At 33.4% G+C, this 71,842-nt stretch overlaps 8 protein-coding genes across 12 annotated transcripts in view; 7 read left to right on the plus strand and 1 right to left on the minus strand.

Moving 5' to 3' along the window:
- Positions 1-1,707: 1,707 nt before the first annotated feature.
- Positions 1,708-18,378, minus strand: LOC123888153 (nuclear cap-binding protein subunit 1). The gene is made up of 19 exons (XM_045937118.1): positions 17,933-18,378; positions 17,775-17,834; positions 16,797-16,853; positions 15,675-15,746; positions 13,348-13,410; positions 12,765-12,941; positions 11,524-11,655; positions 10,583-10,649; positions 9,660-9,859; positions 7,938-8,008; positions 6,972-7,056; positions 6,293-6,361; positions 6,043-6,161; positions 4,855-4,993; positions 4,151-4,648; positions 3,580-3,879; positions 2,818-2,996; positions 2,593-2,704; positions 1,708-2,164 (listed from the first exon to the last, which is right to left on the minus strand). The coding sequence occupies exons 1-19, from the start codon at positions 18,020-18,022 to the stop codon at positions 2,054-2,056; spliced, it is 2,601 nt and encodes an 866-aa protein (XP_045793074.1). The 5' UTR covers positions 18,023-18,378; the 3' UTR covers positions 1,708-2,053.
- A 1,344-nt stretch (positions 18,379-19,722) lies between these two features.
- LOC123891685 lies at positions 19,723-20,665 on the plus strand. Its single transcript, XM_045941593.1, has one exon. It carries the CDS (start codon positions 19,723-19,725, stop codon positions 20,590-20,592), a length of 870 nt encoding a protein of 289 aa, XP_045797549.1. The 3' UTR covers positions 20,593-20,665.
- A 271-nt stretch (positions 20,666-20,936) lies between these two features.
- LOC123891686 lies at positions 20,937-21,470 on the plus strand. Its single transcript, XM_045941594.1, has one exon. The coding sequence runs from the start codon at positions 20,937-20,939 to the stop codon at positions 21,468-21,470; it is 534 nt and encodes a 177-aa protein (XP_045797550.1).
- Positions 21,471-23,552: 2,082 nt separating this feature from the next.
- On the plus strand, positions 23,553-28,370 carry LOC123888154 (zerumbone synthase-like). 2 transcript variants are annotated; one of them, XM_045937119.1, is made up of 4 exons: positions 23,553-23,792; positions 23,935-24,018; positions 27,161-27,516; positions 27,735-28,370. In XM_045937119.1, exons 1-4 carry the CDS (start codon positions 23,773-23,775, stop codon positions 28,184-28,186), a joined length of 912 nt encoding a protein of 303 aa, XP_045793075.1. In that variant the 5' UTR covers positions 23,553-23,772; the 3' UTR covers positions 28,187-28,370. The 2 variants fall into 2 exon arrangements, with proteins under 2 accessions (XP_045793075.1, XP_045793076.1); XM_045937120.1 differs by having other exon boundaries at positions 23,556-23,792; positions 27,164-27,516.
- Positions 28,371-36,940: 8,570 nt separating this feature from the next.
- Positions 36,941-49,942, plus strand: LOC123888155. The gene is made up of 2 exons (XM_045937121.1): positions 36,941-37,094; positions 49,599-49,942. Exons 1-2 carry the CDS (start codon positions 36,945-36,947, stop codon positions 49,890-49,892), a joined length of 444 nt encoding a protein of 147 aa, XP_045793077.1. The 5' UTR covers positions 36,941-36,944; the 3' UTR covers positions 49,893-49,942.
- Positions 49,943-50,918: 976 nt separating this feature from the next.
- On the plus strand, positions 50,919-51,485 carry LOC123888156. The gene has a single exon (XM_045937122.1). The coding sequence runs from the start codon at positions 50,919-50,921 to the stop codon at positions 51,483-51,485; it is 567 nt and encodes a 188-aa protein (XP_045793078.1).
- Positions 51,486-57,682: 6,197 nt separating this feature from the next.
- Positions 57,683-60,956, plus strand: LOC123888157 (transcription factor SCREAM2-like). 4 transcript variants are annotated; one of them, XM_045937123.1, is made up of 5 exons: positions 57,683-57,949; positions 58,006-59,045; positions 59,838-60,068; positions 60,269-60,439; positions 60,624-60,956. In XM_045937123.1, the coding sequence occupies exons 2-5, from the start codon at positions 58,050-58,052 to the stop codon at positions 60,708-60,710; spliced, it is 1,485 nt and encodes a 494-aa protein (XP_045793079.1). In that variant the 5' UTR covers positions 57,683-57,949; positions 58,006-58,049; the 3' UTR covers positions 60,711-60,956. The 4 variants fall into 4 exon arrangements, with proteins under 4 accessions (XP_045793079.1, XP_045793081.1, XP_045793082.1 ...); XM_045937125.1 differs by having other exon boundaries at positions 58,010-59,045; XM_045937126.1 differs by having other exon boundaries at positions 58,018-59,045.
- A 3,142-nt stretch (positions 60,957-64,098) lies between these two features.
- The window catches only part of LOC123888159 (aspartokinase 1, chloroplastic-like), a 7,813-nt gene continuing 69 nt past the window's right edge, over positions 64,099-71,842 (plus strand). Inside the window, exons 1-14 of the mRNA XM_045937127.1 lie at positions 64,099-64,243; positions 64,332-64,740; positions 66,823-66,905; positions 67,015-67,055; positions 67,660-67,814; positions 67,950-68,099; positions 68,214-68,309; positions 68,585-68,701; positions 69,438-69,557; positions 69,652-69,744; positions 69,821-69,937; positions 70,371-70,487; positions 70,792-70,854; positions 71,612-71,842. The exon at positions 71,612-71,842 is cut by the window's right edge and continues 69 nt beyond it. Of these exons, the coding sequence (XP_045793083.1) occupies positions 64,357-64,740; positions 66,823-66,905; positions 67,015-67,055; positions 67,660-67,814; positions 67,950-68,099; positions 68,214-68,309; positions 68,585-68,701; positions 69,438-69,557; positions 69,652-69,744; positions 69,821-69,937; positions 70,371-70,487; positions 70,792-70,854; positions 71,612-71,755 (1,680 nt within the window). The 5' untranslated portion in view covers positions 64,099-64,243; positions 64,332-64,356 and the 3' untranslated portion in view covers positions 71,756-71,842. The remainder of the gene's footprint in view (positions 64,244-64,331; positions 64,741-66,822; positions 66,906-67,014; positions 67,056-67,659; positions 67,815-67,949; positions 68,100-68,213; positions 68,310-68,584; positions 68,702-69,437; positions 69,558-69,651; positions 69,745-69,820; positions 69,938-70,370; positions 70,488-70,791; positions 70,855-71,611) is intronic.

Below are 71,842 nucleotides of genomic sequence, written 5' to 3' on the forward strand. Positions count from 1 at the left end.
ACTCCTTCCTACCCACACCCCACTCCATGTGAGTGTACTTGACATGGTAGCAAGATATTTATTTAACCAATCTTCCATTTTAACAACAAAAAAAACAGAAGTAATTAATAGTACTAGTTTAAACTTTGAAAATGATAAAAACAACAAAAATTTCAAAAAACGACACTCAAAATCACCGGTAACATGTGATGTGAGACTATAGTATGGTAAAACAGCATGGTCTGCACCGAATGGGAGCATGACTGCATGAGACAAACAAAAATTGTAGAAAAGTCCACGAAATGCAAGAACAAATATAGTTTTTGTGTAGATCTAATCTAAGTTTGAGAGTGAAATAATTATATTTTCAAAGCTCTAGAATTTCAATGCAATTGTGTACCTTTAGAAGTGCTTCTGCAAAATCCGAAAGTGTACAAGTCAGTATAGAAGATTATTGTGTCTATATATTAATTAACAATTATTAAACTAATTAACTATTTTACAGGGACGAAAATGAAAATTCGCTATAAAAATAGAGACCGAAAACATGGCTATGCTACGGTGGACCACCTTCACAAGTGGTCCACCGTGGACAAGTAATCTATCGAATGTGAATTTTATGAAATTCACTGTTGGATTGAAAGTTTATATCGTATAGATCATCCATAAATTTTATAAAATTTTTTGAAAATCATTTGATATATTATTGAGACCCATCAAGATTTACGTTATTTAATAAACCGTTAATCTTGATGTGTCTCGATAACATATCAAATGATTTTTAATTTTTCTAAATTTTTCTATGGATGATCTATATGATATAAACTTTCAATCTAACGGTGAATTTTATAAAATTTGTAATCGTTATAATGTTATTCATGAATGGTCCACCATAGACCACTTGATGAAATGATCCATATTAAAATTTACCTGAAAACATATTTTACCCATGAATCATTTCTGTTGCTGGAATTGAGAAACCAACAAGTGTCTATTCATGTGAGTTGATGAATTGCAAAAGACAAAATTAGGTCCCAGTAAAATAAAGCTTATGTAACTAGAAAAACCTGAGGTGCCATTCCCTTATGTAAGGCAACCCTTACAAGAGCATTTGAGGATAGAATCTGTTGCTCAAAAAAATGATCCCCTGTGTAATATTTCTTTTGTTGCTTAACTAGAATGGGAAATCTTAATGTACATGAAGTTCATGCAAAGAATCATAGTACAAGAGTTTACAGATACGAACACATTTCTGGTAGTGTACTGTATTCAATAGTGTTTCGTATTTAGGACTAGGAGGGTCCTGTATCTAGCAAGTCAATTCATTAATAATAAATACGAGTCATACGAGGTGTCAAATTCAATACACAAAGAGAAAAGAGAAACCGTAACTGACAAAGAATTAGAGGTGAGTTACAACCTTTGTAATCATATTTACCACTGTGGATACTCTTTTTAGGCAATAAGTGAAAGTTGACAAGAGTGTTGAATCACACAAAATAGTGTTCGTTGTTGCTTATTTGTGGTGTGGTTGTGTAAATTCCATCAAAGATTATTGGACGTGTTAGTAATTTAAAATAAATTATCAATCCATACGAATATGAAGCAGATATAGAATGTAAATACAACTGCATTGACGATTTGAGGCATTTCGATAATCATATACGCAAACATAATATGAATATAGCATAAAGTGACTTCAACTTTTAAGGAAAAGAGATGACAGGCTTGGAACATAAACACAAGTTTAGCAATCATCACAATGGATACACCAAAAATTACTTGGGCTCTTCTTTTTTTTCCACATGCCGGTATGCACCTCCATAGGTGGTGCACAGCTTCATTCCATAAATTTAGGTCAATTAGTAGCTATGATTAAATCAACAATATACATGGAGGCACTGCTCAAGTTCCATCAGAATCTAAACTTCTAATAATACAAACCTTGTGATCAACAACATCACAAGAGCATACAACATTCTTCCTTGGATCAACTAAGGAAACACTTAGCCATCAGATCAAAGAATAGATTTAGATTGATTTTGAGAAAAAGGACAAAAGATAAATTATTTGATCAAGCCTCATTAACTGGTCTTCGAAGACCAAAACCAACAGCTGACCGAAAAAGGGGAGGTGCATCCTCTGTTAATACCTCTGCATCCAACTTTTCAATATGGGCCCATATCTGAATAAACAATATCAATGTCGTGTGATGTCAAATCATTTACTAAGACTATGAAATCCTTTTTGCAGATGCAACTAGAACAATATTTGAGGAAACAATAAGAGAGCTGTGCAGACAAATTAGACTGATTTGAATTTTTGCAGAAACAGAGCAAAATAAAATAGTGACACAAAACAAATACTCCATTCGGTCTCGTGTACAAGCAACAAAAACTTCAAACTTAAATGCATTCAACCAACTTTCTTAAGGAGTGTGCATTTTTTGTAGCTTAAATATAAGACCGGAGGCAGTACTACACAAATCCAGTAGCAATCTAATTGCGAAAAAAGAGGTGCAAGTGTTTGCACATGCAAAGTTTTGTTAATATGGAATTACCAACCTACAACGATTATTTCAAAATTCAAATGCAAGTACTTAAATAATGTTACCTCAGAAGCGTACTGCCTAGAAAAGGCCTTCACATAACTCAAAGTAGTGATACACCATTGCTCCTTTTCACCTACATTATAAGCAACATTTTTCTTCCCACCATTTGACTGACTGTAAGAGATTAAGAAGTCAAAGTTAATACATAGAAATAGTATTTTTCCACAAGATGTAATTTGGTAGTTATTTAATAGGTATCCTTGGTAAGATAAGGACAGGCCCCGGACCTGTTTTGAGGTATCTGATTCTCATTGTCTAATTCCATTGTTGACGGTTCTTCCGGGTCAACTGCCATATCTTCAACTTGTGCAGACTTCCATTCACGAAGTGATCTAGCTCCAGATCCCTTGGGAAGGCGATCAGTCAATACATTTGAGAAGCTTTTGAACAACAAGAGAAACAATGCCTGTGTGAACCAATAGGCACCAAGGGCAGGAAAATACTATGAGAAACAGAACTTCAAGTATATGCCATTCAAATTAAATGGGTCAGCGACCACTAGAACCAAACTCAAATTATAAATCAAATAAATAATAGAGGCAAGTAAAACTACAACGAAAGTGAAAAGAAAATCCATAGTTATAGTACTATTTTAAGTTGCTCAAAACAAGACAGCAATGAAAATATAGAAGTAGCCAGGTGCTTCTCCAGTCTCCATTTTACCTTTCTTTTACTGCTTAGGAGGATTTATTTTCTTTCATCATTGCATACTTACTTACCATCCTTCCAAAATCATTCTTCTCCACTCACCAAAAACTTCCAACACCTAAAAACGGCTACCTATGGTCATGATATAGTCCACTAGATCACTCTGAGAGAGTGAATATTTTAAACTAGAATCATAATATTGGCACATTGTTTTTTTAAACATTTCCAAATGGTATCTGCAGTGTACACATCATAAAAAGAAAGTGGCACTTCAAAGTATCTCCTTTGATAAGGAAAAATATCTCCAGACTATTAACCATTGCAAATTTTACATCAATTACCTCATTTTCATCAGTTGCTCGGCCAAGAAGAGCTTCCTTAGCTTCTACAGATTCTTGAATAGATACCAGCTCCTCCTGTGCTTTTTCAGCATGTGATTTCAATCTATTCAACATTGCAGGATTTTCACCAATAACTGGTTCACCATCCACAAGTGCTAGTTTTGACGCTGCAGCATCTACCTCTGCTTTTGCCTCATTGACAGCTACTTCAGCTGAAGAAATATTCCTTTTAAGAGATAATATTTCTTTCCTTAGATCAGAAATTCGGTTGTATGTTTTGCTTACTGCATTTCTAAGGACCTGTTGGATGTAAAACAAGGCGGAAATTACAAAATGAAATAAAGTATGCATGACAAGGATCAAATAATTTAAATGTTATGATTTGTAAACCATCATCATCAAAACATGTATTTTCCAGCACTTATAAATGTTAGAAAGAACATCCAAAGCTGATAATGCTAAAATACAATCAAAAGCAAAAGAAAAATACTTCCCAATCACTGTATAGTAAACTAAGAAGGAAGGAAGGAAGAAATATAAATGAATTATCAATAGAATCTAGATTAAGTACCTCCCATGGACGATCTGACATGTGAAATTGCTCGACATTTTTTTCTGAGAAGACCCATCTCACAATAGCCAGATTTGATACAAGTCGATAACCCATCATTCGGTCAATTGCTATTGCTGTCATTTGGGTGTTACTCTTCCAGAAAGAACCGACTTCAGCAATCAGCATAATTTGCTTATCCTCGTCAGGACATATTTTTGAAATTACTTGCCCATATCTTTCTAATACAGTTATCAAATGAGTGAAACTCTTGGATCCAATGTTGAGAAGAGTCTGTACGACAACTCTGAGTGTAACTTCTAGACTATTATTTGGAAACACGCTTTCTTCAATCCACGAGATTATTTCACGGACAGGTGCCTTCCCTTTAACCATTTCGTTGAGCTGTCCAGACAACAGCTGTTCATTGTTTTCTTTACCATTTTCTGCACCAAGATTGAAATTTGGTCCACCCTTCGGAGGAAGCAATTCTTCTAAACCAGGTGCATTTTCAATGCTCTATACAAAATATAATGAAAGGAACACCATTAGAAACATCAATATACCAATTCCATGAAACCAAACTAAAGCCTATTCATTTAATTGCTTAGGGAAAATCATCAACAAAAATATATAGTGAGACTTCTCCATACTCTTTTATGATTTTCCAATATGGACCATAACCAAAAAATAACCCAAGTGGAAATGCAGTAATGAATAATTACCTGCTTGACTTTGTCCCAGTATGACAAGCGAACTTCCCTCTCCAAAACCTCCTGAACAAAGACACGTTGAGGAGCCCACCTAGGGAGATCTAACACATAAGCCCACTCTTCCCAAGGCCATATGAACTGAAAGTTTGATCTGTATATCAAAAACCATCAACCACTCAGAGTGTGAATACACTAGAGAATAAAGATGCAACTTTACACTTGACAGTAAAAAGAGAACTGGTAAAAACGTTATTTTAGTTTACCCATGCATTTTAATCCATTGCTTAACAATCTTCTACATTAAGTAAATGAAAGAAACAAAGTCTACATTAAGTAAATGAAAGAAACAAAGTATTCGTTTATCGTTATTCCAGAGTTATAAATATATATATCCGAATAAGTATTATAATTTTATCCATCAAATTATCATAAGCCATTGTTCCTCAGCAATCATCACCAGTTTCTCAGAAATATTATGTATAGGGTTATTCAAACACAACACACACATTTATTCCACCAACAAATTTATCCCATGCTCTTGAAACCTACAAAAAAGACCGTTCAAGGCTGAATACTAGCTCCAATATAAACATCAACCACCTCATCACGGAATCACCAGAACCATTACTGAACTTCCTTCCTCTTAATTTGAGCCACAAGATCTCACTTTCCTTTTGACCAAGACAAATCCCAGGGCAGAGAAAATGATTTTGATTTGTGAAACTGTACCCTTCTATAAAAGCAGTCAATTGATCATTAACAATGGACAATCATCATTTCCAATTCCAACAGCCTGTGAAAAGGACACTCAGGTAAAATTGCAGCACAGATCAGAGTCGACAAATGTCAGATCTGCAGCTTGAGTTTTCCAACTTCTGTTCAGTTTCTAGAGTTGAACTTGAACTTTTAACCCATTTAGTTGAATGCTTTGTATTGAAGATCAATGAAGAAAGGTTGTGATTGTGATGAGCATGAGCTAAGTCACTAATGTTAGATCATTTTGCAGATAATAAACTAATTATTGCAACTTCAGCAAATAAACTCGATGGAAGCTTAGACTTGACTTTTGTAAAGTGGAGACTGTATTGGAGAAGGGAAAGGGGAAAACAAGATATAAATCACACAGAATATGAACAGGTACATATTATCTCCAACGATGAATGAATCCTGAAATAGCAATTGCAAAAAGTTGGAACATACAAATGGTGTGAGAACCAAAGGATTAGTCGTGTTCGGCACTCCATATCCAAATCAGCAATCTTTTCAAAGAGAGCACGAACTGCTCCAGCAACAACTGCAGGAAAAGCTCCAGGAAGAGCCTACAAGATAGAAAGCAATGAGTACCAAACATTAAGTGGAAATTGCAATCAGTATAAAATTGTAAAGGAGAAACAGTGATCCCTCTGTGATGGGAAAAGAAGTCAGCAATGTTAAGTCCACTTGAAAGTACCTTACAAAGGTCAATAATAACCAGTGTGTAATACACTGGTTTGAAAGGTGGTTGCGGAAGCATAAGCAGCTGCAAGAGACAGAGAGAGTATTATTATCAAATTTGCCAATATTGTGTGGTATATTCAGCTATTTAAATAAAAAAATACAAGGAAACCAAATTCAGCCATATCAGAATATGAAATAAAACATGTTGGTGCATTTAATTTGCATAACATATTTTACTTCAAATTTAACAATTTAATTATAATAAAACCAGCTATTAAGCGTTACTCAACGTATCAATGAAGAGTAATACTCCTTCCGCCCCAAAATAAATGTCACTTTAGCAAGTTGCACGCGTATTAAGAAATGTAGTTAATTTTGTATGGGAAAGAAAGAGAAATTGAGTAATTTTACAATATTATCCTTCATTTATTGGAATGGGAAAGAGAAATTAAAAATCTGGAAGAGAATGAATAATAAATAGTAAGGGGTATAATAGGGAAAACGACATATCAAATGGGAATATTTTTTTTGGCAAGAATGACATATTGTGGGGGCGGAGGGAGTATCTTTATTTTTGAGCTTCTGAAGGCAACCTGTCAAAGCCCGTGTGGAGGGCCAATGCAACCTTCTAACGTCAAAGCACAGATTACATATAAGTAGGACAAAAAAATTGCAACTTTACATGATAATACCTGAGAGAATATTGTCTCAGCCATGAGGTACTCATATCTGAAGGTAACCGGCAGGCCAACCATGAAAGAAGCACATTCCTTTCGACTAGCTTTGCATGAACCCAAAAATGAGAATAGTTAAAAATACATTGAGAACATTCTAACACAAAAAATGTAAAAATAAAATAAGTATGAAGCACGGACTCCGACACGGACACATGTTGACACTGATAATTTAAAAAACATAGGACACCGACACCGCTACATATATTTATTTATTACTTATTATCATTAAATAAAATAGTAATATTAATTATAAAAGATCTAAATTGATCAATTTATTTTATTAAAAAATTCTAAAATGAGATATGATAGTATTTGACTTTTATTTATCCATCTATATTGAAAAGGTTAAAAATGTTTTAATCTGTAATGTCGTTAACCCCCTCATTGATCCGTTTCAAAAACCACATCATTGATTAGCATTGTTTCGACACATCTTTGATGTGTCTGGGATGTGTCCAATGGTGTCTAAGGTGCGTTAGCAAAGGAAAAATAAATTATTTTGGAACACTTGTTTGAGTTACCCACACGTGTTGTATGAGTGTTATACAGTGTCGGACACCGGTCCAAGGAGCGTCGAAGTAAAGGAAAAAACAATTTTTTTAGGACACTTGTATGAGTCTTTCGACACGTGTCGTACGAGTGTCATACAAGTGTCGAACACCGACACGTGTCCGACACCGCAACACGATTAATCCTAGAGGTGTCTGCTTCATAAGGACCGAATGGTTCTAGAATTAATAAAATAAATGGACAAACCCTTGATGGAATTAAAATTAAAAGTTAACTAGACAAAATTGGCACAGCATAGCATGATGCATTTTGAATATAATTTAAATTTAATATGTTCCTTGTTTACACTCTCACCACACCATCACTACTACTACTATTCCAGTATAAAGAAATTTAGCAGTGTATACTAACCTGCCATTGAAATAAAAAAGCACATCTAAGAGATACTCTTCCACCACAAATCGATCTATAGGCTGCATATCCTGTCATCAAAAATATTTATTTATTGAATCCATTATGTGATTGGCAAAAGTGAAATTTGAATTAATATCAACCTAGTCTAAGTATTACTATAACTTGTTAACCCTGAGAAAGTTCACGTGTTCAGGAAATAATCAGCAGGCACATCATGCAAAAAGCAGCCTGATGCACAGTTGCACACTAAAATTATTTTTTAAAAAAAAAAGAAAAGAATAAAACAATTTAATGAGAGAGAAGACAAAAGCAGACTGTAAGAAATCTTCCCAAGTAACTGCAAAGCACATCAAGACAACCCAGATCAAAATAAATTTTAACGCTGAAATCCTATATTCAAGGGGGAAATATTATCAGATGCCAGAGACTAAATTGAAAAGAGAACATGTCATCATTGCACTTGAAATGACTTCTCCCTTAAACAGGTTAAAGCTAGAGAAGCACATAATTTTTTTAAAATATTTGCGTGATTTAATCGCACAATCAATTAATAAAAAAATCCTTATTTTATACGTTAATAGTTTTGTAGATTAATAATATTCAATGAATGTAAACAGACTTATTCCTGCTCCAAATATAAATATGGAACATAACAAAGAAGTGGCATGAGTTCGGAACACAATAGTTTTACGAAGGCTGATGTGCCATTGATGCTGAAATCTACTGTGAAAGAACATCCAAAACTGTTAGGTGAAATGCCATGGAACTAGAAGTTTCTTTTCTGAGAATTGCACAAGAGGTTGTTGAACTTTTTCATAAAATTATCATAAAAATGTTGTTGTGTGAGATTCAAAACTACATGGAACAACGAAGCCCCTACTACAATAACAGCTTTTAAGAAAGTTAGAGATTGATGCTCCTATCTGGGTACACCAGGGTATCCCCAGCACACAATTGTTGAAACTAATCACTCGAAGTAACTAAGATGTATTTAAGGGGTTGGCATCTCCCAGCATATGTTTTTCCATGTCCACCGGCAAGAGAGATTGAACCCCGACCAAATGCTTACAGGACCCAAGCACTCACAACTTGTGCCACACCATGTTGATTAAGGATGGATGCTTTTGCTTTTATATGCTAAAATTTGGAAGGAATAATCACTAGAACAACGTATATAAGGAAATTATATTTTTGAAACACAGCAGCATTCAAAAGCGTAACCTATATACGTCTAAAATAAACAAGTTGCTTTCAAGAACATCCTTTAAACAGTTTATCACAATTGTTATGGATTACTTCAAATGAAGGTATAAATAATTGCTTAAATAAATAGTTAAAGGATTTTATTCATGAGAAGTTCTCTCTATTAAAAGCTGATATGTAGCCTAAAAGGAAAAAAAAAAATTTACATCATTGCGATAAGATTTGGAAGTTCGCTAGACTATGCCAAAAAATCAAACCAAATAATTTAATGCTTCAAGAAAATGTGTACCAATTATTTCACCAATTCAAAAACAATAGAAACACCATCAATCAGTAAGTAAACATTGTTGAAAATCAAAAGTCAGTTTTTAAATAAGAAAACCCAAAATAAAACGGAGGAAAACTGAAAATGAATAGCAGTCAAATGGTAAAAGAGACAAGTTTCCATAAGGAAGAGGAAAATAAAAGAAATTAGTGCAAACATGGAGGACAAATATCATATGGAAGACAAATCACCTCCATTTTACTTGAAGGAAATATATTTAGCCGCCGTATTCTTTGAGGATACTTTAATTCTGCCTCATGCTTCTCTTTACCAAATGATACATCGGAAGGAACTGACGACATGGTTGGTAAGTTGGAGCAGTTTATTGTCCCAAATTCATGGGACTTCCCAGCAACCAGCTGAGCTTCAAAGGAAAGATGAGGTCTTGGAACTAACAATTAAAACAATAAACATAATCAGGCAAGGAATGAAACACAAGGAACTAAAGGTAAACAAAGATGATGAGTATGGCACGTAAAATATAACAAGAGAAGACAAAAGCAAAATGATGTGTCAAATAAACAAGTTGTACTAAACATATGACTTGGTAAAAAAAAAGTTTGAGGGGGTGGTATGTGAGAATACGCCATAGACCCGTGTGGAGTAGCACACTGCAATATCCCCAAGTCAGTTTAAGTTATTGACACAGTTATCAGTAACTGAACCCATTGCCCAAATCTTTAAAGAAGTTATTTGCAGTTCTGCACATGAACTTTTTTTATAAAATTGGGGGCCCAGCTCCTATGCACATAAACTATCTACTCTTAATATGTATAAAGGGCAAGTGAGACCTTTTATTCTATGCATTACATAAACAGAAACCAAGAAATTCAAACAATCCCGTAGGCAGGAATCCACAAAAGAGGAAGATAAATCAATATGACTTCCAAGGTAACACAAGTGATTTTTTTCTTCGCAAAAAGAAATAATCTAATTATATTTAAAGAGATTGCAAAATGGATTTGCTCAACCATATTAGTTCATTCTGAAGTGACATAACCCATATATCAGTAATGAATAGGATGCGGTGTGTTCCTTTATATAGTTATTGATTATGTACATGATTAAATGCAGTAGCATACACTGCTAAAATTTGCAAAACGAAAAAACTTACCACTTTCAACTTTCCATCCATTGCTTGATAAAACTTGTACTCTATCCCATAAGTCCTCCAAAAAATCCTAAAAAAATAGCATAACAAAAATAATCCGCTTTAATAAACCCATTCTGAGCAACAAAAGGGGATAATAAATGGACATAAAAATAACAGAGCAATCATTTCTTTCATTTGGCTACAAATATTTGAAAACAAAATTCTCCGAGTTACAGAAAAACTGGAGTTTATATTGCCATTGTTATTCTAAGAATCTATCCTTCCTATGTTTTCGGTTCTGTCGTGATAATAACATCCTAACAGTATCAGCGTAAGAAAAACATGACATGGTAGGTTTTCTAAAATTACAAAACCCAAGTCATTTTGCAAAAACCCGACCTGACATCCCTCTTCCCCAACTGCACAGACTTGAAACAAACTTACAATCCCTCGAGTTGGCATCAAAAATCATGATACCGTTGTAATCTTTCACATGTCTGATCCTAAGTGCAAAGAAGCACAGCGAAAGGAGTTTGGATCGCAGGATCATGAGTAAACCATCAATCCAACAACATTGTATGGGTCCCATAAAATTTACGTGGGACCGGCATAGTTTAGTGGAACCCATATTCAAAATAGTCGTCCCCATTTGAATTTCAACTAATGAAAGAGAATGTGTTGGAAAGAGTGTGTTGCTAGTACTCCTCAACTTTTAGGCTGAGCCTCAAATGTATAACTGCCTATAAATGTAAATAATCTAAAAGTTGGAGGTCCGTTTAATTGGCGTAACAAGTCTAGGTAGGTACATTCATATACCTGAATGTGACATTCCAAATCCTAATGTTTATTTTCCAACCAAAAACAATTATTTGATAGTATGTTAAACAATTATTTAAAATTGACATGTTTCTCAAAGAACAGAAAAATAACATGAAATTAAGTATTAGCAAACAGAAGCCAACCTTGTTATTAAGATCTCTCTCAATTTCATCAACATTCTCAAAAAAGGATAAACCATTGTCAGAAGTATGCTTTCGGATGCTCAAGTAAGCTTCTATACCAACCATTACTCTCTCAATATCTTCGGGAATTTGCTGTGAACAGATGTGACATGTCATTCAGTAGAAAGGAGTATTCAGTGAGTAATGAAATGAATGAATAGTGTAATTTCAACAAACATGCACATAAAAATATGGCAACAACTGCAAGCCTATTAGCTGAATCATTTTCTGCAAAATTTGTAACTTCTATATTTAAGAAAATGCTAAGATGCATACAAAATGCCAACAACTGTAAGCCTAGAATATCTTATAATATCTTTAGAGTATCTTAGAGTGTATTTGGATGGAGTAATTAAAAAATTTAGAGGATTTAAAATTCTAAGCAATTCAAATGATTCTATTTGAATTACCCTCATTTCATTTTCCTTTTTTTATAACAGAATTACCCTCATTTCTAAATGTGTGTTTTGGATAGAATAATAGCAAATTTCATTGTAAACCATTTTGGGCCACTTTTATAATTTTAAAATGTTTTGGGTCAAATCCAAAATTTGAAGAATAGGGAGTAATTTGCAATTTTTGAAAGAAAAAATTAGGGGTCAATTTAGAAAAGGTTTTAGGGGTTAGTGTGAAAATTTTGAAACATATGGGAGGAAGGAATTTCAAATTCCTAGCCTTTAGGTGTCATTTGAAATTTCTTAAATTTAGCTTGGAAAAAATACTTCATAAATTCCCATAATTTTGAAAATTCTCCAAATTAATTATCCAAACAAAGGAATTTAAATAGAAGAACTTGAATTACCCCAAAAATTACTTTACCTCAAAACATTCCCCCATCCAAACACACTATTAGTGTATTTTTTTAAGGATCATTTTATAATCTTAGAGTACCTTATATAATCTCATAGGATTAGTTTTTATATTACATATTATTTGCTTATAAAAAAAAATTACTTGTTATTAATATGATGTTTCCTGATTTCCCAAATTATATAGGATTGAGTCTTTGAATCCCCTATAAATAAGGACTAGCGTTCAGTCTTTTACATCAAATTAGTATCAAGATACTATTAAGTTATTACCAATAATATTTAAGCTCTTATTATTTTTCTCCTCCTTTTATCTACAACTCAGCTTCAACAGTTTCAGCAACTTCGCTAAAGTTTAAAAGTTAACCAAGCGTTACAGCATCATATAATTACCTCAACAAGTTCAGCCCCACCCCATGGGAGGCATGATAAAATGCAAGCTATGTAAAAGTCAGCACATGGCTGCCATAAAGGATTCCCTTTTTCCTCGTCAACTGTTGTGGCAGCTGATGATAAAAATGTTTCAAAGACATCCACTAGAGAGCTTGGTTGAAGAGCTTTACTGCACATCTAAAGAATTTAAAAGAAAGCAACCAAAAAAAAAAAATTAAAATACGTTTAGCTGCATATACTATAAACACAGTCCACAACACATGACAAGTGCAATACTAAGGCAACAAGAATATAAAATAAAATGTGAATATATTTGGAACTGCAAGAGAGTAGGAAAGTAAATAAGTTATACAAGAACATGTAAGAAATATTAATGATGAGGAAAAGAATTACAAGCCAACTATATGATAGTTTAAGAGCAGGCAAATCATACTAACAGGGTACAAAAATTTATCATGTAAAATGAACCCATAGTGAAAAATTTAGGAACTTCCTCATACTGTACAGAATGTACCTAGCAACGATTATGAATTCAGCAAAGGTACACTATATTTTTGCAAAATACAACAATGGCAATACTTACCATAACAGTCATCAGCCTCAATAAAATACGAATTCCGTTGCAGTTTCCAGTATCTAAGGCATCCTAAATTAAAAATACAACAACAACTAAGTAACATTAAAAAGTATAATTATAAGATATAAATCAAAGAGATTTAGCAGAGACATTTACAGATCAAAGTAAAACTTATATAGCTTGTTATTTATATTCAATTATTAAAACAAAATTAAAGCAATATACACTGACATTTATCTCGAATGAAAGAACAAATTCAAAATTGATAGTGTAAGTATTTAAAAACCATTGCTAAGAACCATTAAATGAGAAAGTCAAATTGTTATATCAAATCAAACAAAACCATAACCATCAGATAAAAAAAATTTGTCAATGTTTTATAAAAACTTGCAAAAAATATGGTTCGCCACCAATTAAAGATTTCAATCTGATTGTATAACTGTATTGATTACAAAAGGACCAAAATACCGATGTTAATCGCAGCTCATACGACAATGGAGGTGAAAACATAGGTGTGTGATGTGATAACATGTCAATTGAGATAATGTTGGTGTCTACATAGTGGACACCAGGTTACACAAACAAATATTTAAGCATCCTTGTCAAAGAATAAAACAACTTTGAAAAAACAAACACCATAAGCAAAATCCCCACTAATTTGATATCATCAATGAATAAATCAGAGTTGGCAATAATCCACCAAAAAAAATCAGAATTGTCAATCAAGTATAGTGGCCAATGGTGGCAGACCAACATGCACCAAAGTTTTATATTAGGAATATGTTAAGAAGTCCCACATCGGTTGAGAGATGGCCTGACCAAGTGTTTATATACTAGAGGCAATCCTCACCTTACAAGCCGGTTTTGTAAGGATGAGTTAGGCCCAATACTCATTTCTAAGATGGTATCGGAGCCTCTCGACAATCCGTTGGGCCACCTGTTATCAGGTTTCCGACTTTCCGCTATCGGGCCACCCACCGTTTATATCCACGCACCAAGCCCAAAAGTGCTGGGCGTGAGGGGGTGTGTTAAGAAGTCCCACATCGGTTGAGAGATGGCCAGACTAAGTGTTTATAAAGTGAGGGCAATCCTCACCTTACAAGCCGGTTTTGTAGGGTTGACATAGGCCCAATATCGATTTTCTAAGAGAATAGGTTGAAATGGAGCCATGCTAAAAAAAAATATGTCAATTTCGTATTATAAAAATTAAGAAAATGAAAATAAACATAATAGTAATTGATTGTCACATTTAAAAATATCAGTTTACTGCAAGAAAATATACTAGTATTTTCAAGGGCCTTTAATTTTTTCTAATTAGATCAACATCTTTTATATTATTTTTTGTTGTTATTAGTAACATTAGTTAGTTTGAGGTATATGCTCTGATTTCTTAGTTGAATCGTCCATAATCCCGTGTTTAAGAAAATAGATTTGAAGAACATTCAACAGCTTAAAGCTGCGAGACTTTACTACATGAGGATTCCTAACATCAGTCTCCGATTATTCACCACCAGGAGCTCAAGTACAAATGCAATGGTCATAGGTTAAAATATGAAATTACTGATCATATGAAACTAATGAATTTTATTCTGTTTATAATTTGGATGGTGTGATGAGTGACGACTAAACAGAATGTTGATGAGCTTTGTGGCTATTCAAGTACAGCTTCAGAGAGTAGGGAACCTACTTCACTCCATCATGGCAACCTTAGTATGTGAGATAGGCAATGAGTGCTTAGTAAATGGTTTTTTATATCACAGACATGGTCAAAACACATACACTGCAAAAATCGCAAGCCTGTCGAGTAGAAGAAAAGAGGGCAAGTGTAATTCAACCTACGGTTGCATCTAGTATGGCACCCCAGTGGTCAACCCAAGATGCCCACTCCTAAATAATTTTATGGCATATAGTACCGAACCTGACATGTCATATCATATCACTACGACCAACTTTGGCAGTTTTGGATTAAATGGTGACAATCTCTGTTCCTAACTCGAATAGTAGTTTTTTTATCAAGCATCCACAAATGCGAACTCTAAATTTTAATTTTTTATAAAAGTAGCTTTCAGAATCAAAGAACAAATCATCCATATGGCAAGCAGTATACATAGCTGCAAAAACTGAACCACCTAAGTTTAAATTTCAAATTCTAATATTCAACATAAGATTAAGAAATGCTAACTATTGTTCAACAAATTATAGACAAATTATTAATACAGAAATATCCCTATACATGAGTGTCCAGCTAAAAATTAATATTAACTACAAGAATGAAAAAAGTTGAAACAACTGCAAGTAACCAATATAGTAGGTTCAGTGGCTTAATCACTTACCTGAAATTTAGATTGAGTTTTATCCACCAGTTTTTTCACAAAGTCCTCGTTTTCCAAGTTAATCAAGCCAATCTGAATAATATAAGTAGGAAACCCAGGAAGCTCAGCAACTAAATTTGGAATTTGGAAACTACTCAAGATGTGCAAGAAAAATCATAATACATAATTGAGATGGTAAGTAGCTGTGGAAACAATAGAAGATACAGAATTGAAACAGCATAATTACAGCAAACCAATACAAATATTTTGCATTGGTTGCAAAATGCAACAAATAATGGTACAAAAAAATATAAGTCAACGGCAACAAATGTGATGACCTAGGTTAACTATATTGCTACTTTTATTATGTTATGTCATTATAAAAATTTAAAAAGTTCTTTGTTTTTCAAAAACCTGCTGGTTATATGCACTCCGAATTTGAAAGGTACATCAATTAGACATTATACACATCTTTTATGAAACCTTACAACTATGATGCTGAGAACAGAATAATGTTCCCTAAAATTTGACTATAAAGTTGTCTAAGTGATGAAAAATAGGAAAAATGGACAATGAATCTTTAAATAAATTTCTTCAACCATATACATATCTACATGTTATACAATGTTTTCTATGTCTGTCTAAATTTTAATGGACAACTGAAATTCGCATAGCGGAAAAGTAACAAACTTGTGCAATATAAAATGGTTATTGTCATTTTGTCTATCTACCCAAAAAAAAAAATTGATTAGGTTTGCAATTGAGAATTAAACAGTATAGGGAAAGTTAGGACATTTGGTTGATCAGATAAATTGCCAATATACCATAACTACAATTTCTTATGGTAAATCATTCCCAGAATAATTAGATAGACTTCTGTCATAAGCTAGTGTTCACCAAGTTTCCCATACTGATTAATCAACATAGTTCAGCATGTTCACACACATATAAATCAAACTCGGAAAACATAATGCATGCACACACACACACACACCAAATAATAATCAGAGCATCTTATTCTTATATCTGTGAAACATTCATGCACGCTTACATATCCTAATTAAAATATTAGAACATGCAATGAAATAAATAATGAAATTCATTTACAGTTCAAGAGAAATAAAGAGATAAGGAAATATCTACCAGTGTTCCATAGAAAGGAATCTTGTGAGGCAATTGTTCAGCACATGTAAGAAGGAACTGCGTGAAAAGACAATAAAGTAAAAATCTCATCATACCAAACATAGCAGTGTCGTATCGCAACACACAAAAGGACAATAGATGGCAATTTATCAGACACACTAGACAACGGTGTGTGTCTAAATATGAAGTGCATCCACACTGAACATATGACCGCACGATAAAAAATATTCAAATATTTTAACTCGGAACAAAAAATGTAGAAGTCCTTATACCAATTACCACATATTACACTTCTACGTTCTAATCAAGCTTCTAATAGTGTAACTGTTATCAACAGTTAAGAGTAAGTTTAATTCCACAGTGACAAAAATAGATTTTGAATGAGTTATTTTTGTAAAATTGATTTTTAAAATTGAGTTGAATGCAAAGTGGTTTATGTTTGGATGCATTTATGTAAAAATGAGTTGAGCAATAAACTTCCGTGTAAAATCAATTCTACTAGAGAGCAACCAAACATGTTGAAATCAATTTTAAACCTCCAGGATCAACTCTTCTCGCTGCTTGGAATGTGGAACCAAACATAAGCTAGGTGGAATAGGAAATAGCTAGGAGCCAAACAAGTCCTTATCATTGTAACGAACTTTGCGGAGTCAGCGCATGTCTCAACTAATTAAGAATCAATTCTAATTGATATAGACATATATCAATCACCTCTGATTAAACAGAAATAGTACAAAAGAGTTCAATCAATCTCTACTTTCCCCCTCTTTCTCTCAGATTCTCTCACTTTCCTACTAGTTCATCTCTTTCTATTAGCTTCAATTTCAATATTTCTGAAGCAAATAAGTCTTCCTATTCATAGAAAAAGCAAATTCAAAACACGTGAATTGGTTCATTGATAATAACGTTTAACCTAACAACCAGAATATAGAAAAATTCGACTGAAATGTAAAACAGAAGAATATAAAATTGACCTACCTCCAAAATCTCAGTTTCGGAGTGTTCAAGCTCACGGCGAAGAACACCGAAACAAGTTTCCTGGAAAATCAAGAACCAAAAAGAAGAAGAATTAGGAAAATCGAGATGAAGAAAAAGTTGAAGGAATAAAGCGAAAAATAGAGAGGGAAAAAGCGAACAATGTGGTCTTTGAAATCGGAAGAAGGTCCATATTCGGGACTCTTATCGCCGATCCGTAGAAGAAGAGTTCTCCAACTACTACTACTCATCGTGGTGTCCGACGCTACGCGGAGAGGGTGGGTAGTCTAGGTTTGAACTCTGTGAGGTGAAAGTGGACTGTGAAGACAGTGTGTCTGTGTGGTGTAGGAGTTTGGACCGAACCCCCAATTTCAACTCTGAACCCTAACGATAGCTAAACTAAACTAAACTAAACCCCAAACTGTAATATGGTACTGTTCAATGTGGTGGTATATTTTATTTTTAGATTATTGGAGTAGTGATTGAATTCAGATTTTGTTCATCAAATTTGTGTAAGTGAGGATGAATGTAGTTTTTCAAAATTGGGAAAAAAAAAATTAGGTATGTATAACCAAGTAAATATGGTTCATTTTTTGTCATTGAAATTGCACTTCAAAATGAAAAAAATAAATAAAAATAAATTAATGTATACGAAAGCCCGTTTGGATTAACTTATTTTTGAGCTTATGTAAAAATAAGTGATAATTTTTGGAACTCCCAAGTCCTAACCTAGTAACCACTTTACTATCTCTCTCCAAACCCACCCCAACATGGGACAATTAAAAGATCTTTAGTTTCAGGATTTCCACAGCCCCCACACAAAGATCGGAAGAATTAAGAGAGATTCATCTCCTTAACAAATTCCCTTTAGTCCGTAATTTCTTATGAAAAAATCTTCAAACTAAAGTTGACATCAACACTTCTAACTTTATGAATTTGTGAGAATCCTAACCGCAATGAATTCATTTTCCTAATTTATGATGCGAAAATAATCATAGAAAAACAATACTAATTGAAATTGAAGATGTATTTTATTTTTTTTGGGTTACCATGATATTGGTACGAAGTTTCTACTACTGTTAGCGATGACTAATCTTCGTTGGGAAACCTGTGGGGCACACAATGTGTGTTCTTCCTTCCCAACTGAATTTCTCCATACATATGAGCTAGAAATCGAATCTCTGACCACAAACTTAAGACTATGTGCAATGGTCATGTTGAATGTATATTCAAGTGCAAAATTGGTGTTGAAACCATTGCTCCTACCATGTTGAATCTGAGCTGGATGAAAGAGGAGATGAATATATTCAACTCAGTTGAACACTGCAATCGAGGACAGCTGGCGCGCTTTCATTTGCCTAGACAGGCGCGTGTGGAACACGCGCAGACAGCGCGCGTGAATTCTTCTTCAACACGGAGAGAGAACATCTTTTGGATAAAGCAGGCCACGTGGCTGCTTCTGATTGGGGCGGGCGATTTTTTTGATTTTTATCCTTTGAACTCAATTATCTTATTGCAAATTAATTTTTTATTTTTTTACCAAAATTCGTGATTTTTTTTTCTCTACAAATAGAGACTTGGTTCATTTCATTTGGACACAGAAAAAAAAAACCAAGTTTTTTACTATCTTAATCTATTATTATCTTTCTAATTAGTCTTTCTTTTGAAGTTTTAATCTTTTTTTAGTGAAATGGATCCCAACAATTCTTCTAATTATCCCAACAATTCTCAAAATCCCAACAATTCTCAAAATCCCAACAATTATCAAAACTCCAACAATTATCAAAACCCCAACAATTATCAAAACCCCAACAATTATCAAAATCCCAACAATTATCAAAATTCAAATCAATTTTTCAATCAACATCCTCAAAACACACCTAATTTTGGTTTAACACCAAATTTCAACCAATCATCCTTTGTTCCAAACTTTCATCCATATTATGGAACTATGCTGAGAAATCCATCTCAAACACCCCCGTTTAATGGTTACATGCTGATGGTTAATGAAATTTTTTCGAGTGGTGGTACAACTAACTTTCCCGAATTTTCAACACAATTAACTATTGTTAATGAAGATTCAACTCCTATGAGCAAGAAAAACCATCAACCATCATGGAACACTGAACAAAATTTGGTGCTAATTAGTGGGTGGATCAAATTTGGAACAAGCAGTGTTGTCGGGAAAAACCAGAAAGGTGAAACATATTGGGGTCAAATTGCTGACTATTGTAATGAGCATTGCTCATTCGATCCTCCGCGTGATGGAGTTGCATGCCGAAATCGTTTTAATTATATGAACAAAATACTGGGTAAATGGATTGGCGCTTATGATGGCGCTAAGCGTCTCCAAGTAAGTGGTTGGTCCGAGAATGATGTTTTGGCAAAAGCGCAGGAAATATATGCATGTGGGAAGAATGTTCGGTTCACTTTAATGGAAGAATGGAATGCTCTCCGTGATCAACCACGTTATAGTAGTCAAGTAGGATCTGGAAGTAGTGGATCTAAGAGATCTCACGAGAGTGATGCATGTGGCTCAAACTCTGTAGGATCTAGTGCTCGTCCTATAGGTAGGGATGCAGCCAAAAAGAAGGGAAAAAAGAAAGCTTCCACACCCACAGAGGTGGTGGACAAAGAATGGGATACTTACATGAAAATGAGGGAGAAAGAGGTGGAACATTTGGCAATGGTAGTTTCCAATCAACAAGAGAAAAACAGACTTAAGAAAATGAAAATGTATCTGAAGTTAAGTTCTGATGAGAATCTCGATGACCGGAAGAAAGCCATGTTGGACACATTGGCCCAAGAACTGTTTCCATAATTAATTTCAATCAATGTAGTGTTTGCTTTAAATATTTGTCTGTAGTGTTTGCTTCAATTATTGTGATTGAATAAGTCAGTGTAATCTTTGCTTTAATTATTGTGATATGTCAGTGTAAGGTTTGTTTTAAGTATTTGTACTACGTGTTTGCTTTAATTATTGTATCCACCACCCAACTTGCTTTAATTATTGTGTCCACCACTCAATTCTTATCTGATAATTAACTCTATACAATAATTATTTGAAATCCGTCAGTGGACCAAATTGAATCTATATATAGGGACTCATCCATTTATGTATCAATATCCTAAATCTCACTCAATCTACTTCCAATATCACAAACAATGGATCCATCAAGCGATGATTTTGATGTCGCAGCCTACTTGCAAAATCGTGAAGTTGAAGAAACTTATGTACTCAACCGATTTAGAGAGCGTCGGAAAAAAATATTGGAAGATGGTGCACCTCGTAGTAGAAAATATGTCAATAGAGATCATTCAGCTGCAAACCAAAGACTAATTGACGACTACTTTGCCAATGAGCCTACATATGACGATGCAATGTTTCGTCGTCGGTACCGCATGCAAAAACATCTTTTCCTTCGAATCGTTGGGGACCTTTCAAGTAGTGATAACTACTTCACCCAGCGAGCTGATGCTGCCAAGAAAGAAGGTATATCACCTTTAGCAAAATGTACCACAGCAATGCGAATGTTAGCATACGGTATGGCAGCAGATGCGGTCGATGAGTACATCAAAAAATTTGGAAGCTCATCACGAATTGCAAGCAGATCTAGTGAAACACATATGGACAAAATTTGGAATGTTTCAGGATTAAAGATGATTTGTTTCGTATTTGTGTGTTGTTTCGTATTTTAAGTTAGTTTGCATCGTATTAATTACGTAACTTGTGTGTTGTATTGCATTTTAAGTTAATTTGTATCGTACTAATTACGTTATTTGTGTGATGTATTGCATTTTAAATTAAGAAAATAAAAAAAAAATATTTAAATAAATTTTGTTAAGTGTATTATTTTAATTTAATTTTAATCGATAATTATAATGTTATTTAATCATAAAATTTAAATAAGAATATGAAATAGAAAGTGGTGGGGTAGAGAAAGTGGTGGGGTATGATGTTGAATATAAAAACCATTGGAGAGGGTAAAAGTTGAATGTGTGTTGAATGATTAGGTGGAAGAAAGAGAAAATGATGTGGAGTGAAAAAGTGGGTGTTGAATATTTTTTTGTGTTGAAACCATTGTATGTAGTCTAAGGAGACCAAAACTCTTACTACTTTCGCCAATTCATCGTTGATTAAATGAATTTTGTTTTTTAGCATATGCACATGCAATATTAAAGAAACTTATCATTATTTAACACCCTTGGCAATAAAAAGTGCACACTGCACACACGATTTTGTACAGGATCGTTACTTAGAGTCTTAGACCCATCATGCATCACAATTCACAACACATTTGCATAATATGAATTTTGTTAGCAAAAGACATTCCGGAAAACCTGTTTGTTGTTCTTACAAATGGGAACAAAGAAAAAGAAAGTTTTAGAGGAAAAAGGTTCCCACTTCGAAACAAAGTTCCTAATTGCAATTTTTGTTTTTTTAAATTTAATATTTAGTTTAAGGACCGACTAATTTCATGTCTACTAAACAATATCTAAAGAATTCAAATCTAAGACCTTAAAAATAGCATACTCCAAAGTTTTAAGCTTTCACCATCAAATCAACTCACATAAATTATTTATCATTTTTTTTATTTGTGTAAAATGATCGACTGCAACACTTATTTTATAAATGTTCTATATGAGTTTACATGTTTTATTTTGAATATTTTTGTACAAAAAGTTGCTACTGTAGAGTGATGAATCCGGCTCCTCTAAAATGTATGATTCACTTTAAAGTGTAAAGTAAGTAATATCAACCTTTATATAATAAATTAAAGCTAAATATTATATGTACATCAAGAGAGATCATGAGTTGTTACAATTTTCTCATTTTAGTGGATCTAAATCCTAGAGTAATATAATAGTTATTTGTATGTTCTTGTGAGCTTAACTAATTTGTTGGTATGAACATCAAGTTATATATGTAGGAGCCAAAGTTCGAACCTCGAACACTCCAATCACTAGACTACTTGGAAAAAAAAAATATTTGTATTTAGCAATAAATTTTATTTCATGGGAATTTCTAATTAAAGACGCAAGTACAAAATAGAGTTTTTTTTTTGTCTAAAGTTTTTTTTTTTGTTTATCATGATATATATAAGTGTGAAGTTTTCAACTAGTGGTGACTAATCTCAGACTATTTTCTTTACTGTAAATTTTTAGCCATCCACTTACATTGTTAGGTACAAATATCATCTAAGGAAATATTTATTTAAAATTTGAACTTTTTAAATATAAATTAACAAAAAAAAAATGATATGATGACATTGAATTTTATCTATATAGTACTAGTACCTAATGTAATTAGAGTATTCTTATTTAGCATTTTCCATATATTATACATGAACAAAAGGTAGATGGACAACAAGTTGCACTGCTAAACCTTTATATATAGCAAAATCCAAATTTTTGAAAACTATATTCATAGACCTAGACAACACAACACTCTTATGCATGACCTTTTGAACCATTTTCAAAAGGTTTACAACATCTGGCACTAGAAAGTCAAAAGTGTGTCAAATGTAAATGGTATAAAAACGTGTTGATTGTCATGACACACTTTCTTATGTTTGACATTTTACTTACAGCTTTGAGGGAATTCGTCTTACAGTAAAATCTTCGACCTCCGGTCCTACAAAACCTTTTTTTCTTATAAAGAGTGATGCACATGAGCCTGAAATTAATACTATGATTATTTATTTAAAACTATGACCGGAGTTCGGACTCATGCTATCTCATTTGTGTATTGTGTTTTGTCTATATGTACCAAAGAAAAGTTAATATTGATAAGTTTCCCGGGTGAGGAAAGAATATTTTTTGTTTTAACCTTCCTATATTTGTATCAAACAAAACTTTGTCACACTCCTTCCCCTTAAATACTCATCAACCCATTATTTCTTTCTTTGCTTTCTCTTCTTTCAAATTTACCCAAGATCCCATCAAAGGTCAACACTCTTCTTGTTTCCTTCACAATCAGATCTTCATCACTCTCACCATCATGCTCAGAACACTAGCAAGGTTCAATATATTCATTTTATTTATTTATTATTTCTAATTTCAAACATCAAAATAATTGTTCTGTATATTTGGCTAATATATATATATGGAGTAGTATTATGTTATATATCTATACGTTGATAAAGATTGATCTTTTGTACAGGGAGTTGAAGCTCAGCAACATCATCAGCAATAGTAATTTGGTTAGAAAAAGCAGCAGATTCTATGCAACGGTTGGTGGAAGAAGGTAATAACTCTCATTAAAGCTCTTTACTGTGCTTATATCACTCATGCTCTGGATGCAATTATAGTATGTGGATTCTTTTTTCTTCATAAATGAATTTATTATTTTATAAATTGAGTTGAGTTTTTTTTTCAAGTTTTTTAATGGTTAGAAATTAAGGTGGAAAAGTGAAGTGTCTGAAGTTCGAATCTCGGTCTCTGCATATATAATGCAATGTTCCTATAACTATTAACCGAGCTAAGTTCACATAGACAAATTTGAGTTAAGTTTAACTCAATCTTACAAAACCGATTTATTAGATAAAAATAGTCTCTATTTATAAACATAGGTTGAAGTCATTCAATGCGAGCCTCCTCATGCTCCAAATCGAAAATTTGAAGTGTGATCTGATAGTGGTAATCTGATTGTACTATATGTTTAATAACGATAATATAATCATCATACAATAGAAATTTTGTTGCGTTGTTTCATTTATTTTAATATATAAAAGCAAAACTTAATACGAGACAATGAAGTGTCTCTGTAAGCTTAACGCAGTTGGTAGGGATATCATATTATATGTGCATGAATCAGAATTCGAACCCTGAACGCTCCACTCATTCACCTTTAAAATAAAATTTCTAGGAGTTAGGATCCTCTCCATTTAAACTACTTAAAAAAGTAGACAATGAAGACAGCAAGAAAAAAAATGAGACAAATGAAATGTATCACACTTTTTTTAATATGTTCAGTTCAATTAAATTTTATTTCATTTTCGTTGACAATATTTGATAATCAAGACACTGTAGAACTATTATAAATATATAGTACTTTTCACTACTAGAATCCGCCATATATAGTAGTAGTACTTTAGTTTAATAATTTTTGATGTAATTTGTAAAGAGAGACATAGAAACAAATTTAAACAATGACAACGGAATTCAGTGAAACACATGGAACAAATTCCGCTAGCTGCCTCCAATATACATGTTCCCATGCCATGGATCTACCAACATAAACAGCTATCATAATTTAACTGTCCACTTTTATTTTTAAATTAAACATGTCCAATAACTCAGCTCATCATTCTCGTACTAATTAAATAGGGCAAAATTACACTACAAGTCCTTTATCTTATTTTTTTGTAACACTTTGGTCCTTTATCTTTTTTTTTGTAACACTTTGATCCTTTATCTTTTATTTGTAACACTTTAGTCCTTTATTTTTTTTATTTGTAACACTTTAGTCCCCTTTTTTGTAACAGTTTGGTCCTTTATCTTTTTTTATTTGTAACACGTTGGTCCTTTATTTTTTATAAATAAATAAGATAAGAACCAAAGTGTTACAAAAAAAGAAGATAAATGACCAAATTGTTACAAAAAAAAGATAAAGGACCAAATTGTTAAAAAAAATAAGATAAAGGACCTGTAGTGTAATTTTGCCAATTAAATAGGGATTAGTAATGAAGCAAAACAGTGTAAAAAATGTTAAAACAACTTCTCTTTTTGTATGCATGTACAATACACAGTGGTTTGGGCTTTGGGGTTTGTTTGGTAACCACACATTCATGATTAGAATAATTTTATGTATTGACATTTTATATGATTTTATGTTAAACTCTAATTTAAATAAATAATTAAATATAAAAAATTAACCAATATTCAATGGTAGTATGATAGATACATTAGAGTCAAACAAAACTTCAGAGTACCAGATTATCAAAATAAGTCATTTTCTATCTTAATCAATCTTTGAAATTAATAAAACACATCTAAAGTTTTTTTGTCCTTCTTTTCTTCCTCTTACTTTTCAAAGTCATTCAAGGAATATACAATCTTAGAAAAGTATTGTTGGATGAACCTTTGGTCCACAACATCATCCTCCAACTTTGACAAAAAGAAATTATGCTTTTGGATTTAGACATTTGAAATAAAGCTGAAATAATTTACATTTAGATAAGAAGCCATCATCAATAATCATTTTATGAGTGCTCCAATATTTCACTCTACATATTTCAAACCAAGCCATTCCTTTTCTCTTTATCTCATTTTTTTTATCCAACAGGAGCCTAAATCCAAAGAAAGAGGAACTGTAACACATAAATTGAATAAGATAGCTTAGTAGATATTGATACATTTACTATGTTTAATAACCAAAAAAAATAAATAACCAAGACATTTAGGGCCCGTTTGGTGCGCAGGATAGCATAGTGACATGATAGGATATAAAACAAGATAAGGATAGGATAGGATAACAGCAGGATAACAGTTATACTCAGTTATCATATCCTATGTTTGGTGCACACAGGATAACAAACATGATAACATATTTAATTAACAAAATTACTCTTGTAAAATAATTGTTATTTTTTTAAAATTATTTTGTAATTCTTTGAATTTTATAAATAAAAAATATAAATAAGTAATCAAATAACTTTATATAATTTAAAATAAAAATTATGAGAAAATAATCAAGTTTAATTTTTTATATGAATCATGATCAAATAAATAACTCAGTGATTTTTTTTTTCTTCTTATCCTATCCTGCTGGTAACCCAGCTCAAATTCAGGATAAGAATTATAACTAGAGAGACAGGATAGGATAAGCTTCAGGATTAACTTATCATATCATGCTGTATCACCAAACACTGGATTGCGGCAGGATATGATACAATTATCCTATCCTATCTCTTATCCTGTGCACCAAACGGACCCTTAACTGTCAAAAAAAAAAAACAAGACATTATTTAAGTGGTTAATGAGCTCCTCATAAAATTAATTGTTCGGGAGAATCCGAGTTCGATTCCTAGTAAGAACAATTATTGGTCTGCCTTTACTTATTCTACGGTCAAACTCTGACTTAGTGATGCCCATTTCCCGAGAAAGATAATTAACACACACAAAAAAAACTTTAGCAACCTCTAAAAGGGAAAACTCGAAATAAACTATGTTGTTGCTGCCTTCACTTCCCATCGAAGCTAGCCTATTGACACATCTATTTACTTCCCGATAAACATTGATGATCTTCACCTTGCATTATTGCTTTTCTCTTTCTCCCATCTTTTTTTCCTCACACCCATGATGATTCTCATTCATTCAATTCAATTCATTTTTGAACTCACACCCATGGTGATTCTCATTCATTCAATTCAATTCATTTTTGAAAGCAGGTTAGAAGGAAAAGTGGCAATCATAACAGGGGCAGCAAGTGGACTTGGAAAGGCCACAGCCCATGAGTTTATCCAACATGGTGCCAAAGTCATCATTGCTGACAATGACACTCAACTTGGGCCTCAGGTTGCAAATGAATTGGGCCCATCAGCCCATTATGTAGAATGTGATGTCACTATTGAGGCCCAAATTGAAGAAGCTGTGAATGTTGCCATGACAAAGTATGGTAAACTAGACATCATGTACAACAATGCTGGCATAACAGGCCCAATAACCCCACATAGCATAACAGAATTGGACCTTGATGAATTTGACAAGGTCATGAGAATCAATGTTACTGGAATCATTGGAGGTATATTTTTTTAAGCAAAATTTATTTTATAAATCCGGCTCTTATGTAATCAAACGGTCCAAATTCAAGCTTGTTAAAAATCTACGTTTTTCTAGACCATTTGAAGTGTGAACTTGATCAGACGACTAAAGATATCTCAACTGTGTGAATGCGATAAATTTCCGATAAGTTTATACCTTTGTGATTTAGATGTAATCATGGTAAACTCATCATTGCAGGTATAAAACACGCGGCCCGAGTGATGGTACCGGTGGGTTATGGGTCCATTATATGCACATCAAGCATAAGTGGGCTATTAGGTGGGCTTGGCCCTCATCCATACACAATTTCAAAATCTACAATACCTGGTGTGGTGAAATCTGCGGCTAGTGAACTATGTGGAGCTGGGATTAGAGTCAATTGCATATCACCAGCTGCAATTCCTACACCAATGTCATTAGGTCAAGTTGGAAAATTTCTTCCTGGTTTTACCCCAGAACAGATAGGGGAAATTGTTAGTGGGCTTGGTGTTCTCAAAGGTGCAAAATGTGAGGCCATTGATGTTGCTAGGACCGCATTGTACTTAGCATCAGATGACTCAAAGTTTATTTCTGGCCACAATCTCGTAGTTGATGGAGGGTTCACTTGCTTTAAAAATTTCGTGTTTCCTTCTCCGGATCAATCAACCTAATCAGGGTTTTAAATTGCCATCACGAAAGTTATGAATGAAATACGATTAATGTAGTAGCAATTGTAACGTGATCATGAAGACCTTGAAATTTTTTGTGTAATTGTATTATGGTTAATTTTTAAATTTGTTGGAGATTTTTTTTTATAATTTATAAATTTAAGAAAACATCACTTTTTCTATAGTTTGCACTTAAGTCGATATTTTTATATGATGGTTGCCAATTAATGCAAATGAATTCAATGCAATTAGTCGTCACTATAGTCAATAATTGTCATAACCGATAAAGATATTGAACGATCGATATTTCAAATCGTTAATTTGTCGAAGTCACAATGTGAGTCATCTAAAGATTAGATATTGGATGACTATAGTGATCAAATTTTTGTACTTCTATTTAGTTAGAGCTAAATTTGTGAACTTATTTTGATTTTTCATATAGTCCATGTAAAGGACAACATAGGTGTGATATGATCAAATTTTTGTGGTATATACTAAGTAAGGGCAATGCCAATGAGATAGAGATAAGAGTGTCCTTAACATATCTGGTCTGGCCAAAGGGATGGTTGACAATATAAAAGGATGGAGCCTACATACTATACTGTATGATATATAATGATAATTATTAAATATTTATTATGAATACTTATTTCTGTTTTTTCTATTTATTATAAGAATGGGTACAGTCGTACAAGTACAAGTGGTGCCAACACGCAAAGGTTAACCTCCAAATTTTATTCACATCACGAGTTTTGCAACTCAAGTATTAATGAATTTTACCCAACTATAGTAGTATGTAATAAGAGGAGAATGCAATCTTTGCAACTTGCTTCAATATGAAATTCATATCTCACATTAATATAGTTTGGTACTAGAGGAAATTAACACACAACAAAGTTCAAAAAGGACAACTTAGGTTTATTTAGTACACATTTGAATATTAAATTTTGATTGATTAAGGTATTTTAAGGAATAAAATTTTAAAATATTTTTTTCCTTCACATTTGAATAAAATTTTCAATAGATATAGACAAACACCTTCAAAAGACCATAAAGAAGGAAATCACTTTCGTATATGAAGTCATTTTAATGCTAATATATGGAGGCATGCATGGAGAAGTTTTTAACTTTTGAAAAAAATTTCCACACAAATATTTATTTGAAAATGGAGCAAAGTGTATAACACTTTGTTAGTTAATTTAAATAAAATTAAAATGTCTAGAAAATTAAGCAACATATTTAAAATAAATAGTATGATTTTAATTAAGTTTCATGTGGTAGAAGTACATAACTAATGTAAATGTTAGCGTATCTATTGAGTGATAACCGATAACAATTGCTTAAATGCGTGTTTGAAATTTGTGGACTTTCAAGGTGACTATATAGGGAAAAGGGTTATGTGCAGTTGTTATGATGCAGCCAGTGCATCATAGATTTCTGATTAACATCAAATAGTTCAATTTTATACAATTTTAATATTTTAAATTATAAAAATTCTGATTTTTAAATATAAACCGTTTGATTTCGATCGAACGACAATGATTTCACTGACTGCATGTGCAATCATAGGTGCTGACTGCACCCAACTCAATCCATGTTGCTATACGAGTTTAACAAAAAACTACTATATGAAAAGTTACCGACCGACCATGCAGTGGGATGCCAACTAACGCTAACCGAAGCATGTTAAAAATAATTAAATATATCTCATTACCTTGAGAGATTAGTCTTTAATTATTGATAGGACATCATTTGATTTACACTAAAAAATGACACTATATCATTTGTGCATTTTCTCCTACCATAAAAGCTTTTTGCCCTACCAAAAAGTTTTTGGATGAACTACTTGCTACAGTGTGCACTATGGTTTGGGATTGAACATGCACCTTTAGCATCAATTCATTCATCAAAGACAAGAGTAAAAACAGAGAACATGTATACATATGACATATTTAGAGGGTGAGCTGTGAAGACAATTGGTGGGCCATTCAATTGAAAATTAATGGACGTGGTCCCACAATTTCGTCTGGACTAGGGGCCCAATTTAAATCCTGCATATCTTATATTCTTCTAATCATAGCTAGTGATATGAGAACATTGTGAAGTGAGAAATACCGATAAAAAGCCATGAGGTTATAGTTAAAAGTGCCGGAATAAAATCAAAATAACTGCTTATAGAATACTATAATACAAGTAATATTTTTATACTATTTTTAGTTTAATATTATTAATAAAAAAATTATAACTACAAATTTGTGATTTTTTTTTTTCTTTTAAAAAAGTTAAGAGCATCTAAACATTCAATAGTGAGTAGACATCTCAACTATGTTGACACGTTTAAACACTTCTATTATTATGTACTTATATCGCATAAGGGTAAGGGGTAGGGACGGATCCAGACCTGATATATTGGTGTGGCTAAAAAAATTACGTTCACAAGCTTTATAGTTAATAACAAAATCACGCTTGCAGATTAGCTGAAGAAGTAGTTTTATCTCTAGAAAGCACATTAAAAAATAACAAAATAGCGAACAAAGAAATCATATTTGTAGTTGTAGAGTTGAGAGAAAAGTAAAAGAATAAAATTTTATATGTTATTGAGATCAATTAAAATTAATAGTGTTCAATAAAAGCGTATAAACCTTTATTGTTGGTGAATTTCAATAACATATCAAATGATTTTAAATTTCTATAGAATTTACATGAATTATCTAGATGATATGAATTTTAAATTTAACGATAAATTTCTTTAAATTTTATACTCATTAAAATGTTACCGGTATAATTTAATTTCTCTAATATGTATATAATATATATATATATATATATATATATATATATATATATATATATATATATATATATATTGATCACTCCTTTATAAAAAAAAATTACCACAGCTATTATTCTTGATTCTTTGTAGTTAACTAGCAACAAAGCCAAAAAATAACCCATAGGACTTGAACTCAGGTCCCTTAAGAAAATGGGGCACTACTTAACCACTAAGCCAAAAACATCTTTGTGATAATATTAACGTTATAAGTATTTATGCAATAATTCTGGTGTGGCTATAGCCACAGTCAGCCCCTACATGGATCCGTCCCTGGTAAGGGGGTGAGTGTGGGTGGATGAGGGACTAGACCTTACTCCAAAAAAAGTAAAACATAAAAAACAAATTTAAGTAAAGTACAAGGAAAACTCATCTTGTCATGAAGGAAATCAACCCGAAGAAAAGAAGGTAGCAAATCCCACCACATCTGATCAACTATGGCATGCCCATGAGCAAAAAATTTATCGACATAACTATTCCCCTCCCTATAGATATCAGATATGAGAGCTCACGATGTTCAAACCCAACAAGAAGCAATTACTCCAATGATTACGCATATCCCATGACACTATAGATGAATTATCAAAGGCATCAAGTGCACTTTTCGTTTTCGAGTAGCTTTCAATCCATAAATAATGTCCTCCATTACTATGAGCCAACTCCATGGCGAGATTTTGTGCAGAGCAGCCACAAATGCAAGTTGAGTTATCACGATATTTACCGTCACAAGCTGCATTTAACCCAAGAATGACTCATCTATATTTACTTTTATTCACATAACAGATAACTGCATCTTCCACAAAACCATTATAGGTGTCTGCTGTAGCGCAATCTCAGACTAACAAACAGACTATGCAATATTTGATGTGTAAGAGGATCATTCGAAGAATGTTGTGTTGGAACAAAATTGATTTAAAAATGTTTGCCCCTAAATTTATTAAGGTTTTGATGATAACAAAGTATTAATATACAATTGGAAGTACTAAAAATTTATTTTAAGTGTGCAGAACTTAGTTTCAGACAAGCTCTGAAGAAAGCTCAGAAGACAAGTTCTCAGAAGTTCGCAAGAACGCAGAAGATAAGAATCTTCAGAAGTTACTTACATCAGAGGATGAAGACATCAGAACTTGCTAAAGTCTGAAGTGAATCAAACTCTGAGATATATCTTGGATTGTGTGAAGATTCGAATTTGAAGGTCAACTCTCTTACCAATGAAGAAAATGACCTCTCAATCTTGATCAGAACAGCTACTTACATTTTGTTTGTCCACAATGGAGAACGTGGGTTATCAGACTTCTTAGCTGAATAAGGAAAGTCTTCTCTGCACATGGTCAAAGTTACTGAAACTCTTACTCTGTTTTGGAAACGACCAAATTGCATCAAGACAACTTGCTTGAAGACAAAAGGTTATCTTCAACAACGGTCATCTTTGCAACGACTCTTTCTTAGTCCTATATATACTAGAAGAATCAGATTGCAAGATAACAATTATTACAACACGCGCTCAATATTTTCACATTTGCGAATACAAGCTCTGAACCTCTGAACTAGTGTTTTTTTAACTCTTAGTCCAAATACTTTGTACTCACTGTATTTGATTTTTAAGGTTCTCTTAAGAACAGTTGTATTCAATCATTGAACTCTATTTACTTTGTAAGTTTGAGTAGTCTTAAGCTTGTGTGCTTAAGTGAGAAGTCTTAAGCTTGTGTGCTTAAGCATTGTGGTGAAGTCTCTTGCTTGTGTGCTTGAGCATTTGTAATCTTGTGTGATTATAGTGAAATCCCTTGGAAGTGCAAGGGGACTGGACTACTCTCGTTTTGTGAGAGGAACCAGTATAAATTGCTTGTGTGCTTTTTCTCTCTCTGTTCTCATTATTTGTGTGTTGTTTTTCCGCTGCTAACGTAGCTAAGTTAAGAACTTCGAAAAAGTTTTAACTTGGCTAAAACACAATTCAACCCCCCCTTCTTGTGTTTTCACACCTTCATGTTGAGTATGCATTGAAATCTTAGTTACAGAAGTCAGAAAATTTTGGGTACATGTTGTCTTGGGCGCGAGGCGCAATGATGCTTTGTGGGGCGCAATACTTGCGCATTGCCTTGGCTTTGGTTCTGTCTTGGGCACGGGGCGCCAAGATTGTTATGCGTGAAACTATTCCTAATTGACATGATTCAACACTGGTAGCTACGCGGGGGGTAGGGCGCACGTGAGTGTATGTATATTGCTGATTTTTTTTGGAAAAATTAGTTTCTTTAATGATATCTGACTTGAAACACTATTAAAATATTACATATTTTTAATAAAAATGTTTATTTATAACATAAAGCAACACACAATGTGAATATTGCAACAAATATATGAACTTTAACATGATTAGTAATAATGTTGTTTATAATTTTCATAAGTTAACATTAAAATCATTTTTTTTAACTATTAAAATGATATGATATGGGTACTTAGGTACGAGTATGAGTACTTAGGTACTTAGAAAATACAAACACGGGTACAAAGATTGATATACACATGGATACAGAGATGTGTACTATAGTACATTACCTATCGTCATCCCTAAATCTAAGTGTGTCAATATTTTTCTTTAAAATAATTAAAATTCAAAACTATCAACTTGGCAGAAAGAATTAAAACTTTGAAATTGACGATCATTTCTACTATTCACTGCATACAATTTTATATGATTGCATTTTTTTATAACCGATGTCATTTTTACAATCTACTTTATAATAATAATAATTAAAGTTCAAAACTATCCCTTCATAAAAAGAATTCAAATTTTGGATTTGATGATCATTTCAACTATTTTGCATACAATTTTATGATTACATTTTTTTTATAACCGATGTCATTTTAATAAAATTTAATAATAGATTCACGTTTTGACAAAAAAAAAATTATACTAGATTCACGTTTTTCTTGAAACTATAATTTTGCTCTTTATATTAACATTTGTTATATTTCAAATTTATCATTTTTGTATATTAAATGTATGATTATTATATTTATCTTAATTATAGGTGTGTGAAAATCTCCTTTATAAATAGAGTGAAGATCCACTTTGATCCTTCACAAATTTCAAATGGGACAATTCAATCTCTAACAAAAATAAAATATAAATTAGTCTCTCACATTTTCATATTTGAGATAAATTAATCCCACTTTTTTTTTGAAAATGTAAAGGATAAATTTATATTAAAATAACCAAGACCCCATGTACAAGATGTACAAAAGGGCATATACAAGTATACACCAAGAATTCAAATGGTAACCGTTATGAAATACTCCATCCGTCCCAAATTATAAGGGAAAATTAGTCAAATAAAGTTGATGTATTTGGTTAAAAATTTGGACTAAATACATCAATTTTGGTTGACCAATTTTCCCTTATATTTTGGGACGGAGGAAGTATTTAATTTGGATCCAACATTTTAATTTGACCCATTGTTTTAATCCCTTAGAACGAACCGAAGACTAGTTTGTTTTTAATATGAAAATGTCATGAACTAATTTAGATTTGGAAAATGCTACTTGTAGCAAACGATAGCTTCACGAATGCACTGCGAAGGATGTGGCACCTGTTTTATGAGATAAAATTTCTTTGTCCTGTTTCTCTCCCCTACGCTTTTCAATTTTTCACTCTCTTCAATTACTTCAGCATTGCATACTTTCTAGTTTCTAGCGTAGAACGTAGTTATGTATTTTTTTTTACACAGTAGAACATAGTTATGTTACTTACCAGGATAGCTTCACAATACATTTTTTAATTTTATAAAGTTATAAAATTTTGTTTTTTTATCTCTATAAAAAAAACATGTTTTAGTCCTACGAATTTTTTAGATATTTAGTTTTAGTCCCGACAAAATTTTGTAGGACTAAAACATGTCATTTTTTTTAGAGACCAAAAGATAAAGACAAAAGTGGTGAAAATCTCGACTTAAAAACTAAATTTTGTGTTACTTTTTTTGTCTCGATGAAACTTTTTATAATATTTTAAATATGTCTGCGATATAATAATTCAAAAATACGCATTGGATTAACAATAAAGACTAAAATTGCGTGCATAATTTTGTAGGAACCAATAACATACTCCTTCCATCCCAAAATATAATAGCTAGTTTGACTAATGCACGTATGCCAACGCATAATTGTGATCGCTAATATCTTTAATTCCGTATTAGTAAAAATTATAAAAACTTGATATTTTGAAAATACTCATCAAAATGGATCAACCAAGATCTTATATGCTAATATTTATATCTATATATTATTAAAAAAATACAATTAAAACAAGATAAATGAATAATGTCATTTAATCAAATTAGCTCTTATAAAATGGGACGGAGGGATTATTTGATCCTAATTTTTATTTTCTATTTCCAACTTTTATTTTATTTTATTTTCAAAGTATATAGTGATAAGTTGATAGCAGTAGGGATGGTTCCTATTCTGGAAAATTTTGTTTTTTATTAAAAAAAGTAATAATTCATGTAATTGTGTGTCTTTGTAAATAAAAGAATACTGACAAACAAAAAAGGCAACAATTCATAGTGCACATTTAATTACTACGTTTGTGAAAATGTCGTGATGAAAATTTTGGCTGTATATAGCATTATTGTTTAGATTTTATTTTGGAAAATGCTAATATGCACGACACACAATGCTCGTGCAAATCCGACGACAGATTCAAATCTTAAATTCTATTTTTTTTGCTTTCCAATTTAACCCTTATTTCCCAAATTAAACCCTTTTGTCCATTTAACATAAGTAAATGTTTTGTAATCCCCGTTTTCAGCGGCATGCATCTCCGCCTCCATGGGTGGTGGTGGTGGATGTGTCACCTCCAATTGATGCCTCTGCCTGCCTTCTTGCTTCACTTGTTGTCGGTATCGACGACGCTTCACTGCTTCGTTCTCCACCAACCGTCTCGTCACAACGCAACGCCTCTTGATCTTGGATTTTTGAGAAATCATGTGAATTACCAATTTAAACTGTGGCGCTGAATACAACAACAGTGATGGTAAAGACAAGATGGCGACGGAAACAACAACGACGGAGGCAAACATCAAAGTCAGAGAAATTTTGTTTAGACACATGATTAACAGAGTGATAAGCAGTGGTGTTGAGAAATTTTTGGGCTTGTAGAAGTGGTGGTGGTAAGATCAATCATTTGGAGGGAGTTAGAGTGCATTTAGTGCTGTGACCGTGAAAGTAAGAGACTGTCTAAGAGGAGAAGAAAGAGATTATCGGTTGCATTTTGTATAGATAAAAAATACTACAATTAATAATTAATAAAGGAAATTAGGTGTGTTTTAAATTTTAATGCAGTCGTGCATTGTCGTGCAGGAACCTTGTCGTTCCATATAGCACTACTGTTTTATTTTTGTCAGGAATTGAATTATTCCGCCAGAAATTTGTGAGGTATCAAAATGAGTCACTCTTATAAATATTTAAAATAAAAAACTATCAAATGGTAACCGTTATTTTGAATTTGAGGTATGATGATGATAAACGTGAACCTTCATTTTTTAGATTTATTTTATATTATGTACGATTATTCTATTTATCTTAATTTTGAGTGTGTGAATATCTTCCTTATAAATATTTAAAATTAAAATTATCAAACGGTCACTGTTATTTTGAATTTGAGGTATGATGATAAACTTTGAATTTGAGGTATGATGATAAACGTGAACCTTCATTTTTTTATACATTAAATATATAATTATTCTAGTGTATGAACATGTTCTTTATAAATATCTAAAATAAAACTATCATATGATAACCGTTATTTTGAATTTGAGGTATGATGATGATAAACGTGAACCTTCGTTTTTTAGTCAATGTGTTCCAATACATTGTTTAGTATATATACATATCACTATATGATTTTCTAATCACCTCTCGCTCAAGTTGAAGGAAATGGAATCACCCACTCGTACATCACAAAAGATTAAGGGTCTGCCAATTAAGAAAAGAGGCATCCCTGACCTACTTCAAAATCAGTTTCTCACCTCTCTTGATCTCAATCAACCAGCACAAATTGAACTGCAAGATCAATATAATTTTGAGGTAATTAAACTTATTTTTTGATTGATTTCGTTCTTATAATTTTTTCTTTCATAATTTTACTTCTTTGTTTTGGATGGTGTAATATATGTTATTTTTTCAATTATTGCGAACAACTTAACTATAGACTATTAGTTAATATTTTTCTCTCCCTTTTTGACTAATATTTTTCTCTCTTTGCAAACACTTGGAAATCTATAATGAAGGTGTGAAAACACAAGAAGGGGGGGGTTGAATTGTGTTTTAGCTAAGTTAAAACTTTTTCAAGTTCTTAACTCAACTACGTTAGCAGCGGAAAAATAACACAATAAATAGCAAGAGAGAGAGAGAGAAAAACACACAAGCAGTTTATACTGGTTCCTCTCACAAAACGAGAGTAGTCCAGTCCCCTTGCACTTCCAAGGGAGTTCACTATAATCACACAAGATTACACCTGCTCAAGCACACAAGCAAGAGACTTCACAACTATGCTCAAGCACACAAGCTTAAGACTTCACACTTAAACACACAAGTTTAAGTTACACACTTAAGCACACAAGCTTAAGTTTCCTCAAGTAATGGTAAAGTATATAAAAATATACAAATGCTCTTAGATGAACCTAAAGAGAGCAAATACAAATATATCAGAGTATTTGGCTAAAGTGCAGAAACACTTGAGAAAGGTTCAGAGCTTGTATATCACAGAGTTCAGAGTTTGTTCAGCGCACGTTCAATTCTTGATAGTTGTCTTTTATGTTGCAGCTGATCCTTCTAGTATATATACCACTAGAAAAGAGTCGTTGCAAAAGGAGCCGTTGGAGTTGATAACCTTTTGTCTTCAAGCAGTCTGTCTTGATGCAGTTTGGTTGTATCCAAAACTAAGAAAGAGTTTCAGGTACTTTGACTACTGCAGAGTGGACTTTCCTTATTCAGCTAACAAAACTGAAGACCCACGTTCTCAAGTTAGGACAGACAAAACAGAGGTAGCTGAACTGATCAGGCTTGAAAGGTCCTTTTCTCCATTGGTAGAAGAGTTGACTGGTAGAGAGAATCTTCACAGCTTTCAAAGATATCTTCAGAGGTTGATGAAGCTTGTAGACAGACAAGAAGTTCTGAAGTCTTCATCCTCTGAATGTTGTATCTTCTGAAGACCAACATCTTCTGAGCGCTTGTGAACTTCTGAATTCACATCCTCTGAACTTCACTCAGAGCTTATATGATGCTTATATCTGCACACTTAAAATAACTTTTTAGTCCTTCCAATTGTTAATTAATACTTTGTTATCATCAAAACCTTTATAGATTTAGGGGCAAACATTTTTAAATCAATTTTGTTCCAACAATCTCCCCCTTTTTGATGATGACAAACATAAGTATTAATTGACAATTGTTGTTAAATTAACTTATCATGTTTCTCTTAGGTTTATGAGGTTTGCAAGCTCCCCCTAAGATTGATACTCCATAAAGTCTGAACTTTATGTTTTATCCATGATATTTAATTTAGTATAAGATTAAGATGGTTAGAAATAAAACAAGTTTCATATCTTTCTTCAGAGTGAGAGGTTTGCAAGCTCTCCCCCTAAGTCTCATAAGGCTAAGTTAAAATTGCACTCTTAACTTATCCTTACTTATGAAATTTATTTTAGTTTCAACTAACTTAGTCTCCGCATTGAAATACGTAAAACAACTTAAAAGTAACAACTTTTAATTTAACAGATAAAAGCGAGATAAAAGGTGTGGTTTCAGTTTTGGAACTTATCAATTAATGCGTAACTACTCCCCCTTTTGTCATTATCAAAAAGTAAAAAGATTTATATAACCAAGACAGTCAAAGAAAGGAGAGTGGTTGTTACAAAGGTGAATTAATTTTCACAAACGAAAACCAACGCGCTCAAAGGTTTATAAAAAGGTGAACTAGTTAACATGCCTTCGTCACGGAAAAACAAGAATAAACAAGTGAAGCAAGAGAAGGTAGGAAGAATGAAAAGATTTAGTCTACGCATCGCAGAGTTTAAGAGAAAGAAGAACGAAGAAAAACGCGAAAACGATGAAAAGGAGAAAGAAGACAACAAGATACCACAAGATGCTGAGATAATAATCATCTCATCAGATTCGGAAGCTGAAGAGAATGAAGATGATGCGGACTATGTTGAGTTCTTGGCTAGCTATGTTCCAGAAGAGGAACAAGAAGAAGAAGAACAAGAACAAAACCCAGATCCCATAGAAATTTCATCAGAGGATGCTGAGGAGAAATCAGAGATTTCTTCTGAGTTTTATCCATCTGACTAGGATTAGGTTGTCTTTTTCTTTTTCTTTTTACCAATGTACTCAACATGGTTAGAGCATTAATAAAAAAATTTTCGTTTTTAAGAAGCATCTTGTGTTCTTATGTTCTTATTTATCAAGAAAATTAGCATAAGCAAAACAAACAAAATATAAAACAAACCACATAATCAAAACAAGCACAGCTTAAAAGAAAATTGTTCAGAGGATAAACAAGAAAATAAAAGAAAGCTGAAAACAAGTGCATAGAGTCCTAGGGTTTCTTAAGAAAGGCTAAGAGTTGGTCGAATTTGTCGTTCAAGGATCCCACATTGGAAACTAAACCATCCACCTTGGTTTCCAATGTCTCTTGAGCGGCTCTTTGACGTTCTAGACCTTCTTGCTGTTCCCTCAGGGCTTCTTGAAATATCTGCAATTGATCCGCCACAGCAGGAGCTTGTTCTTCAATCACAGGTGCTTTGCCTTTATCAGAGGGTTCACCTTCCTCTGGATAGTCTATCATCAGCACATCCTCTTGATTCTGAGAAGCAAGCACATCATCCTCTGAAATATCCTCTGGTTGCAACTTATTTGCCAACTGGGCAACTCTTGCAGCAGCTTCTTCTAACCTTTCAGACTCAGACCTCTGAGCTTCAAGACTCTGAAACAGCTTGGAGTCTATCCAGATGACTTTGAAAGCATTCAGACGGTGTTCAACAGCAGCAATTTCTTCCAGCTTAGCAAGTTCAAATCCAGCATGATTAAACATGGTTAATCTTTTCAATTCAGCCCTAGCCAGACTTTCCCTCAAGAAGCTTATCATATCCAAGTCTCTTCTTCCAATCACAGCCTTAATTTCCTCAGCAGCACCATCCAAAGCATTGCAAATCCTTGCCTTAATGCTTGAAACTTCCAAATCCACATCAGAAGGACAAACTAGAAACCTGTCCTTTAGCAAAGATAATCTAACCAAGTCATCATGAAATTGAGTGGATAGATTACTAAAAGGGTTGGATGATGAGGGTGAAGGATTGGGAATGGTAGAGAGAGTAGGTGTTGCAGTAGCAGGGTTATCAATAACCACAACTTCTGCATCTGAAGGCTTGGGAGCACAAGTGTGAATGCGCTCAGGAGAAGCATGTTCAGCACTTGGGTTAGGATGAGGTTCAGGGGTTGGTTCAGGTGATGAGATGTCAGAAGTTGATTCAGGGTAAACATGTTCAGGAGATGGTTCAGGAGATTTAGGTTCAGGGATTGGTTCAGGAGGTGGAGAGGATTGTTTTGTGGGAGAGAGTGGTTCAGTGACAAGAATATCTGGTTGAGGTTCAGATGGTGGAATGTCAGGTGGAGGTTGAGTTTGAGGTGATGTAGGTTTAGGAGGTGATGTGATAGGTGTTTCTGTTTGTGGTTGAGGTTGAGGTGAGTTAGGTTTGGATGGAGATGAAGGTTTTTGGGTGAAGGTTTGGTTATTCAGAGGGTCAGGGCTAAGATGTTTTTCTAGTTCAGATAGGGGATTATCAGAGGTTGGAATATCAGAGGTTGGTAAAATAGTTTTGAGAGGTTTGGTGTAACCTAATCCAATCTCATTTTCATTAAAGATGAACTGAGTAGACTTACCTTTATCCTTGGAAATAGGAGCAGGTCTTTTCTTCAAACTAGCAGCAAGAGTCTCCTCATCAGATTCAGTCTCATCTTCTGACGTAGATCCTTCAGATGAACTGTCTGAACTATCTTCCTCAATGACAATAGGCTCTTTTGAAGCTCCTTCAGCAGCCTTGGTAGCAGATTCTTCATGCTTCCTCTTAGATCTCTTTTCAGCAACAGCTTGCTCCACCTTAATCTTTTTCTGAGCCAAAAGATCTGGCTTAGGTTGATCAGGTTGAGCAACAGCCTTTCTCTTTGGTTTCCTCTTAGGGTTATACAAATTTACAGGAGCAGGAGGAACCATACTCCTATCAACAACAAAACCTTCTTGTCTGAGCACTTCCAAGTAATCCTGAATTACATGCTCAGCATCAGCTTCAGATATGACTGGGTAGCCTTGGACATATAGACGATCCTCAAGCCTAACAGTGAACTCTTGTGGGGGAGCAACAGGCTTAGATGCAATCAAACGCATCTTGGACAGAAAGTTAGCATTCAGAATTTCTGGATAGAACCTCTTCTCAACCAATTCAGGGTGGAATTTCCTCAAGTTCTGAACAACATGACCTTGATGCAGAAGGTCTGACAACAGCCTAGGATAAACTATAGTAGTTTTCCTCTGAGATTTACTCGCAAATATGGCTTCACAAATACGTTCAAAGAAGTAATCTCCAAGATTAACCTTCTTTCCAGTCAGAAGGAAATACAGCAGATGACGATGAGTCCAGGAGATAGTATCAGTCCCACCAACCCTTGGACTGATAGCTGCTAGGATGATCTTGAAAAGAACTCTACATTCATCAGTCAAACCCTTTACTTTCCCTTTTAAGGAGAAATCTGTGCAAATGAGATGCAGAAGATCATCCCTGTATCTTGTATCCTTTTCAAACACATCTAACTCTATCCCAGAGTTAGGTAGACCAAGAAGAGCATTGAAATGAATAGGCGAGAGTGCCATGTTCATCCCACAGATATTAGACCTAATCTGTACACCTGTAAAATCCAGCAAACCCATTTCCTTCCTAGTTTTACCCTTCAGACTAGGATTCCTTTCTATTGCTGCAAGCTCTTCCTTCTTAGCTTCATGCTTATCAAAAACCTTTGCTTTCATCCAAAATTTCTTCAACAAATCTGGATAAATGGGACCATTAAGCATGTCGAAGTACTTATCCCATCCTTGAGTGATAAAGTACTTTTTAACATCAAACCCATTAGCTTGTAGACCATCGAAATCAACCATCTTCTCTGAAAGAAAAGTAAGTTCAGATTCTGGAAACTCCATCTCGTTCCCAACGATCTGAAGATTTTTGAAAATAAACGGTGGAATCCTTTTTGACGAAGAAGACGAAGTACCAGCCATTGTTGGAGATTAGGGTAAGGTTTGGAAAACTAACGAGAGAGAAAGAAAGTTTGTTGGAGGTTTAGAGAGAATATGAAAGTGTAGGTTGTGAAAGTGAATAGTGTGCAAGTGTATTGTGTAAGTTTATTTAAATGCACACAATTAACACGAAAATAGCAAATTTGGGAAGTTACGCTAATTGACAGAAAGTTGAATACCAAAAATCATCATTAACCACCCACTACCTGACACACGTAGACCACGTGCAGAAAATTTACTCGGTAACTGCTATTTTAATGGACAACTGTTCAGCAGTGAATACTGAACGTTTCCCACTAAAATAATTCAGAGCCTCTGAGTTATTTAAAATTCTCTATCAGAGTCAAGTACTTCAGAACTTGTGTTTCAGATGTTCTGAATCATAAGTTCTGATATACCTATCCTCTTACACTTTAATTGCCAAAAACAATTTTTCATTCAGAGATTGAAAACATGTTCAGATGTTTCTTTATAAAATCAAATCTTTCAACAGATAAAGCTTTAGTAAATATGTCAGCCCATTGATTTTCAGTATCAACAAACTTAATATCTATAATGCCTCTCTGAACATAATCTCTGATAAAATGGTGTTTAATTTCAATATGTTTGGCTCTAGAGTGTAGAATAGGATTTTTAGATAAATGAATGGCTGCAGTATTATCACAATATAAAGGAATATTGTTACTGCTTACCTGGTAATCTTCTAACTGATATTTTAACCAGAGTAGTTGTGTGCAACACTTAGCTGCTGAAATGTATTCTGCTTCTGCTGTAGACAAAGCTATAGTAGTTTGTCTCTTACTAGCCCAGGAGATAAGGTTTTCACCAACAAATTGACAATTGCCACTTGTGGATTTTCTTTCAATTTTATCTCCAGCATAGTCAGCATCACAGAATCCATTTAGCACATAATCATTGGATTTCTTATAGAGAAGTCCAAGATTAGTTGTTCCTTTCAGATACCTAAAGATTCTCTTTACAGCTGTAAGATGAGATTCTCTAGGATCTGACTGGAATCTTGCACATAAGCAAACACTGAATAAAATATCTGGTCTAGAGGCTGTCAGATAGAGTAAAGAACCAATCATACCTCTGTAGATCTTTTGATCTACCTTTCCTTCATCATCTGACTTGCCCATGTTGGTAGTTGGATGCATAGGAGTATTCATTATCTTGCAGTCGTCTAAATTGAATTTCTTCAGAAGTTCTTTAGTGTATTTTGATTGATGAACATAAGTTCCTTCCTTCTTCTGATTGATTTGAATTCCAAGAAAGAACTTCAACTCTCCCATCATGCTCATTTCAAATTCATCCTGCATTATCTTAGAAAAATTCTTGCACAAAGCAGCATTAGTTGAACCAAAAATAATATCATCAACATAAATTTGAATAATTAAAATGTCTTCTTTGGTTGTTTTTCTAAAGAGTGTGCAGTCAACCTTTCCTTTTTCAAAACCTTTTTCAAGAAGGAAATTACTGAGTCTATCATACCAAGCTCTTGGAGCTTGTTTCAGACCATACAGTGATTTCTTCAGTTTAAAAACATGTTCAGGGTTTGAGATATCTTCAAAACCAGGAGGTTGCTTAACATACACTTCTTCAGAAATAAAACCATTTAAGAAGGCACTTTTAACATCCATCTGATATAAGGTTATTCCATGATTAACAGCATAAGATAGAAGTAACCTGATTGCTTCAAGTCTAGCAACTGGTGCAAAGGTTTCCGTATAGTCAATCCCCTCTTGTTGACTATAACCTTGTGCAACCAATCTAGCCTTGTTTCTTACCACTTCACCTTGTTCATTCAGCTTGTTTCTGAATACCCATTTTGTTCCAATAATGTTCTTGTGTGAAGGCTTAGGCACTAGAGTCCACACATCATTCCTTTGAAATTGATTCAGCTCTTCTTGCATTGCTACAATCCAAGCATCATCCTTCAGAGCTTCATCAATCTTTGAAGGTTCCATCATTGAGATAAGACCAACTAATGATTCCTCATTTCTCAGTTGAGATCTTGTCTTCCTTGGACTATCCTTGTTGCCTAATATCAGTTCCTCTGGATGTGATGATTTGTATTTGAAAGTATTTCTTGGGGGCTCATCATCTTCAGACTCATCAGCATCAGGTTCAGCAGATGCTTCAGTACTTGGTTGTTCAGAGTCTGTAGGAACTATTGTGTTCAGAGGTACTTCAGAGAATGGATGTTCTGAGTAGTTTGGAATATCTGAATATTGATCCTCTGATACCTGAAATCTAGACAAACCTTCCACAAGCTCTGACACTTGGTCAGGCTCTTTGTCATCAAATTTGACATGCATACTTTCTTCCACAGTGTGTGTTTCAGAAATATACAGTCTGTATGCTTTTGAGCGTTCAGAGTATCCTATAAAGATACCCTTATAACCTCTAGCATCAAATTTCTTTAGATGGACTTTGTTGTTTAGAATATAACATGTACATCCAAACTGATGAAAATAAGAAATGTCAGGTTTTCTTCCTTTGAACAATTCATAAGCAGTTTTGTTCAACTTAGATCTGATATAGATTCTATTTTGAACATAACATGCTGTGTTTACAGCTTCTGCCCATAAAAACTTTGCTACATTTGTTTCATGCATCATGGTTCTGGCCATTTCTTGCAGAGTTCTATTCTTCCTTTCAACAACCCCATTTTGTTGAGGAGTTCTAGGAGAAGAGAATTCATGCAGAATGCCATATTTTTCACAAAAGTTTTCAAAAGGTTCATTTTCAAATTCTCCACCATGATCACTTCTAACTTTTAAAATAGTGTAGCCTTTTTCATTTTGAATTTGTTTGCAGAAGATGCTAAACTCATCATAAGCTTCATCTTTTGTTCTTAGGAATTTTACCCAAGTCCATCTACTGTAGTCATCAACAATCACTAATCCATACTTCTTTCCATTGATTGAAGCAGTGTTAACTGGTCCAAAAAGATCAATGTGAAGAAGTTCCAATGGTCTTGAGGTAGAGACAATGTTCTTAGGTTTAAAAGATGACTTTGTAATCTTTCCTTTTTGACATGAACCACAAAGTGTGTTTGAGTGATATTTAATTTTAGGTAAACCTCTGACAAGGTCAAGCTTACTAAGCTTAGAGATTAACCTCCAGTTAGCATGGCCTAACCTCTTATGCCAGATCCATTTTTCTTCACTCAAGGTCAAAAGACACATCACTTTTTGTTCATTCAAATCAGAAAGATTAATTTTATAAACATTGTTCTTTCTCAGACCTTTGAAAATCATGGTGTTATCAGATTGTTTAGACACAGTACATGATTCCTTATTAAAGACAACTACATAACCATTGTCGCAAAATTGACTTATGCTCAATAGATTATGCTTAAGTCCATCAACTAACCAAACATCATTAATAGATAGGGAGGAATTACCTACTGTACCTGTACCTATTATCTTTCCTTTCTGATTACCTCCAAAGCCAACAGAACCTCCTTCTTTCATAGTTAGCTTGGAAAACAGTTGTTTGTCCCCAGTCATGTGCCTTGAACACCCACTATCCAGATACCATGAATGATTCATGATACTTCTTTGAGTGATAGGCTGTATGAGAAACAACTTTAATCACTACAATGGAACTCTTTATCACAGTTAATGATAAAGTCATCCCAATATTCTTCCTCTTCATTGATCAAGTTCTGATTGTTCACTTGAGAACTTGTCAGCCATTGGTCAAGGACATAAGCCCTTCTTCCTTTGCATAGGACTTGTTTCCATACTTTAGGTAGGACATATCCTTTCCTAGTTGGTAAATCTGAATGATACATAATTTCAGCTTTTGGTACCCATCTTTTGGGTCCACGCTTGTTAGTCCACAAATGATTACTGTGTTGTTGAGTGTGAGAGAAAGATTTTGGTTTGGAATAATAACTCTTTTGAAAATATTTCTTAGTTTGAGTTCTGTAATTTTTCCAGGACTTGGATTGTTTATGCTCCCAGAGTTTGTATTTATCACCAGTCCATTGATTTGACTGGTTATACTTACTGATTCTAGAATCATAAATAACCTTAGTCCTATGTTGCCTCTGAGGTTTGAGGTTTGACTTTCTTTTAAAAACTTCTGAGCCTTTAGGTTGACTTTTCTCATGAACTGGAGTTCCTCTGGTTCCAGAAGTTGAAGCCTCAGATTTTGAAACTTTCAGAACATCTGAACTGACACTGTCAAGTTCTGAATAGCTTTTATCTTCTGAGCTTTTCTTCCCAGATCCTGAGGAACTTGGTTCCTCTGAGTTGTCATTTCCCAAATCTCTCAGATTATTATCCTCATCTTCCAGAGTACCAAATTTCTTTCCTTCTTCACTCTGAGGTACAACATAGTAAACCCAAGATTTTCCAACCTTTTTGGGATAGGTCTTTAGCTTTGAATATGTTCTACCATATTCATAGCCAAGTCCCTCTCCTCTATGTCTCATGACATTATAAACAAGATTAGCAGCTTTGCTCTTACCAAGGTTGAGATGCACAAACTGTTGAAGAGCCATTTCTTGCTCATCAGTAGGTTTGTGACACACAGCACAACCCTTTTCAAGATCATTTACTCTATTCAGAGTTTCTTGATATAGACCTTGAAAATGTTCTGCTTGTTCAGTCAGAGTGTTAAGGTTTTCTTGTAAAACTTTTTGTTTATTTAACACTCTGAGATGTTTCTCAATGACCTTGTTAAGTGCAGTTATAAGTTGAGATTTAGAACAGTCAGAAAATACCTCATCAGTTACTTCTGAATCTGATTCTGATTCATCGTCTGAGTCTACATCTGAGTCAGTTGAAGCCATCAGGGCTAGATTTGCTTCTTCTTCTTCCTCAACCTCTTCCTCAGATGATAGCTCTTCAAAAGTAGCCATCAGACTCTTTCTCAATTTACTCTTGAATTGTTGCTTCTTTGAGCTGTATCTTTTGCTTTTGTCTTTAGCAGACATTTCTGGACAATCAGCAATAAAGTGTCCTGGCTTCTTACAGTTGAAGCAGTTCTTCTGATCATCCTTTTTGCTGACAAAATTTCTGGAGCTGTTACCTCTGAAATTTCTTTTGTTAAATCTGTTCCATTGCTGAAACTTGGTGAATAAAGCAAACTCATCCTCATTCATCTCATCCTCTTGACCATCAGCAGAAGATTCTTCTTCAATATCAAGAAGCTGAGTCTTAAGAGCCTTAGAAGTAGTCTTAGTTGACTGTAAAGCCACTGACTTAGACTTCTTCTTAGTTTCTGAGTCAGCATCCAGAACCATCTCATGGCTTCTGAGATTGCTTATCAGAGCTTCAAGACTCAGAGTCTTGAGATTTTGAGCTTCCTCTATTGCAGTGACCTTGGGTCTCCAAGCAATAGGGAGACTTCTCAGAATCTTCTGAACATGGTCATAGGTAGAATAACTTCTCTTAAGAGCTTTAAGACCAGATACAAGGATTTGAAACCTTGTAAACATAGTCTCAATGTTTTCATCTTGTTGCATAGTGAAAAGTTCATATTGTCTTATCAAAAGACTAGCTTTAGCCTCTTGAACCTTTTCATTACCATCATAGGTAGCACACATGGAATCAAAGATAGATTTAGCAGTGGACTTGTTCTCTATTCTGACATAGTCCTCATGTCTAATAGCACCAACAACAATGTCCTTTACTCTATGATGTTTTGTGTAGATTTTTAGGTTAGCTGGTGTGAGTAACTTTCTATTCTCCATGGACAACCTACCATGTTCATTCAAGTTTTCAAAAGTTACTCCCAACTCAACCAAATCCCACAACTCATGATCAATAGCAGTAATATTGCTATACAGTCTCTCTTTCCACCACTCAAATAATGAAGCATCACCATTGAATATAGGGGCTTTTCTATTGCCACTATGTTCATGTGATTCATTACTTAAGTAGTCATAACCAAAAGCATTTCTAGGACCACCACCAGCTCCACTGGCCTCACCTTCACCAGTAGTTCTAGTACTACTATCATCTCCTCCAGACATAGTGTTCTCACAAGATCTTTACTGTCTCACTGTTAAGTGAAAGTAACAGACCAGGCGCTCTGATACCAATTGAAGGTGTGAAAACACAAGAAGGGGGGGGTTGAATTGTGTTTTAGCTAAGTTAAAACTTTTTCAAGTTCTTAACTCAACTACGTTAGCAGCGGAAAAATAACACAATAAATAGCAAGAGAGAGAGAGAGAAAAACACACAAGCAGTTTATACTGGTTCCTCTCACAAAACGAGAGTAGTCCAGTCCCCTTGCACTTCCAAGGGAGTTCACTATAATCACACAAGATTACACCTGCTCAAGCACACAAGCAAGAGACTTCACAACTATGCTCAAGCACACAAGCTTAAGACTTCACACTTAAACACACAAGTTTAAGTTACACACTTAAGCACACAAGCTTAAGTTTCCTCAAGTAATGGTAAAGTATATAAAAATATACAAATGCTCTTAGATGAACCTAAAGAGAGCAAATACAAATATATCAGAGTATTTGGCTAAAGTGCAGAAACACTTGAGAAAGGTTCAGAGCTTGTATATCACAGAGTTCAGAGTTTGTTCAGCGCACGTTCAATTCTTGATAGTTGTCTTTTATGTTGCAGCTGATCCTTCTAGTATATATACCACTAGAAAAGAGTCGTTGCAAAAGGAGCCGTTGGAGTTGATAACCTTTTGTCTTCAAGCAGTCTGTCTTGATGCAGTTTGGTTGTATCCAAAACTAAGAAAGAGTTTCAGGTACTTTGACTACTGCAGAGTGGACTTTCCTTATTCAGCTAACAAAACTGAAGACCCACGTTCTCAAGTTAGGACAGACAAAACAGAGGTAGCTGAACTGATCAGGCTTGAAAGGTCCTTTTCTCCATTGGTAGAAGAGTTGACTGGTAGAGAGAATCTTCACAGCTTTCAAAGATATCTTCAGAGGTTGATGAAGCTTGTAGACAGACAAGAAGTTCTGAAGTCTTCATCCTCTGAATGTTGTATCTTCTGAAGACCAACATCTTCTGAGCGCTTGTGAACTTCTGAATTCACATCCTCTGAACTTCACTCAGAGCTTATATGATGCTTATATCTGCACACTTAAAATAACTTTTTAGTCCTTCCAATTGTTAATTAATACTTTGTTATCATCAAAACCTTTATAGATTTAGGGGCAAACATTTTTAAATCAATTTTGTTCCAACATATAACACTATTTGGTCCTATTTATGGAATTTTCTTTCATGTTTTTTGTTATTCATTCAAAGGTTGAACCATCAATGATGGAAATACAAAAAGGAAGTATCGTTGAGTCAAAGGTGAACGAGAACATTGACCCATTACAGAAATTTTCATCATCATCAAGATTGAGCTATGACAATTTGCAAAATGCTATGAGATTTAAAACATTGGATTTTGAACTTGGTGGCAACACCAAACATGATCTACCATCAATTGGTGTGATGGGATGTACATTTTACTTGATGTTTGTGATTGCTTCTAAAGCTGACCCCAAATGTCCACGGTGCAAAAAGAACCTGATGGTTATTGACAATGTATAAGTGAATTGCGCAAAAAAATGAAGAAAACATTATGTTTAAGTAATTTTTTAAATCATTAAGAAGTTTAATGTTTTATATGTTGTCGTTTGTTTAAGTAATTTTTTGACAACTGTTTAAGTAATTTTTAAATTAATAAGAAGTTTATTATTTATTTATTGCCATTTAAATTATAGTTATAGTTTACCTTATATATCTTTTATATTATAAACTTGTATACATAAGCAAATTCTAAACCCTAATTTGTTTTTCTCATTTTCCCTCCATTTTATAATGCAATTTTTATTAAAAAATAATATAATTTTGTCTTGACTAGGATTCGAACCCGCAATCCTTCAATGCAAGGCAATATTTCTAACCACTATGGCAAGTATACCAATTGTGATTAAAATTATGTGCAATAATTGATAAGCACCATCAATTTTAAAAGTATATCATATCAAAATTATTGTTGACTATATTATTCATCACGAAATATTTTTATGTCTTTCCTGATCAATAATTTTTTTTCTACTGGATCATAAATTTAGAGAATAATTATCATGTGAGATTTGAAAAGTTATTATCACGTGTGATTTGAAAAGTTATATATATATTCTCATACTATAACACCTTCAACAATATTTAAATCTATTAAAAAAAAACCATCTTTCACATTTCAATGTCTCATGTAACCTTACTTATATCACTTTTTAAATTATTTATTATGCAGTTTATTAAATTGTAGTTTTTTAAAATTGGAAAAAGAATTTTGTCAAAAAAGATTAATGGAAAAAGAATTGATATTTTTTATAAATACCCTTTATTTTTACGTTAATGTATCCAAACATAAATCAATTCTGTTTAACTCACTTTTAACCAAAATCAAATCTATCAAACTCAATTTTGCTAAATCAATTTTTTTGCAATACAACCAAACACAATCATAGTCATGTCACTAATCACATTCATTATTTTGATTTTAACATTGCAGATTTAATATTAACCGATGATCAATTGATACAATATGCACTAAGAGATATTGAGATGATGTTACGTAGTTGTGGGAAGAGTTTAAAAGATTATCCTCCAATGCCTAGAGCAGACACATCATTAGTTCCTGATATACAAAATAGTTTAATACACGACGAATTGAATTATAACAAACAATCATTAGCTGAGGAACATGTTAGATTGATGTCAACTATGACTTCAAAGCAACATAAAGTATATGACACAATCATGACAAGATTTAACGAAAACAAACATGGTGTGTTTTTTCTTTGTGGTTATGGCGGTACAAGGAAGACATTTATTTGGAGGGTCATGTCAGTCGCATTACGCTCAAAAGGTGAGATAGTTTTAATAGTTGCCTCAAGTGGGATCGCTACATTGCTTATACCTGGCGGTAGAACAACACATTCAAGATTTTGTATTCCTCTAAATGTTGACGAGTTTTCAACATGTATCATAGTTCCTAAAAACCCTTTGGCGCTATTAATACAAAAAGCAAACCTCATTATATGGGATGAAGCACCAATGATGCACAAACACTGTTTCGAAGCTGTTGATCGAACTTTAAAAGATATTCTCAAGTCTGTTGATAAAAAACAATAAACACATTCCCTTCGGTTGAAAAGTTGTTTTTGGCAGAGATTTTAGACAAATTCTACCAGTAATACCCAAAGGTACAAGGCCAGAAGTTGTTCATGCTACTATTAATTCTTCGGTTCTTAAAATTTTTTTGTGAAGTTTTAACATTAAGTAAAAACATGAGGCTTCTCGGTGGTATTTCGAGTGCAGACGTTGAACAAAGAAAATTGTTTTCTGAATGGGTTTTGGGTGTTGGCGATGGGGAAATTGGAGATGAAAACGACGATGATTTAGAACTTGACATTCCATCAGATTTATTGATTCCAAATTCAGGTGATCTTCTTGCTTCTATCGTTGAAAGCACATATCCCAAATTTTTACAAAACATGAACGATATAACGTATTTCCAAAATAGAGCTATACTAGCTCCTAAAAATTCAATAGTCGACACAATAAATGATTATATGTTGGATTTAATTTCTGGTGAAGAAAAAACATACTTGAGTGATGATACTACACTCACACAAAATGTAGACGGTCAAACAGTGGATGATGTTCATACTCCCGATTTTTTTAACACGATTTCTACGTCGGGACTTCTAAATCACAAGTTGAGACTTAAAGTTGGAGTTCCAGTTATGTTATTAAGGAATTTGAATTAAAAATTAGGATTATGCAATGGAACAATATTTATTATTACGAGATTGGGAAAACGTGCTCTTGAAGGAAAATTTATTTCAAGAAGTAATATTGGTAATCAGGTTTTCATACCTAGATTTTCTCTGACACCATCTGACGTGATAATTCCTTTTAAATTTCAACGGAGACAATTTCCTATAATGATTTCTTTTGCGATGACTATTAATAAGAGTCAGAGGCAATCTTTAAAGCATGTTGGGATATATCTTTCATCGCCAGTGTTTTCACATGGTCAGTTGTATGTTGCAATTTCAAGAGTTACTTCTAGAAAATGATTAAAAATATTGATCATCGATGACGACGGTGAAGATATGACTAAGACTTCGAATGTGGTCTATAAGGAAGTCTTTCGTAATATAACATAATTTTCTTTGTATGAATATTTATCCAAAATTATTATTGAACTATCGTTTAATGTTACTCAACTTTTTTCATATACCTTACATTATTGAAATTATCATATATTATTTAATCATTATATATCTTACAGCTAATTAGACCCGTGCACCGCACGGGTCGATGTTCTAGTTCTAGATAATTATTGATCTGATTGATCAAACATGGGTTAAATTATTTGAAAAAAAAAAAACGAAAGTGTATCCAGAGTGACAAATATTAAAGAGAATATATCCAAAAAAAAACGAGGATATATATTAAACCGGATTCCATGTATAACCTAACCTAGATTTAAAAAATTCACCGACCCATTGATTTAGTAGTGTTATGGTTTTTTAAAAATATTTTTTATATAAATAAATACCAAAGATTTTGTTTTTTCCGTTCGATTATTAAAAGAAAATAGCTCAAGGTCCAATACTTACATTTCTAAAACAAGTTGTATGCATGCATATTTCAAATGGCAAACAAATTACTCTTTAGCCTAACTCCGAAATCAATACGGATTTTAATACGACAAAGGTAGCAAACCCAAATTCGAGCCAAAAAAAAAACCTAAACCCAATGCTAAATCCGAGAATCAAAACCACCGTATAACCAACTCAAAATCCATTTGCACGATGAAGGCAAACCTTAAACCGAGGAACTTGTAGATCTCATCAAATTTGGAATCAAGCAGAGAATCAAAGGTCAAAAACGCCGACCACGAATCAATTCCAAGCTCAAAGAACAAAAGTGACGGCGTACCAGATAAGATCGTGAGGTGCAGTGTCGGACCGCCTACTATATAAAAGAGGGGACCCGAGGTGTTACATAAGGTGTTCTAGTATGAATACATTTGACAATGACCAAGATTAAAAGCCAAAAATGATATATTTACAAAAATTAAAGATAAAAACAAAATTTTAAAGAGACTAAAAACCAAAATATAATGATATACTTAAAAATACCAAACACATTTAAACCTACTTGGGTTGGTACTTGGTATGATGATATTGGCTTGAGACCTGAGAGTGTTATCCTCTTGAGGTCTGAGCTTCGATTCTCTCTTGTGGCATTTTAGATGGACTAATTTATTTTATTTGGATGGACTAATTTAGCTTATTAAAAAAATACCAAACACATTTAATTAAACATACACTTTCCGCTTTTAATTTCTTATCGAATTTCTAACATACAACTTGATTTTGTTTTTCTATTTATTTTAACATTTGATGTCAAACTATTTGGTGTCATTTAATCCTGATCCTTATTTAAATCCAATAGTTATTTTGCAAATCTATAGTTAGAGAGAAGTTCAATTCGACGAATAGTGAATCTCAATTAAGGACAAAAAAATAGTCTGGGATAATTACAAGTTTAATTTTTAACTGAAACAATTATTGATAAGATTTTTTCGTAAAAAAAAAAAATTATTGATAAGATTTTACTTATATCTTTCAGTCAAACTCTATTATGAAGAAATCCCAACCGTTAAATGTATTTGTACGTTGATTGTTTTGTGATGGAAAACTCTAAGATAGTGGCAAAAGCCAATGCAAATTGCTTGTTAAATTTTCAAACATAGTTATAAATTTTCAATGTCCTTGGAAGATTGATGAAACAGCTTGATAAAGGAGGGACAAGTGGAAGGAAGATATAGAACAAACATTGAACAAGCTAGAGGGAATTGAAAAGTAGTGTTGATAGTTCCAAGTTTGATTAGTGATCAATGTCTCATAAAAGAGGGGTCACGAGAAGCTTGGGTTTGTTTATGAAAATTTATTCCAAAGACTTGGCTATAAATCTTGCATGGTTCAAATTACAACTTGGGGAGTTCTTATGTTCGGGCAATAGTTACACTCACTTCAAGTTGAACATAAATATGATGTGTGTGTTTGGAATAGTATATGATCTCATGTTTAATTTTGAATATATATTATATTATGAGTCTTGCTAATGTATATTATGATAACTTAGCTCAGTTGGTAAGATAAATCACATTTTAAGTTGGGATCGGAATTCGAACCTTGAACACTTTACTTATTCATTTTATGGCTTGAATTTTTAGCCACTAGTCAACCTAACAAAATATAATATAATATTAAAAAATATAATTTACTCAAAAAAAAGTAAAAATATTATATTTTTTAATATACGACTTTTAAAAAATTGAATATACAACTTTTAAATAAATATATTTATTGGAAGAGATCAACCCCTTAAATGAATATCAGTTACCTAATCTCTACAGTTGTGTGCAGAGGATATTTTGGTTTAGAAGAATATTAATTTCTTTATCATGTGTGTTTAAAACATATGTTAACTTAATTATAAAAAAAAAATATGTTAACTTAGGATTAGGATATTCTTAAAAATATTTATTATAAACAGTAAGATACACATTTGGAATAACTCTAGACGACCCCCAATATTATATTCAAATTATAGTCGCTATTTTTTGTTTATATTTTAATATCTATATTTTTTTTTTTTCAATTTTAATATCTATATTATTTTTCATTTTTTTTGGGGGGAGGGGGGTTATGTATGATAGTATATACATATAGTTTTCTTTTTTAATAATTTTTATAGTAGTTTATTTATTTTAAGATATTGTTAAAAATTAAAAATAATAGTCTATATGAGCTTATCTCAGTTGGTAAATGATATCATATTTTTTACGCAGAGGTCATATTCAAATCCCGAACACACCACTTAACTAATTCAAGATGAAATTTCTGGCCATAGACTAGTAACCCTAAAAATTAAAAATAATGATCATATGTAAGGATGTGCCGGCGCGGATACATTTTCTACCGCGTCGCTTTCTGGTCCATTTATACTCATCTCTTCTCTCCTCATGGATCAATGAATTATTAGTACATAGTGTTATAGTTATATCATACATGCATGTCAGAAGTAGAGGTTATTATTCAAAAATTGAAAAGTGAACTAGTAGTAATCAAAATAAATTATAAGGAGGTGTAAAGTACATGTGATTTCATTAAAAATTGGCTGCTAGGTTCTACCTAATCAACTCTTTCAAAACCTTCAATTTCTTATCAACAACAACCATGTACTAATTGACTCACCATATAGTACAATACAACTTGTCCAATATAACAATATTGTGTTTCATTTTGTTTTTCTTCAAGAAGCAAATCAATTTTAGTATTAATCATAAACTAACAAAGCATAAAAATTGTTAAGATTAAGGCACCATGCACAATCCATTTCTTGTTAAATTGAAACTACATAATAATGGACTAGGAGTCTAGGACCGTACTATAAACATGCCGGTCTCCTGAGAAATCACTTGGTTGAAGATTTACTCTTCAACCTCGGTTTGAGACCACGCACGGAGAGGACCACTATAAACAAAATAATACCCAAATTATCAACATATCTTGAAGTCCACATTATTTATTTTGTCTTTGCTGTTGTACTTAGTACTACTTACTTACTTATACTTACAGCCCCAGAACCCTCCAAGGCTCCAAGTACCCCACGCCTACTTCCTTCCAAGCATATCTTCCATCACATTTGTGAATAGAGATTTCAGTTTCCTTGCAAATTATAGTTATGTATAGTTGAAACACAGATATATCCTGTATATATAACCAACACACAGTGCTAGGACTAGGAGAGCTAAGTCTAACAATACACTTTCCTCGTAAAAGAACACAAATTCAATTCATATTTCATAGAGTCGTCTTTTTGGGAGATAACTCAATCATGATAAGAAAAATTAGATGTTTTGTTGTCGACTTGAGATTTTTTTTGAGAGTTTAACCACTTTCCCTAAACAATTGATAATATATACTCTTTCTACTCTACTAGCTTTGTTTAAGAACCTCATATTTTGAGTTTATGACTTATAACTTATAAACTCATGACAAAAAAATTCGATTGATAACGTTGTTTACTCACGAATTTATAATTTATTTTTACTAGCTTATAAATTATTTTAAGAGAAGTGCTAATATCACACTCTTTTTACACACTCCAATACTAATTTGTCACGTCATCCTTTATTTTTATTTGTTTACCTTGTAACCGGTTCTTCCCGTTTACAAACAAGATTTTTTTTTGGGAACAACATTTTTTTTTTCAGAATGGAACTCCAATCTTTTAAAAATAAAAATTGCAACATTTTTGCACTTTCCATCGTTCATCGATCTCTTTTGTCATCGTTTCTTTATCGGAAGTTCTACCTTTCTTTCTGATCTCGCCACCAATCTATCTAATCTCGCAGCTCTTGTGCCCGCCGATGTCTTGGTTGTGAGCGTTCTGCTGATCTGTGTTTCACTTGTTTTGACATAATCAATTGGGTTCCATTTTTGTGGCAGTTTTTTCAAATCTAAATTCGTTTCCGGTGTGAATTCTATTCTTTGAATGAGGATTTTCATTATATACTGAAACATATACTGTGCTTGTAAATTGTAAATCTATATAACATTACTTTGGTGAATTGCTTAGATTTAACTGAAAATTTGGGAATAATATTCAAGATAGCAAAATCTTTGTCAGTAACATTCTTTCTGTTATCTTTTCATTTTCTTTTTTTCCAGAAAATTGCAAAAGGTTTGAAAAACTTTGTTGGAACTAAGAAGATGTTTGTGCGTGGAGGGTTGAATAAGGAAGACGAGGAGTTAAAATCTCCAAAAAATAATAATAAAAATTAAAAAAATAGCTACACCCACTAATCCGGTTTCAAGTTAAGTGAATAAAAAAAATGGATGATGTGTCAAATTAACATTGGAGTGTGTTATAGGAGTGTGTTAGAGGGTGTGACCCTAGCACTCCTCGTAAACTCATCCGTTATAAGCTACTTTATCAATTATCTACTATTTTTTACCAAAAAACACCTAAATCACTTTTTTTTTTTTGTCAAGAAATTTATTGGCTAGAAATTTCACCCTTAAGGTAGAGATAAGTGAGATATACGGGATTCGAACCTCAACTCTTACGTGTAATATGTAATGTCTCTGTCAACTAAGTTAAGTTCATGATATGCTAAATCATTTTTTTTACCCTCATTTTTTAACCTTGAAGACTTGAACCATTGGATAAGCTGTTTCAAGAGTACTAGCAATACATTTTGAATCTTAGTTTGAATGAGAGGAGTTGTATTGTATGTATAAATTGGTGAAAGAAAGAGAAGAAGGCAGCAAGGGGCACATGCAGATTGCAGACATAACATAACACAGCACACTTGGATAAACCTCACTCACTCAACCAACCAACTCTTCCATTCACTACTCTCTAACTTCTCTCTTTCCCATAAACACAAGATAAACACAATCACAAGCACAACGTTCAAAACTCCTTTTTCTCTTCTTCATCATTCCTCACACAAATCATCTTCTTCTATTACAACAAAACAAAACAAAAACCTCTTCACTTTTTTGTCTCTCTCTCTCTCTCTCTCTCTCTCTCTCTCTCTCTCTCTCTCTCTCTCTCTCTCTCTCTCTCTCTCTCTCTCTCTCTCTCTCTCGCATACCATATCATATGGATAGATACACGCTACCCTTACCAACACCACCACCACAAGGTGGAGTTCACAATACTCTCACTATACCTTCTTGGTCCGAACCTCAACAACAAGAATCACCATCTTCATGGTCCACACCTAACTCCGAACCTAAACACAACACCAACAACACCGAACAAGACAACATTGCCATTGCTATTGCTATGGGTGCTAGTGCTACCTCTCTTCCTTTCTTCAAACCCGAACCACAACCCGAACCTGATAACTTCTACAACAACAACAACAACAACAACGTTGTTAATGTTATTAATAATGTTCCATTTGTTTCAAATCCAACAACAATAACTGATAATTTTCTCATGCACCAAAACACAAACACCTTAGATTCAAATCCACACTCTTTCTTCCATAACAACAACAACTACTTTTTCAACAACAATAACAATAACAACAATAACCCATTTGAAATGGGTTTTGAAAATGGATTCTTTATGGGAAACAACATCACTTCAAATTCCCCTGTTTTCATGGGTGGTTCACTTGAACTGAGTTCAGCTTCCGAGTTTCCACCGAGTCTTGAACTCGATGCTTCAGTAACACCTTTCAGTGCTTCGTTTTCTATGCCTCTTGAACTGTCTCAACCTCAACCTCAACCACAACAACAACAACCCACGACTCTCTTTCAGAAGCGTCGTGGGGCGTTGGAGATTCCGAGGTTAGAGACTGTTGGGAACAAGAAGAAGAGAAAAGTGGAGAAGAAATGGGAAGAAGAAGGAAGTGGTGGTGGTGATGTTGATGGTGATATTGATGATTTTTCTGGGTTGAATTATGATTCTGATGAGAATGGAAATGATTTGAACAATTCTAATGGGACTGTTGTTACTGGTGGAGATCAAAAGGGGAAGAAGAAGAAAGGGCTTCCTGCGAAAAATCTGATGGCTGAGAGGCGCCGGAGGAAGAAACTCAATGATAGGTTGTACATGCTTAGGTCTGTTGTGCCAAAGATTAGCAAGGTATGGAACAAATTTGGGTCCCTTGATTACTTTTTAATTTTTCTAGAAAAAATGTTTAAAGCATATTACTATATTAGCTTCTGTAAAGTTTTAAGTTGCGGTTGCAATGGTTGTAGTTGCGTTATGATTCTTGATATGGTAGAGAATTATTACTGATAATTGTGGTTTTTTGTTTTTGCGTTAACCCTCTAGTTCCTAGGGGCCGTAATCCTGTATTGGGTCACGAGGTAAGTAAAGTTTGATTAAGAATTGTTCCCACCAAGAATCGAACTCGGATTCTGCTGAACGATTCATCCTGGGGGCTGATAAATGTGGTTGATACAGCCTTAATCGCGGTTACAGATATACCAAAAATCTTATCTTGATGTTGTAAACAGAATGGCGGTTGCAGACCTATTTTAAAACACTATCCCTTATAATTAGAAATGCCAATGATTCAATAATCAAATTAGTTTTTGTTTTAAAAAAAACATAACATTTTTGTGGTAGTTCTTGAATTGGATAATGGATAATAGAAATCATGAAGGATATTATTTTTATTTTTTTACTAAATGAAGGATATTTTATTTGTCAAACTAGTTTTCTGAATATGTATTTTGTTGGTCAAGTTAATTCTTGAAATGCTTGTGTAAACATTAATTTGACCAACCAAATACACATTGGAGGCTTTTGTTTTTTGATTTCAATTACTCAAGAATTAATTTAACTGACCCTATAATTTTTGGGGACTAGTATGACTATTTACTTGATGCCATCTTGTTGCTTATGTTAAGTATTTTCATTTGTTCATAGATGGACAGAGCTTCAATACTCGGGGATGCAGTTGACTACTTGAAGGAGCTACTGCAGCGGATCAATAATCTTCACAATGAACTCGAATCAACTCCTCCTGGTTCATTGTTGCAACCTTCTGCAAGTGCAAGCTTTCACCCGTTGACACCTACTCCGCCGACCCTTCCATGTCGAGTCAAGGAGGATCTATATCCCGGTGACTTGCTAAGCCCCAAAAACCAATCTCCAAAGGTAATTTCCGTTTGCTTTAACGCAGAGTTGTTTGTAAGATACTAGCACAATTGTAGCATGTTGCTTACGGACCATGTAAATTATTGTTACGACAGTCTTCATATTGACTAGTAACGTCGCAAACAAGTGTACATGGATGCAAATTATTTGCATGGTAATTGATGAAATTGTTTAAACTTTCGTGTTTCTGAAATTTACAGGTGGAAGTTAGGGTAAGGGAAGGGAGAGCTGTGAACATTCATATGTTTTGTACCCGCAGACCAGGACTTTTGCTTTCAACCATGAGGGCTTTGGATAACCTTGGATTGGATGTTCAGCAGGCTGTTATTAGTTGTTTCAATGGCTTTGCTTTAGATGTGTTCAGAGCCGAGGTATTGTTCTTTCTACGGTTCCTAGCTTCAATCAATCACATCCACTATTACCCTTCCTTCCTTGCTTTTTCTTTTCTTACTTTTTATTATGTGTTCAGAGCCGAGGCTGTTTTGAGTTTACTAATTATCGACTTTCTACCATTTGAAGTTCTGGTTTTGATTTATAGTCTTTCTTGTTTCACAGCAACAATGCAGAGAAGGCCAAGATGTCCTCCCGGAGCAAATTAAAGCAGTGTTGTTGGATTCAGCGGGCTACCATGGTTTGAATTGATTGAAATTCCTGATAAATGCTACCCTTAGAGGTACTAACTGTAGCTTGCTGTTTGTAGATGCATTGCTTCTTGTTCCTGTTAGTAAAAGCCTGTGTCTCAAGGCCAAGATCAACTAGATTAGCTTAATCTTTAGGTGGAGGAGATATGTCTTATATTTTTCTGAATTGTGCTTATGACAAAAGCAAACTTGTGTTGTTCAATTATGTTTAAGTGGTGGAAGGAATTGTTTTATTTATTTTTTGTTATTCATTTCCCTGTTAAGTTTTTTGCCTATTAAATTTTGATAATGATGCAACATGGCAGAGTCCTTAAAGTTTGATATTTTACCAGAGAATATCCTCTTGGACTCTAAACTTAGATTTAGATTTTGTGCGGTCACTAACTGCATGCAGTCGTGAAGTCACGGCTTCTTGACTGTCCAATCTCGATCGGACAGTCTAAAATTTATTGACTTAAACTTCACATTTTATAAAATCAGAATATTCCTTTGTCTGGTCTAATCAAGATCAAACATTCAGGAATCCATAACTGCATGACTGCACTACTGGTCCAACTAAAACACCTTGACCAACACCGTGTCACACAAATAGTAGATATCTTGATCCTTAAATATGTGTTCAGCGGTTTAATTTTTGATCAATGTGTATGAAAGAATGTTGAAAATTAATCTATGCAGTTGCACACAAAGATATTTTGGTTAAAAAAAATACCTCGTGTCGAGAAAATGGATCTGCCTCCTTTTAGGTGAACATCATTTGGAGAATATAAAAAAAAAAAAAAACTTATTTGTTACGTGAAAAACTTAAAGATCTAACTGTTACAAACGCGAAATTTAATGGACTCATTAATGCATTTGACTTATTTTCCTTTAATTTTTGTATATATACAGTTGTGAATTTCAAATTTGATCGTTTATAGAGAACTGTGATGATGATTGCTAAGGCATGAACACTTCAAATTGCAATTACACATCAAGTCGACCATATTTTCTTCACACTTGTTCAATTTTGAATTTTTAAGTGCTTATGCTATAAACACTCCTCAGCTTTCTTTTTCCACAATTCATGGTCATGGATATCAATGCTTTCATGAGTATAGTAAAACACACTACAAGTAGCGACAACATAGTAACAATGTTTTCTCAAAAAAAAAAACATAGTAACAATGTACATTTACCACAATTCATATTTCATACTACAACACAATTCATATGTATCAACCAAAAAACACCACAATGCACAATGGTGTCAAAGAAATTGTTTGGACTTTGCAATGATTTGTCAATCTCATTGATTGAATGCTTTCAAATATAATGAATCTTGGATAAAACATGATGCTCATTAGTTGAAAGCTTTATATGTGAATTTTGGATAAAATAAGAAGAAAAAAACTCGTTTTTCATCTAGAAACAATAAACATGATGCTCTTAGCTTAACAACATATTAAATACATACATTAAATACACGTTTTTCTTAAAAAAAATAAATATTAAATACATACTCCCTCCGACCTCATTTGTAAGCCAAAATTTCATTTTGCACACTTATTAAGGAGTTACCTTTCTGTCTTGATTTTATGTGAAATTTCTATTACAATTCCTAAAATAACCTTCTAATATATTAAATTTGCATTTAGACTCTACAATCATGTGAAATAGTTGAACAATTAATCAGGGGTACTTTTGGAATGATAGCATTTAATAAAATTACTTTTGGTAACTTTTGTTTATATTTAAGGCCAAAAATTTTTGTTGACATAAATAAGCAGGAGAGAGTGCATTATTGTAAAGGAAAATCGATAGTACTTATTATGTGTACACATTCCTTTAATTTTTTTTACGATAAACCTTTGTAAACAATAATTTATTTTCAATTAGATTAAATTTAAAAATTATATATTTTCAAATTAAATATTTTTATTAAAACTATCCTTACAATCCACAAGACATTACCATTATTATCATTTTAGGCGCAACATTATTAGCAGGACCATCCATACAATTTGGAGTCCTATTTTAATGCAACCTCCGTCCCTAATTATAAGATTCTATTTGACCATTACACGTATGTCAATGCACAATTTTGATTACTAATAGTATCTTTAATGGTCTACTAGTAAAAATTATAATTTTTTTTGAAAATACTCATCAAAACAAATTGAACAAGATCTTATATGCTAATATTTACATTTATATATTATTAAAAAATACGGGCAAAATAAGGTAAATGAATAATACATTTTTGTCAAACAGAGTATTATAATTAGGGACGGATGTAGTATTATAAATTGAAACCCTAATAAGATGAGATGGAAATTGAAACCCTAATATCATATAAAGTTTATTTTGAGTCCTATTTTATAGACATATTTAAAATATCATATAAAGTTTATTTACAAAAATTGAGAATTTTTTAACGTGAGATGAATTAAATATGAATTTTTTAAACGCCAAAAATTCAAGATAAAACTAACAAAAATCATAACAAAAAAATCAAATTTTGAGCTGGTTTTCTTGGAGTAACTTTTTATAATATTCTAAACATACATGCAAAAAAATCATTCAAAAAATACACGTTGAATTAACAGTAGTGACCAAAATTGAGTGCATGATAATTTTTTTAGGGACTAAAAATATGATAAAAATAAAGTAAGCACTAAACTTAAAAGGTCGCCATTTTATAGGAACCAAAAACATATTTAATCATATTTTCTTTTTCTTAATTACAATTTATGAAACTCAAATGTAAGAAAATCCATAACCTCCAACAATATCTCAACTTTGTATTTCAACTCAGCTTTGTATTTTTTTAAAATATTTTTTTTGGTTTAATTATACTTTTGGTCTCCCTATTTTACAACGCGATTTTGGTCACCCTATTTTAAAATCAAACACTTTTGCCCTCCTATTTTGACTTTTGTTTTTTGCCCTTTTAGTCCCTACCCCATTTTTGAACCATGTGGCAGAAAAACGCTTATGTGGCAATACCATGTGGCAAGCAAACGATATCAGCAAATGTATTTTTTTAAACAACAAATAAAATTCAAAAATAATTAAATAATTTTTTTTGGCTTAAATGTAGTTTTGGTCATCCTATTTTTAATTTTTTTAAGTGATCCCCTATTTTAAAAGTCATATATTTTGGTCCCTCTATTTCAATTTTTCTTGAGTTTTGGTCCTCACTTAATTTTAGAGTCAACTTTGATGATGTCTCAAAGACATTAATGACGTGACACTGAACTTTTCTTCTATTTCGATAATAATTTTTTTATAAATATTTTACTTATTAAAATAATAGCATATTAAATTAAAATAAATATTATTGAAATATTATTTTAATAATTATGTTATTTTAAAATAAACATTATTGAATTAGAATAAATGTTATTTTAAAATAAACATTATTGAGTTAGAGAAAGAAGAAAAAAAACAGCCGCCGAGGGAAGCAGCAGAGTGCTTTTTGGCTGCCATTTCAGTCAGTCTCCTCTCATCTCAACACTTGGCAACGTCTTTCTTACAATCACAACAAGCAAGGTAAGTATTCTTTTTCTTCCTAAATCTCTCTCAATCCTTCAATTTTCTCAAATCTTACGTTGTTTCTTTCATTCAACTTATTACGTAGTAATTCTCATTGGAATAACATAACCATGTCAATGCAACTTGGAACTTGCATTAAGACCGTATTATTCCCTATACCTACTACAAGAACAACCTTACATTCTGAAACAACGTTGTTGCCTTGTCGAATTGGATACTCACCGCGTGTTTCTCACGTTCCCCTTGTGAGGAAAGTATCAATTGATCCCCTTAGAGTCAGTTGTTGCAGCAATAATGGGAGTGAAAGTGGTGTGGTGGCTGAGAAAGTGGAAGAAACTGAAAAAAGTTATACTTGTGTTATGAAGTTTGGTGGGTCTTCTGTTGCTAATGCTGTTAGGATCAGAGAGGTTGCTAATCTCATACTCAGTTTTCCTGAAGAGAGGCCTATCATTGTTCTCTCTGCTATGGGAAAGACTACTAATAGGCTTTTACTGGTATTGCTTTTCTATTTCTTATTACTTGTTCCAGTTTTCTAAGACTCGTGGTATGTTTGGCATCACGGTCCGTACCGTGATTCTGATACATCCACCGCCGTGATACCAAACATAGGCTTAATTGAGTTTTTGGTCCATATATGATGTATGTATGTATATAGTAGATCAATTTCAGCTTTAGGGTATGTTTGAGTAAACAACTTAATTAAGATATTATTGTTAAAAAGCAAATCTGATCAAATTGTTTTCATATAGGGTCTCTTTATGTTGTCTTATTTGAGTTTATCTACCGGCATAGAAGAGTTATGATGCTGTCTAAGAGAGCTTATAGAAACAACTTATGACATGTCCAAAATCTCACTATGAAAACAACTTATAGCTTATATGAAAATAGTGACTTTTGTTTATATCTATAGGCCTTGATTCAAAATAGTTTGACTTTATTTATATCTTTTGTTATAGATATAGCTTATACGTAACTACTTATATGATAAGCGCTTGTGCTATAAACGCTTTATAGTTGTTTATCCAAATAGGGTCATAGACTATAATCCGTTTTCATACGTTATTATTAGAAATGGATATTGGGCATAACTCATCCTTACAAAACCGGCTTGTAAGGTGAGGATTGCCTCTAGTTTATAAACACTTAGTCAGGCCATCTCTCAACCGATGTGGGACTTCTTAACACACCCCCTCGCGTCCAGCGCTATTGGGCTTGGTACGCGGATATAAATGGTAGGTGGCCCAATATCGGGTGGCCCAACGGATCTTGGAGAGGCTCTGATACCATATTAGAAATGGATATTAGGCATAACTCATCCTTACAAAACCGGCTTGTAAGGTGAGGATTGCCTCTAGTTTATAAACACTTAGTCAGGCCATCTCTCAACCGATGTGGGACTTCTTAACGGTTATAATGGAGAGTTTATCGAAATTAGTTGAAAACAACTTATGGACATGTTATAAGATGTTTTTGTAAGCTCTCCCAAACGCCCTGTCAAACGCTTATGACAGTAGATAAGCTCTTCGTAACTCAATCTAAACATAGCCTTAGTGCGAGTGTAAAAAATTCTTATCGGATTGAGTCCTGAACCATAGGATAGGAAAAGTTGTTTTTGTTTCATCTTGAAGCATAACATATGTGATCAAATTGTTTTTCATATAGGGGCTTTTTGTATTGACTTGTTTGAGTTTATCTACTGGCATAAACAGTTGTGACACCATCCGAGAGGGATTATGGAAACAACTTATGACATGTCCATAAGCTGTTTTCAGCTTATTTCCCTAATTTCTCTATGACTGCTTATGAAAACAACTTATAGCTTACATGAAAATAGTTTCTCTTTATAATATCTTTTGCTATAGATATAACATATACATAACCACTTATATGGTTAGCGTTTATGCTATAAACGCTTAATAAAGTTGTTTATCCAAATAGGATCATAGACTATAAGCTACTTTCATAAGCTATTGTGGAGTGTTTATCGAAATCAGCTGAAAACAACTTACCGTAATCTCTCCCAAACACCCCATCAAATGCTTATGCCAGTAGATAAGCTCTTCATAAGTCAATCCAAATATAGCCTTAGTGCGCGTGTATACAATTCTTATTGGATCGAGTCCTGAACCATAGGAAAATTTGTTTTTGAATCTAGTTATATTAATCTTGAAACACAAGAATAATTGTTTATGTTCCAGCTGTTTTGCTTTTAATCATTGTAATGTTTGTCCATATAAGAATAATCTCTTTAGTATGTGAACCATACTGATTTTATTCCTTAAAATAAGGGTTATTTCCATCATGGACAAATATACAGGACTAAACCAAAACAATAAAAACATATATTCTATGTTTTAGGGATTGAAAGCTGACAAAAATTTCTAGATGCTAAGTCGGAAAAGTTGTATGTTATATGAATTAACAAGTTATTTAAGTCTATTTTAATTTCTTAGTCTTTTACATTATTCTACAATTTGCAATCACAGCCTGCTGTGATTACTGCAGCCACTGCAACTGATATGCTGTGGCTCTGCAATTCAAAACCCTGAGCAAGAACCATGGTTTTGTCTTGTCAGGCTGGAGAAAAAGCTGTAAGCTGTGGAGTTACTAATGCTGATAGTATCGATGAGCTCAGTGATATAAAAGACTTGCATCTCAGGTCTGGACAATGGATTGTCCTTTTGTCTTTCCAAGTGCAGTGAAAACGCTTTCAACAATTAATTAAAAGAAATCTCCTTTTTAATCGACTTATGTGTTATCTTATCCAGGACAGTGGAGGAACTTGGAGTGGACAGAGAAGTTATTGCAAGTGAGCTATATTCTTCCGCATTACATAATTATTTTGTTACACCTGATTGTGTTCTGTAACTGGAAAGTTATATTTATGCATTTGTGTTGCTCCATTATGCTTATGAACATTGAACACTTGTTTGAATATATCACTTTGTTCACAATTCATACTTTCATGCTAGTTACAGCTTGTTTTATTTTTATTTCTAGTTTTAATTTAAAAATTATGATATCAATATTCATGTTTTACTGAATGTATCCTGTTACTTTAATACGGCTGCTTGATAATGAATGTGCCATGAAAGTTGTATGGTGGTAGGCTGGTAACAAGACCAGTCTTTTCATCTCGAGATTGGCAATATTTTATGTAACAAAGGGCAGCATTTACATTTTATATGCATTGGCTTACATGATAAAATTGGCCCTTTCATGAGTGAGAAGACGTTGTATATCGTAATGGTGATTGTTGTAATTGACAAAAGTGACATACCATAGTTTGAGTTCATTCTATCATACTAATTCTATGTAGGCCTTCTTTATTCTCAATATGCTTGTTTAATTAATTTTAATTTGTTTGTACTCATTTGTGTCTGTCTTGGTGTTGGGTGTTGCCACATTAACAGAGCATCTAGAAGAATTGGAGCAACTTCTGAAGGGGATTGCTATGATGAAAGAATTGACTCCACGGACGCAGGATTACTTAGTTTCATTCGGAGAGTGCATGTCCACTAGGATCTTTGCTGCATATCTTAATACATTAGGTGTTAAGGCTCGTCAAGTATGTTTCTCTTGTTTGCCTGTGGAATGCATATTGCAGCTAAAAAAAATTATTTTTGTAATTGCTGATGATGAGTCTAATTCCGGATCTTGATCATATAATTTGTTTCTTAATGCTAATTTAATTATCTGGCAGTATGATGCATTTGAGATTGGTTTTATAACAACTGATGACTTCACAAATGCCGACATTTTGGAAGCAACATATCCAGCTGTTGCGAAGAGGTTACATGGTGACTGGGTTTCTGATCCTGCAATTCCAATTATTACAGGCTTCCTTGGAAAGGTCTTTCTGATACCCTACATTTTTAATGGTTCTTCCTCCCCCTGTCTTGCCCTCTACATTGCTAAAATAAGAAACTCGGAAATACAAGCGTAATATTTTCTTTACTTATATCAGGCTCGGAAGTCATGTGCAGTGACAACATTGGGTAGAGGGGGCAGTGATTTGACAGCTACAACAATTGGAAAATCACTAGGATTGCCAGAGATTCAGGTTTGTAGATAATAAACTCTTAGCTGGGCACGTCAAAATCTTGTCAGAATGTCAGTGTACCTATTCTACATATTGCATGAGTTGTGAAATTTAGGCTTTTGTATTATTTATGGTTATAACTTATAAGAAATGCAAACATCTCTTTAACTTCAGATTCATATTCATAATATAAATAAATAGTAGTATGAACTAGTGAAATAATTTATGTATAATTTCCTTAGCTTGTAGACTAAGTGAAGATAAAAAGAAATGATTAATCTCGGTCCCTTAAACAGGTTTGGAAAGATGTTGATGGTGTTCTAACCTGTGATCCAAATTTATGCCCACAAGCAGAACCTGTTCCATTTTTGACATTTGACGAGGCTGCTGAGCTTGCATACTTCGGTGCTCAGGTATCATTATATTCCCTTATTCTTTTGCCAATATACAGTTTAACATTTCTTTTACAGAGGCATGTTTAGGTTTATAGATATTAAGGCATTATTCTTTCCCAAATTTGCCGAGTTTTCAAAAAAAAAAAATGTAAAAATCAGAAATGGCTCATTAAGTCATTATGCATAGTGGGTATGCAATGGATTTGGGAAAAGAACTAAAAGAATGAGCTAATCTTTCCCAACTTTACTCTTCCCAAAACTAATCAAAGAATCATCTCCCAAACTAGTTTTCCTCCAATTGGACATAATATAGATTCACAGGTGAATTTCCAAGCTTCTGCGTGAATGATATTGACATTGTTGTTTCCAACTAGTCATGCCACCTATCCAATTTCACTCTAGGTATTGACGTGAAGTGGCTTAGCTGAATTTGGTTTTGAACTGCATGGGATTAAGGGAAAATTAATCTTCCAAGGTGGATGCTGTGAAATGTCAGCTATTGATACCCCTATTTAGTATAAAATGTTCAAGAAAAAACAACATTTCTTAGGCCATTAACTAGGCTCTACATATTTTCTTGTATTAATAAAGGTTGTTCCTCACACTGTTTCGGGGGCTTTTTTATCCAGTTTCTAGTAAAGATTCCAGCACTGTCGTGAGCAGCATGATTATTGGGTTGTGAATCAATATTACACGGATCTTGGGATATTATATGAATCTTGAGTTGTGTGTGAATTGTATTTCTAATTTGCAGGTCCTGCATCCACAGTCCATGAGACCTGCTAGAGAAGGTGATATTCCTGTTAGGGTTAAAAATTCTTACAACCCTAAAGCTCCGGGTACCCTCATCACCAAAACAAGAGACATGAGCAAGGTTTGTAGAAGTGTGGATCGGTGCATAGATGATGAATATGACCTTCTGAAGTATGAATTTAGTCAATGTTAACTTTTCCTATTTCCAACTGCAGGCATTACTAACTAGCATTGTTTTGAAACGGAATGTTACCATGTTGGATATTGTAAGCACTCGCATGCTTGGGCAGTTTGGGTTCCTTGCTAAGGTGAGAAAGTTAATGACAGTCAAACCTATCCTTCTTGGGGATGAATCCTTGTCTTAATGTTTCCATATTTATGCAGGTGTTTTCAATCTTCGAAGATTTAGGCATATCTGTTGACGTTGTAGCTACGAGTGAGGTTAGTATTTCCTTGACGTTGGATCCGTCAAAGCTATGGAGCAGAGAGCTGATTCAACAAGTAAGCCATTACTCCCATTCAGTATTTTGTTGAGTTCCTTTCCTTCAATTATTTTGTTGACAATTTATAATATTATTTGTTAAGTCAAGTTCTTTGTTTATATTTTCAAATTTTGCAAACCAATGCACTTAAGACTATGACCCAGCCAATTAATAATGAACTGGCCAAGTCATCAGTTATTTGCATGCATGGCTTTTTCGTTAAGCACTGGGATCGGTCATATGATAAGTTACTGGCTTAGCCGGAACAACTGGCCTGTCCAAGCTGAGACTTTAACATTGGTGGAATGGTGTCATTTGATCGAAGTAGTCTCTCACATCTAATGGGATTGAGTTTGGTTATTATTATTAATTTCGCTGATGATGGCCCAAATGCATGCTCAGTTCAACCCTTGCATTATTCTAATTGGCTGTCATTTTTTATCTCTTTACAGGAACTTGACTATGTTGTTGAAGAACTGGAAAAAATTTCTGTGGTGAATCTCCTAAAGAATAGATCCATAATCTCTCTCATTGGAAACGTTCAGATGTCGTCACTAATACTGGAGAAGGTTTTGTATTGCATTATCTCTATTTGAATATTTATCTACAATTTATTATTAAAAAAATTATTAATGCTTAAAGATGCTATAATATCACTATCCGAGCCTTCTGTCCCTCCCTTTTGCTTTCTATCTTTGGGATATCATTGTTGATGGTGCCTTTTCTTCCTTGGGAGCCTCGGGGCATTGTCAAAATCTGTTAAATGGCATTTTTCAAGCACGGGTGGTTGACTGACATCAACTTGCATGATTATGAATCTTCTGTATTAATTTGATGCTTTGCTCTTTTTTTTTTACTGGCATTTTATTACAGGCCTTTCAAGTTCTTCGCACTCTTGGTGTCACTGTTCAAATGATTTCACAGGGTGCATCTAAGGTATACACTTTAACAAATATTGAACTATGTCTTTCACCTTCAATCCCTCCTTCTACTGCTAAAAATCTAAAAAATAACTAATCAATTTAAGGTCTTTCACCCCATAATTTGTCATCATCATTTGAAAAATTGAAATTTTGTGTACCAGTTGTCTTGGGTCCCTTTTCATGTTTAGCTGAATGAAATTGTCAACTAGGTGTTAGAGTTGTGTCCAAGCCGTACTGTATGAATGTCAGATGCTGAAATGGAGCGTCTGACACATGTCGTATGAGTGTTTGACAGTCGGAAACTTAGACACACTTTCAACCTGATGTTTCGGTGCTACACTTGGCGTGTGAATGTCAGACCATATACAACCAATGACTTGTATATGGTCTGGTTGTAAGGCGTGTGTTAATATCAACATATTTTGCATGAAGGAGGGACAATCAATCATTCCTTCATTCATACTTTCACACTGGTTTTTACTGGCTTTATATTTATAGACTTGGATTTATAGAAAATTACCATTGAAATTTAAAACGAAATTTTACCACTCGGTAATAAGATCTCCAATATTATAGAATTGTAGTGTTGGGCGGTAAAGAATCAACATGAATGTAAGCTCCATGTTGCAAAGATGAGCATATTCTTTGTTGTTTTTAGACTTGGTGGTTGGCATATTCAGGGTTTGAAAATAAAGTAACGACATTTGTCTAGAATCTTTCCTGTTAAACATTTTCATCTGTTTTTATTTTTCCTGTTTGTTTGACGGCAGGTGAATATCTCGTTAGTTGTAAACGACAATGAAGCAGAGCAGTGTGTCAGGGCTCTCCATAAAACCTTCTTTGAGTGTGGTGAGCTCTCTGAATTAGAGATTAAATGCATACCTGAAAATGGTTCTGTTTCTGCATTATCTTAAGGAGGATACTTTAATTCCAAGTTCTTCGAGCAATACTTGAGATGTAGCAGATAAATTTTATTTGCATTGTGTTGAAGAAAATTTTGA

Source organism: Trifolium pratense, linkage group LG6 (genome assembly GCF_020283565.1).
Source record: "Trifolium pratense cultivar HEN17-A07 linkage group LG6, ARS_RC_1.1, whole genome shotgun sequence".
Taxonomy (NCBI): domain Eukaryota; kingdom Viridiplantae; phylum Streptophyta; class Magnoliopsida; order Fabales; family Fabaceae; genus Trifolium; species Trifolium pratense.

Coding starts and splice junctions, on each gene's coding strand:
- LOC123888153 (XM_045937118.1), bottom strand. CDS start 18,022: ATGAGTAGTAGTAGTTGGAGAACTCTTCTTCTACGGATCGGCGATAAG. Junction 15,747..16,796: donor TTCCTTTCTATGGAACACTG/GTAGATATTTCC, acceptor TATATTATTCAG/ATTGGCTTGATTAACTTGGA. Junction 13,411..15,674: donor AAACTCAATCTAAATTTCAG/GTAAGTGATTAA, acceptor TTTTTAATTTAG/GATGCCTTAGATACTGGAAA.
- LOC123891685 (XM_045941593.1), top strand. CDS start 19,723: ATGCTGAGAAATCCATCTCAAACACCCCCGTTTAATGGTTACATGCTG.
- LOC123891686 (XM_045941594.1), top strand. CDS start 20,937: ATGGATCCATCAAGCGATGATTTTGATGTCGCAGCCTACTTGCAAAAT.
- LOC123888154 (XM_045937119.1), top strand. CDS start 23,773: ATGCTCAGAACACTAGCAAG. Junction 23,793..23,934: donor ATGCTCAGAACACTAGCAAG/GTTCAATATATT, acceptor TCTTTTGTACAG/GGAGTTGAAGCTCAGCAACA. Junction 24,019..27,160: donor GCAACGGTTGGTGGAAGAAG/GTAATAACTCTC, acceptor CATTTTTGAAAG/CAGGTTAGAAGGAAAAGTGG.
- LOC123888155 (XM_045937121.1), top strand. CDS start 36,945: ATGGAATCACCCACTCGTACATCACAAAAGATTAAGGGTCTGCCAATT. Junction 37,095..49,598: donor AAGATCAATATAATTTTGAG/GTAATTAAACTT, acceptor ATTCATTCAAAG/GTTGAACCATCAATGATGGA.
- LOC123888156 (XM_045937122.1), top strand. CDS start 50,919: ATGTTACGTAGTTGTGGGAAGAGTTTAAAAGATTATCCTCCAATGCCT.
- LOC123888157 (XM_045937123.1), top strand. CDS start 58,050: ATGGATAGATACACGCTACCCTTACCAACACCACCACCACAAGGTGGA. Junction 60,069..60,268: donor CCAAAAACCAATCTCCAAAG/GTAATTTCCGTT, acceptor TGAAATTTACAG/GTGGAAGTTAGGGTAAGGGA. Junction 60,440..60,623: donor TAGATGTGTTCAGAGCCGAG/GTATTGTTCTTT, acceptor CTTGTTTCACAG/CAACAATGCAGAGAAGGCCA.